We start from the raw sequence: 68134 nt of genomic DNA, 5'->3' as shown, positions 1-68134 counted from the left end.
TAAAATGAACACTACAGCCGAGACCAAATAAATATTATTATTATTATTAAGGCTTGGAATCTTAGAAGATGTGAAGGGCATTACCATAGTGAGACAACATGAGATTATTCTTAATACTGTAGCAACGTAGATAATCGGAATACGTAAAGTATCCATTTTTTCATTTTAGTCCGTCCCATAACAAATTATCCATTTTTTTTTAGTAACTATACTATTACCTAACATTACAAATACTCTTACAACTTATAATATATTACACAAATGCTATTACCTTTATATCACACATACTAATAAGGTTATTTTAATCATTTATACTTTATTCCTACTATATCCCAATATAATACTAATATTTCTAAAACTACATGTAAAAGGCAAATGGATACTTAGTTTCGGGACGGAGAAATTATAAAAAATTTAAAAATACAAAACAAACACACTCTATACACTTAAAACTCTTTTGAGTAGATAATCCGTAATCGGACACTTTCTAATTCATCTAAACTTATATCTCATTTTCCTTTTTTTGTTACCATAAAAAAAAATTATTAATTTTTTCTCATTTTTTATTTTTTTAATTATAAAAGGAAAACATTTTTATTTTTATCAATTTTTTATTTTTATTTTTTAAAAATTCATGTCTATCAAATAAACATAATTTTAAATAAATGATGAATTTATCATTCTTTTATAAAAATCAATGTTCAGTTTAAAATATTATTTATTAATAAACAAAGAATGATATTTGTAATATATATTAGAATGTTCATACATACTAAAAAAATTGTATTTACATAATAAAAAATAACAAAATACATATTTATTAAATAAATAGAGAGAGTACTACGTCTAATAAGTTGTAGACGCGAGATGTTAAAAGTAATATAATTAAATAACTAATAAACATATTAGTATATTTAATTACAATATGACATAGATAATTATAAATTAAAATTAAAATAATTAATCAGTACAAAATATTTAAAAAAATCATAGATTAGTAAATTTAAAATATAATAAATATATTATTTTTTTTCAAAATAAAAATAAAAATAAATAGAAGCGAGGTGAGATAACTAAAACGGCAACTTAAAACAGAAAACATGAAACTAAAGGAAGTATAAGAGTGTATTCATTTGATGGATTTACTCCAATTTTTACTATCTATTATTTTTTTAAAAATAAAATAAAATCCAATTAAATGTTTATTCTTCACTTATTATATTATAGTAAAAATTAATTTTACATTCAAAATATATATCATATCATATAACTATTCTAATTCAATTTTTGTACTATTTAAATCTCACCCTCCAAAACAAACACATCTTTATTTTAATATCAAATAAAATTCTTTAATAATAGTAATAGAATTATAATTGAAGTGATTGAACTTTATAGAGGATTGAGGTTCAATTCCATATGCTTATTTTACAACAACAATAACAACAAAAATAATACACTCTCCGTCCCATAATAAAATATCAATTTTTTCATTTTAATCTGTTCATGACAAAATATAAATTATTTTTTAAGTAAATATACTATCTACCTAATATTACAAATATCTTTACAATTTTTAATATATTACACAAATACTATTACATTTATATCACACAATACTAATAAGATCATTTTAGTCATTTGTACTTTATTCTTACTATATCCCAATATAATACTGATATTTTTAATACGTAATTATAAAACTGAGGGAGTAATGATGATAATAATAATAATAATAATAATAATAATAATAATATTTAGAAGATCTTGCAACATTAATAAATTAAAATAAAAAGATTTTGGGACCAGCCTAGCTGCCCATAATTAAATATAATTTAGGTTTACTCGTTTAGGTAAATCAATAGTTATAATAATTTATTATTATTATTATTATTATTATTATCATTATTAATTTATGAAGCTGAAAAAAAATCCATTATATAGATAGACTTTTCTTTTTAGGATACTACGAGTTATTTATTACTCTTTCCGTCCCACTTTTCATGTCTACTTTTTCATTTTTGTCCGTCCCATTTATTTTATTACTTTTTTTTGAAAAATAATTATACACTTTAATCTTATTTTTAAAAATTTAATTTTTAATTTTTTTAATTTTAATTATATTAATCAATTATTTTAATCTTAATATATAATTATTTTTATTATACGATAATTATTTTCACTAATACATTTTTAATTATTTACTAATTATACTCCTCCTAAATTCCCGTGTCTACAGTAACCAGGTCAATTATCCGGGAGGGAGTACTATTTAACAGATTTTTTGTATTTCAATTTTGAATTTTAATTTAAATAATTTATTTTTATTACAAATAGTAAATATTTTATTATAGAAAATGAACAAAATAAAGAGAAAATTTTGTGAGTTTGTTTTTATAGTTCTAGTCTTTCTTTTTTTTTTCTTATTTTTTATTTTTTTAATAATATTTTATATTTTCAAAATAATATTTATAAAGAATCATATAAAAATGGAACAAAGACACGTTTTATCATCAGATTATTAAATGCGTCGTTTTTTCAAACGTTAGTAAATAAATTTTGTAGTTAATGTATTTGAAATTATTTATTAATATAATTTATATTTTATTTTTGTTTGGTCTCCGCTTTATGCAATAAATTTGTGTGGGAATTCGTACACATATTTGTGGTGCCTAAATTGAGGGTAGGCTCAGTGAGGACATGGTTTTCAATTGAGTAGGCTGGTTTTGAATTTTAAACAATAAGAAATTAAATTTAAGTAATTATCTTAAATAAAAATTAATATTTAAATGTAATATAATATAATATAATATAAATAAATAGGAGAATTTATTTATTATTATTGTTATTTGTAAAGGAGTTTACTATAAAATGTATTTTATTTGTATTTCAAAATCAAATTAACCTTATTTAATATATTATAATTTTCAATAAAAATATACTCCCTCGGTCGACAAACTAACGTCCTATTTTCCTATTTGGAATGTCCAACAATTATTGTCATATTTCAATTTTTATACACAAAAATTACTCTTTTACCCTTACTATATTTACTATTTCATTTTCTATACACAAGATTAAGGACAAATTTATTATTTTATAACAAAAATCCTAATTGCTTAAAAATACGTGTAAATATCAAATAAGATATTAGAAAATGGACGGAGGGAGTATTATTTATTCGTAAAATAATATCAAAAAAATGTTTAATTGTAAAATATTTTTTATATTAATATATTATTGTTTTTATATATTTTTAAAATATTAAAAATTAATTATTTTTTATATTATGAACTAATTGTAAAAAATATTTTTGTTGAATTATAAATATATATATCAAATAATTTTAACCAAAAAGTAAAAATAATAATAAATATGATCTACAATATAATTATATTAAAAATATGGTCGTGAACATGACTAAAAACATGGCTGTGTTAAGAACATGGACAAGAACATGGTTGTGTTGAGAATATGACCATGTTCAGAACACGGACAGGAATACAACCGTATTTAGAAGTGCAGGGTAACTAACACGGCCGTGTTGAGACTAACACGGCTGTGTTGGCTGCGCCTGGGACGTCCAGTCACATTTTGAGTCATCCAACACGGTCGTGTTCAAGTCAAAACGATCGTGTTCAGTTCAGTCCCTTCTTGGGACTAAAATTGATAAATTTTCATTTGAATGAGACCAAAATTAATAAATTTTTTTTAATGACACTAAAAGTGATAATTATAATATGGAACGAGACAAAAATAATTTTTGCTCAAAAATAAACAAACCTTGTAACAAGCAAAAATATTGAAACAGTTACAACAGTATAAAATAAAAAATAAAAAATAGATATTTAATTTAATATTTTTTAATTTTTAATTATTTTTTTTAATAAATAGTCAAATATGCAATAGTTTCTATTGGGCCAAGAATGACGGTTTAAGGCCCAATTAACCCAATAGAAACTAGATAATGAAAATCAATGAATCTGTTGGGAAAGCAGAAACTGCAAGAAAAATGGGCGACAGGAAAAGAGGAGCGACTGCTAAGAAGGCGAAGACGGAGACGGAGAGGGTGTGGCCGGTCATAAAGCAGAAGCCAAATCTTCTATCCACACGCCTTAAAGACGACGATTTGATTACTGTGAGTTTTTTGTTCTGGTTTGTGATTTGCTTCGATATAATTTGTCGGATTCTTTTTGTTTTACTAGTTTGATTGATGATTGGTCGGTCTGGATTATCCTTTTTACTCCGAGAGGATTAATACTTGTTGCGATGGATGAATTATAGATTTCAGTTTGATTTCGAAATGTATTTTGATACACAAAATAGGGTTTTATGTTTCCCCCCTTTATTATCAAATTTCATCGTTCTGTTTAATCTGCAACTAGTCAAGATTAGTGTTACATAGTTGATCTCTTAACAATTAGTTTATGTATAGCTATTGATTGATATGTGCTTCAAAATTGTTCGACGCTAGTGAATCAGTGGCTTCGTTGTTTAGCGTTTGACGAAATTGGAGCTTGAATTGTTCTTGAGCATACAAATGCATCTAGGTTAACCTTTTTAATTTTTATGCTTCCAAATTTGTTCAAGAATGATTGCCATTGCTCTTTCTGTGTTTTGGTTAAGGCATTCAGATCCAGAACTATTTTACACCAGCTGAATCGAAAGCATTTATAGATGCTGCTGAATCAATTGGTTTTGCTCACCAAGGAAGTCTTGGTCCAACCAAGGGAGAAGCTTACAGAGACAATGATCGAATATCTGTCTGTGATCCTGTCCTTGCTGAAGCAATATGGCAGGCTGGACTTAAAAAACTCTTCTCCGACTTTAAGATTCGAGGCAAAGTTGCAGTTGGATTGAATCCCAACATAAGATTCTACAGGTAACTGGCATTAGTGATTGATCATAATTATATAGCTACTTTAAGATCCATAATTACATTATAATACCTGTTGCAAATGCATATATACCTTGTGTTTTATTTATTGCGTAAAATCTTCTTGTATAATATTAAAGTATGCATAAAAATACCTTCTCCATCCAAAGATTATATTGGTTATAAATACATGCCTAATTATAGAAGTGTTTTACAGTTCTTTTGAGACGAACTATGATCTAATTTGGAAAAAAATATATTATGAAATAAAGAGTTAATCAATTCTTTATTTAATTATTATTTAAAACATTTCACTTCTTTGATGTGTATAACACTACTTTGGATGGAGATGATGTTTTGTGTATAATTTAATTTGACACAAAGATATTTCATGCAATAAATGAAATACGGGATATTTTGTGCATTTATAATAAACCCAAAAGGGCAATGTGCAATTTATCTTTATGTTATTGACGGGTTCTAAGTTGTAACGAACAATTTACATTATAGGTACACGGCGGGGCAGTATTTTGGACCACATATTGACGAAAGCGTCGATCTTGGAGATGGAAAGCGAACGCTCTACACTTTATTGATCTACCTAAGCGGCATTCCTGGTAAATCGAAAACAAGGTCTAAAAAGGATAATGACACGCGAGAGACTTTGGAGGCGCTAGTTGGGGGAGAGACTGTGTTTTATGGCCCTAGGAATGCTCTTGTAGCTGAGGTTCAATCCCCTTATCGTATTTTTTTAAATCCCTAGAGCTTCGATTATTCGATTTAATTGATTTTGAACACTTTGGCCTTTTGTCGAATGAATTCCGTATAGGTACCCCCTGCTGAAGGGATGGCCCTTGTTCACATCCATGGCAGTAAGTGCATGCTGCACGAAGCTCGGACTGTCGATAAGGGCATCAAGTATGTCTTGCGATCCGATGTCGTGTTTGCTTAGGAATCGATATATTTATCCGGCGAAATCGGGTTTCTTGTGGGGACTCTGGTGAAAGAAAACTGGCAAAATTCTGTAAGTTGTAATACATTGATGAAATATTGGCTTATTTTCGAACTTAGTTTTGTTCTTTTAAGTTTTTTATTTGATTATTTGGGAGGAAAAAAAAAAAAAGTTTAGAATAGTAACATCAGACCTAAAATTTTTCAAGTAAACACACCCAATTCATTCTTTATCTATACCTATTACTATTTTTATTTTTTTATTATTTACATAAATATTACTAATGGATTTCATATATTTTTTTTATACTCATTCTATTTTAATCTAAAAATTGTATGACTAACTTTAAAATTCCAATTCTATATAACTTTAACAAACTTATAGGTTACATCATCACAATCAATTAAAATGGAAAACATAGCCATGGGTTACTGTGTTGATTAAAAGTAAGTAACACGGTATTGATTTAAGTTTAGGTAGTTGGATTAGTGTTTAATTTAGAAATTATTATTATTTAATTTGTAGTTTATATGGTAAATAAAAACTACTTTTATAGTTAATTAGTTAATATTTATTTAGTACTATACATATAAATGCAATTAGCTACTTCGAATATTTGGATAAATACAAATATTTGGATGAATATGACTTTTATGTTGAATATAAATATTCAGGGTTTAGGGATACATTTAAAAAATAAAAAAATAAAAATTTATATATATATTCCTCAATAAGAACCAAAAATACAAGTTATACATAGTAATACAATAGAACAATGAAAAATCAAAGTTACTCATTCAAAAAAATAAATGAAATAATAATTTTGTAAAATATATAAATTGTATCAGTTGTTTTTTTCAGTTATGTACAATATCTAACAAAAATAAGGCTTTGTTTACTCTTAAGATTTTATAACTGATTTTACAATTATAACTTTATTTTCTGTTCAAAATCATCTAATCAAACATTCAATTTTTATTTATTTTATTACATTAAAATTTAATTTTACATTCAAAATATAACATTAATATATATTTATATCACATCAAATAACTATTTCAATTCAAAATTTTATTATTCAAAATCAAAACTAAAAAATCAAAATCTCTCAGATAAACACACCCTAAAAAGATTGATTTCAACCGGATCAAAATGACAAAAAATAAATAGATTAATTACCAAAAGCATGAGTATGTATCTATACAAACACACAGGTATATACATGCATACATATATATATATATGTATGTATCTGTGAGTACGTTGTGTCTGTGAACTTAATTAGGTTGGAGTACAATTCCGACAGCAGGCGGTGGCGGCGGCGGCGGCTACAGTGGCGGCGGCAGAATCTTAATGACGAGGCCGGGGAAGACATCGTCGGGGTCGTGAATATGGGGATTCCTCTCGACGATGTACGGATCGCCGCATTTCTCACTTATTGTGTTTAGTGTCTCGCCTTCTCCGACCACATATATTTCCTCGCACCGCCGTTGCTGCGCCGCCGTGACTGTAATTGTTCCGGCCGCCACCTCGGTTCTGGCGCCGCCGATCAGCAGCAGCACGGCTACGAAACCTAAGGCGCAGCAGACGGAGACAACGTCGGAGAAAATTAGGGACGGCCTGACGGCGCCGGCGGATTTGTAAGAAGGAGCCATTATGAATAATTATTTATTTATTTAATTAATTGTATTTGTTGGAGAAGTGAAATGAAGTGCCGTGGAGTGATTGGTTATATAGGAGGATGGTCCATTGGACCTGCCCTACACGATCACCACACCACTTTCCTTGTGTTGTGGATGGTTATCGCTGACTTATTTTGTTTTATTATATATTTATATATGTACATTCATATTCTTATTTTGTATTGTATAATTCCAAAATTATATCTAAATTTATTAACATTTTTCTCTCTTTTTTTTTTCCCTATAAATTTATTCTTATTTTTCTAAGGAAAAAATTATTATTATTTTTCTAGTTTTATTTTACCCTAAAAAATAAAAAAAAATTATTTATATCTTATTTTCTTTTTATTCGTATCCGTAAAATGAGTACATAATTGGATGACAGAGAGAATAATAATTTTAAAATATCTTATTTTATTATCAAATTATTATTTTACACTCAAAAGCAAAAGCAAAATTATTTTTACATTATTTTTAACTAATTATTACAATTACAATGTTATTATTTTTTAAATCTCGCATCTAAAGTAAATTTATAATTTCAAATTAAAATGAAGGAATATATATTTATTACGTGTAAATTTATAACTGCTATTTTTCGAATATGTTATAGATATATTTTTTTTTTAAAAAAATAAGTCACAGACTATATATAATTAGACAAAATATAAAAATGTTGGAGATATTATATATAGGTTATATATATATTGTACAAATTAGGTATGAGTAGTCCGTAAGGGATGACTTGATAGCGTGGAGTTGGACACATGACCTATGAGGTCATATGTTTAAACTCCCGATGCCTCAGGTCATCTGCCACACGTCTTTTCCGTCGGACCTAATTTGCAGGATGTTAGGTTCGATCGGGGGTTTACCCAGTTGTATGAGTAACCATGTTTATGGTTGGAAAAATAAGTATGCATTCTTTTTTTTAACTATAGTTAGTTATTATTATTAATATAAATATTGACTTATACAATATATACCAACAATATCAAAAGTTCATTTCAAATAATTAAAAAAATTCTATTACATATATATAAAGAACCATATCTCAAAGTATATCCAAACAAATCCCTTGTTGAAATGGCATTATTATCATTAATAATTGAATAATCATTAAATTTTGATCAAACAGACTACAATAAAATTGAATTATTTTATTCAACTTATATGGGGTAATTGAATAAATGTTTTTAAAGATATATACTACTATATTTTGATTTTATTTTTATATAGATTAAAACTAAAATAAAATATATATTCTCTTCGTTCGAATCATATGTAACTATTTTTTTTTGACATTTTTTTATATATATTATAGGAAATTATAGTGTAATCTAGTGACAAACCCTTCAACCTTTTGATTAGAAGTCGATATTAAAAAAATTATCATCAATTATTATTAAAATATAATAGTTTTAAATTTAATATACATTTCTTAATATACCAAGATAGACACTAAAGTAATAATAATATTAATGGAATTAAATTTTAGTGATATATAATTTTGTAGGAAAATAAAAATATTATGGTTGACCGAAATTATTATATATATACATAGGTGGAACTACATTGGGGCTAGGGGATCAATTGAACCTCAGTCCTTAAAATATATGTATTTTTTATGTAAAAAATAATAAAATTATATATTTTATAGTAATTTGTTTTTCTTAATTTTTTATATTATAATGTAAAAAATCATAAATTATACTTTTAGTCTTTAAATTTTATTTTATTGGTAAAAAAATATTAAATCTTACGTAATTTTGTTGAAATTTTTTCTAAAATATTTAAATTTTTCAATTTTTTTTTATTTTTGTCAAAATGTACCATGAATAAAAAAAACTACTGCCGGTTCCGTCACTGTACATATATTAATACCAAAATAATCCAAAAATAAAAGAAATCAATCATAATTAATTAATAATTGTTACAATGTTTATCCGATGACACATGATATGTTTAATTGGACAGGTACACTTGTGGTCGTTATGTATATGCACTAGTAATAATGTAAATATAATTGATTATTCAATTATCAAAATAAATAAATAAATAAATAATACCTTCCCCAATTATTAATTCGAAAATTAATATATTACCTATTCTCATACGTTATTTAAAATTTCAAAATTCATTCAAAATATACCCTTTTTTAATTTTTCTAGAAATTGGTTACGTGTAAGAAATTGAAATTGACACATTAACTTATAAAACTTAAATAATATGGTATGGGCATGCTTAAATTATCCCTATTTTTATTCTACTATTTAATTAAATAATCATCTATTATTTATAAATGTATGGTCACACACTTAAACTTGAAATAAATAAATAAAAATAAATGTCAAAATTTACCAAACTCGTCAATTATATATTATCTTGATAGCTAAGAAAATTAAAATAAGAAATGGAGTAGAAAACAATCAATTTCAATCTTATTGTTTGTTTAATTAATTAATTTTAATTTTCTATATATAGTGTGTCTGTTTTGTGAGTTTATTGAATTTTTTTTTTTAATGTAAAATACAGATAATTGTATAATAAATATAAAAATAATAAATGTGTATAATGTATTAATTTTTTTTTTTTTTGAAAATGTGCCGAAAAAAAAAATCTTGAAAGAACAAAGCGATTATATTTGAAACATATTCATTTTTCATCAAATTAACTAATCTCAATTTTATAAATTTAAATGATTTTTACTACCATGGTTACTATAAAATCCATTGTAATATAATGTGTCTTGAATAGTTTTTTTTTTTCCTTTTTTAAATTTCAATTTTGGTTTTCTTATTTATATATATTTTTCATAATTTTTTTTAAAAAATTTCTTAATCTTATCATTTTAGTCTTATAATTAAATTTGTATAAAAATCATCCCGTATCTCATTTTCTTCAGCATAATTAATTCTTCGGCGCTGGAGCTGCATATGTGGTGCCTATGGCTCGTCGGAATTTGCGTGTCCGCCAAATAAGTACTATAGGATAGACCCATGTAATTTTTTTTTAAAAAAATATGGATGAAATTTGTGAAATTTTTATAATTAATTTAATTAAGACTAGTTCCAAGATAGAAATTTTGTTTCCCAAAATAATGTGCATAGAAAATAATTAAATTATTGTAAGTAGGAAAGCCAAGGCCTATTGATTAGCAATATGGACCTCTATAGGGCATGCAAAAAGTTGTTTGGCGTGCTTAAAAAAAGGCATTAGGAAAATGAAATAATGTATATATAGAATGAATCATTTAGGAAAATTCATTTAATTTATTGCTTTATTGTTTTCTTTTATTTTTGTCTTATATTTTAATTTTACTTCTTTTTTTTTATGTAATACTAATATTTAAAAGAAAATTATTCAAAAATCCTTGATCCACAAAAAAATTGTCCTTTAATCTAATATTTTAATTAAAAAATTTGTGAAATTACAAAAAAAAAATCCAATATTTCAATACACATGCTAAAATGGCATAAACTTATAAAATACAAACTACAGGCTTTAAAATAATTTAATATTGAATTTCAATTTAAATATAAGTAATAAATAGCATAATTTTATTAAAAATGACGTAGTAAAAAACTGAAATTACAAATTTACGAACAATTAAAACCCTAATTTACATTTGAATGAAATATTTATCACTAAATTTATATTTGAAGAATATTTTATTATACTTAACAATAATAAGCAGCCAACGTACAAGCCGGTAATGCAGAAGGTACAATCTGATAGCAGACACGCCCGTCGTGCTGCCACCGAGTGCCGTCGATGTCCGGACGACCACTGTCGGAGCTACGCAGATCCGTCACTCGCCACCGCGCCGCCGCCGTGAATACGGCGGCGCGAGATCCAATTTCGAATTACAGGATCAAAGAACTCCACGGGCGTTTGATCAGATCCCACCAGTGCAGCAATTCAAATTCCATGGCGGAGGTCATCAAACACTACGCCCTCTCCGAATCGTCTCTGCAAAAATCCATGTTAGCTTTCTCCAAAATATGCAATCCTTCGTTACCAATCTGGAATCACATGATACGAGGGCTTTCCCAAAGCGACAGACCTGAGGACGCTCTCCACCTGTTCGACGAAATGCGTCAAAGAGGATTGCGAGGTAATAATCTTACGTTCATATTTGTGTGCAAAGCTTGCGCTAAAATTCCTAACATTTTGTATGGAAAGAGAATTCATGTTCATGTCTTGAAGATGGGATTCGGATCGTATCTCTACGCCTGCAATGCTTTGATTCATATGTATGGTTTCTGCGGCGAATTGGGCTTCGCAAGAAAGGTGTTCGACGAAATGTCTGAAAGAGATTTGGTCTCCTGGAACTCTTTGATCTGCTCGTATAGTCAATGCGGAAATTACGACGACGTTTTGGGTGTTTTCGACGCAATGAGAGTCGAAAACGTGAAGGCGGATGCCGTAACTATGGTGAAAGTTGTTTTAGCTTGCGTACACGTCGGTGAAACGAAGCTCGTAGAGTCGATGATGGAATATATCGAGGATAACGGCGTCGAAATCGACGTGTTTTTAGGAAACACATTGATCGACGTGTATGGAAAGCGCGGCTCAGTTGGATCGGCTTGGAACATATTTGAAAGAATGGGTAAAAAGAACGTCGTTTCTTGGAACGCAATGATCGCCGCGGCCGCAAAATCGGGCGACATTTCTTTGGCGAAGAAGCTCTTCGATGAGACGGTCGAACGGGACGTCGTTACGTGGACTTGTATGATCGCCGGGTACGCACAATCGAATCGGTACGAGGACGCCGTTACTCTTTTCGACGAGATGGTGGCGGCGAAGATCAATCCCGATCGAGTAACTATAGCCACCGTGCTTTCAGCTTGCGCGCGTTTGGGAAGACTCGACTTAGGCGATGCGGTGCACGATTATTTAACGCGTAGTAAAATCGAAACGGATATCTATGTCGAGAATGCTCTTGTCGATATGTACTCCAAATGCGGTTCAGTCGAAAAAGCTTTGGCGGTATTTCGTGGTATGAAACGACTGGATCCCGTTTCTTGGACCGCCATCATTTGCGGCGTTGCCGTAAACGGAGACCCGGATCGAGCTTTGAATTTATTCTCGGAGATGCTGAGAAACGGCGTGAAACCGATCCACGGAACGTTTGTCGGCGTGCTACTTGCTTGCGCGCATTCGGGTTTGGTGGAAAAGGGATTGTCGTTTTTCGACGATATGCGGAAGATATATGGATTGGTGCCGGAGATGGCGCATTATGGTTGCGTGGTCGATCTTTTATGTCGGGCGGGTGATCTTTGTAAGGCGTACGAGGTTGCGAGGAGCATTCCGGTGTCTTCCGATGTTGTCGTGTGGAGGATGTTGCTAAGCGCTTGTAATCTTTACGGCGATACCGTTTTGGCGAAAATCGCTTCGGACAAGATTCTTGAGGTCGATCCATGTAATGGTGTCGACTATGTTTTGTCGTCGAACTTGTATGCCGGCGTAGAGAAATGGGACGAGGTTGTGAGAATGAGAGAGCTCGTCGAGAAAGGTAGAGGCAATGTGTCCAGGCCGTCGGGATGGAGCTCGATTCAAATTATAGATTGATTTATTTGTTTAGTACGGAAAATTGAAGTAAAAATAGTTGTTAGATGTAATATTTTATATATATTAAAAAATAATAATTTGGGTGTAATTTTATGGAATAAAAATTAAAAGTAAATTTTAATTTAAGAAAAAGAAAATTATGGCTTATAGGGCTGTAAAGGCCCATTCTTTGGTAAGAGGCCCAAATTTTGAATCGATACAATTGAGTTAGAAATATCCTAAAATTTTTAGTTTTTTACTATTTTACATTCCAAAAAAATTATACTCCCTTCCTCCAATTAGATGATTAGATGATTGTATGAATTGACATTTAACATGATAGGGATTAAAAGTAATAAATCAATGAAGGGTAAAAATATAAAATTTATATTTAAAAAAATAAAGGACAATAACTATAGAAAAATAGGACAGTAATTTTTTCCCTCGTAAACATCCCATCAAATATTATCATCAAATATTATTTTAATATTAAACTTTTTCTCAAACCAATAAAAGAAAACAAACATTAACAAATCCAGGAGACTTGCATACACATTCATGCATATACATATATATATATATATATATATTATGGTTTACAAACGCCATCAAGAAGCCATAGCCATATTCAAACTTAGTACGATGAACAGACCATTACATCGAATGTCTCTATAATACAAGTTTTTTTCTCCAGCAGCAAATTAAAATCCCTGTCGAATTCGATAAGCAAAGTGATATCATAGGGTGTATATATATATATATGTGTAGGTATATGTGTGTGTGTTTCTTGCTCGACCGGGTCGACAAACTACTCGTCTTGCACCTCTTTCTGGCAAATCGGACATTGCTGCAAATCAAAGAAAGAAAGAACATAGCCGAGTTTGTTTTGTAAATAATTTGAAGGAATATTTTTTTTACATAAAATATAGAAAATTGTATAAAAAAACGAATGTGTGAGAAAAAAAACAAAAAGAACACATTATAAGCCTCGGTTTAATTTTGAAATCGAAAATGACATAAAGGGTAAAAACGAGGATACCTTGTTTTGTCGCAACCACGGCGTGATGCAGCCGTAATGGAACCGGTGAACACAGGGCAAAGTCGTAACTTTTTCGCCATTTTTGTAATTCGAATAGCAAATCACACACCTAGACATCCAATTGCAAACATTATTACCGAAAGATTATATATGTAATTAACGATGTATTTTTCCATAAGCTTAAGCTTTTAGGCGGTTGGATTAGCCTTCGGAAAGTATATACCAATGTCCGATTACTACAACTTATCTTGATAATACTAAGACATAACTTAGTAATAATGTAAGAAAACGGGGTTTAGGTTAGAGAAGTTATACTCATCGTTTTCCCGTTTCTTTTTCTTCGAGAACAATCCGAGCTTGTATTTGCAAGTCGGTAGACGCGATATGAGATGGGGCGTAAGTCCTCTGTTCTCGCTCCCGACGGCTTCCGCGAGCGATTGAAGTTCCTAACAAAAACGATAGATGTCATGATTTAAGGATGTCCCGAAACAAGAAATCTTGATGCTCGAATCGAACGAGTTACTCGACCAACCTCGTAAGTCATTCTGTCGGGATCAATGTCATCTTGCGTTATGTTACGACTCTCAACCTACACACAACAATATATATATATATTCACATATAGCGAACGTATATAACGGACGTTAACTCGAAAACGGAGAGGTGCGTCGGGACGTACCCTACGTACGGTTTCTCTCGAAGTCGAACCGGCGGTTGTCTCGGTAGGTAACACCGAAATCATCTCTTTAGCGGCAAAAGACGTAATTCAAATTCAAAAAGATCAAATCTTTAACGAGAAAAAATTCAGGAAAACGACATTTCGACGGTAAGAAATCAGCAAATATCAATCTCACCGGGTGCACAAGCATCGTCGCGTTCTCGATCGTATAAATTGTTGAAATCCTCACCCAATTCCAAGGCTCTTGCAAAGTCTTCATCCAAAGCCAGCTGCCGGTCGACGCTCGCGCCGTACGACGACGATTCGCTTTCGTGCGTCAAAACGAAACTACTATTGCTCGTTTCGCCGGAATCGGACGCTACGATCCCTTTCTGTTTATTGTGTTCGATATAGAGAAAAGCGCTCTCCTGTTGCATCGATAAATTCCTCAGAAAAAAATATCGTAAAATTTTGCCGTAAATATCGATTTTAACATACCTGCATTAGAAGAACCTCTTCGGCGTCGAGATCACCGTACTCGGGATAAATATCCTTAAGATGCTCGGCAAGGTTATTGATATCATTCATCGTTCGAAAATTATTAGTCGGATGAACAAACTAGCCTCTTTTGAATAACTGAAAGAAAAACAACAGTCTTTGATAAGCAACACAAGTAAATCGCGATTTGGACATGAAGACTTCTAAAGAGACCGGCCTCGATTATTAAACGACAAAGAAAATTGACTAATCTTAGCAAATGCAACCATTTGTCTTGGAAAGCAACAGCTAGATAAACAATACCGAATACGGGCCAATTTGCAGAATTTCTTATTCGAAGCTTTCGGACAAATTGACTGCAGAAGTCTTTGTTTAATAACAATGGCTTAAAGGATGAATCTGTAAGAAATAAAACAATGCAAGACAAATGATTTCCAGGAAGATTTAGATTTGTTATTTCAATCTTTTTTTTTTGACACATCTAACCACTATTTTCGACACTAAAAACATCGACTCAAAAACATAGTTTACGATGCCTAAACTCTACACCAAACATCATATCTAACTATTATTTTTCACGCTAAAAAAATTTAATATGTAACTCGGAACATGAACTCTGTACATAATTTCTACTCTTAAGCTCTATACCAAACATCAAATCTAACCATTATATTCGACTTTTAAAAATTCAATCAAGAACAACTCAAAACACGAAAACTATAAAAAATATATATATATATAATTTTCGGCGCCTAAAAGGCTAAAACTCTGTACCAAACAACAAATCTAACTATTATTTTCCACTCTATAAAATTCAATCAAAAACAACAAAAAACACGAAAACATCCACTCAAAAGTATAATTTTCGACGCCTAAACTTTATATAGCACATCAAACTTAACCATTATTTTCAACTTCAAAAAAATTCAATCAAGAACAACTCAAAACACCAACTTACAAACATAATTTACTACGCCCAAACTCTACCTAGCAATTATTTTCCACTCTTAAAAAATTCAATCAAGAACAACTAAAAACACGAAAAGCAATCCCTCAAAAGTATAATTTTCGACGCCTAAACTCTCTATACAACACATCAAATCTAACCATTATATTCAACTATAGTAATTCAATCAAGAACAACTCAAAACACAGATTTTTATGCCCAAACTGAATACCAAACATCAGATCTAACTTTTATTTTCCACTCTAAACAATTCAATCAAGAACAACTAAAAACACGAAAAACACCAACTCAAAATACATAATTTTCGACGGCTAAACTCTGCACCAAACATCAAATCTAACAATTATTTTCTACACCGAAAATTTCAATCAAGAACAACAACTAAAAACAAACAAAACATCATCTCAAAAGCATAATTTTCAACTTCTAAACTGTATACAACACATCAAATCTAACCATTATTCTCGTCTCCAAAATATTCAACCAAGAACAACTTGAAAGCACACCAAAAACATCTCAAAAATCACAAGCAAACAACCTTTAAGCACCCAAATTCAAGATTCAAGAAGCAAATTAAACACAGACAACATCCAATTCCCCAATTAAATCACTAACTCCAGCACACCCTAAATTCAAGTTCTAATTCCCCCTTTCATTTCAAATTGTGAAGAAACATAACAACAAAACACATAATGAGCAAGATCTTGGCCACACACAATGTACAGATCAAAATCCACACTAATATTCCATTATGTAAAACAAAATACAGACAAACCCAAACGAAATTACAAAAAAAATAAAAATTTGGGTTTCGAAGAAACCATACACCAAGCAAGACAAGAAACCCTTCTGGCATTTGAATCAAAATTGCTGAAACAAGTTCTCCATTCTTCCCCCTTTCGCCTTCCCCCAAATTTCTTCACTCTCAGTGACGTTAAAAAATACAAATAAAGGGTTTAGTGAAGCTGAAAGGGAAAGGAAATCGAAAATAGTGTTAGATAACAAAAATAAATAAAAATCAAGACTGACATTTTTATACAGTGGAAGCTGGTAGGAGAAGCAATGGAGAATAGGCCCCGCTTGACTTTTTTTTTTTTTTTTTTTCTTTTCAAGAAAATAAAAAATTTGCCGGCAATTGAATAAGGATAAGCATCTAATCATATGGAAGACTGTAATCGATGAAGACTTGCCATTTTTTACTCACTATATACTTTTCTTTTTCAGTTTTTACTTCAGAGGATTTGATGATTAGAGCCTTCTCTTGTACCAGGATTCGAACACCAGATAAATCTACACCGTTGATTTTGTGGGGTTTCTGTTTTCAGCGGTGTAGATCTATTTGGGGTTGAGATCCTGGTGCTTTTAATAATTGTGGGTGGAAAGGTCACCGTAGGTCCCGCTGCTGTCCAAGCTGCCTACGCAGTGACTGTTCTCTTTATGCTACCTACACATTCTTTAGACGAGTTTTTGCTAGTGATATTTAAAAAAATAAAAAGAAAAGGTAAAAATAGGATTTTATTTTATTTTTTTGGTAAAAAGGAATAAAAGATGATATTTTCTTACTTAAAAAAATGAAAATAAATTGTGATGAAAAAAAAAATTATAGATTTGAATGATGAATAAATCGATAAAATACTGACAATATATAATATAGTATTATACAATACATGCTATTCGGTATAAAAAGACGTTAATACATCAAAATTTTATATGCTTTTAGATAACATAATATGTATTGTGTGAAATAAAAATATATGTTTGATTGATTATTTTATAATAATAAAAAAAAAAACCTTAAAAAGTTGTGATATTTCTTAAAATACCATGATAATAATTGGACCGTATTTCAAAAGCCCAACTAATAAGTACGAGGGACTTTAAAGACATAAAGTAGATACAAGCCTATAGTTTCCATAATTATTTTGGATTATTTGTTAGGCCTTTGGGCTTATTTACATTTGATTTTTAAAAGGTACTGTGAATTAAATATAAATAATATAATTATATTTATTTATTTTATTATAATATATTGATAATATATAAATTAATTGTTTTATATTATATTATAATATTCAATTTATTATTATTATTATTATTATTACTACTACGAATATAGTACTCCCTCCGTCTCAAATACAGTGCAACACTTGTGTTTTGCACGATAATTTAGGTGGAGAGTATTAAGTATGGTAATTTGAGATAATTTGGATATTAAGTGATGTAATTTGAGAGAGAAATGATTATTTATTTTTCTAAGTGAAGTGTATATTAATACATGTATATAAATATTATTAATTATTTCTAAATTAAAAAATATTGCAATGAATTTGAGATAAATAAAAAATGAAACGTTGCATGGTGTTTGGAATGAATTGAATAAATTTAAGTAAAAAGTGTTTATGCTATTTCAGCGCTACATCAATCTACTTATGAAAAAAATATTTTTCAATCCCAAAAGTTGTTTTTTTTTTTTTTTTTATAAAAGTCAGTACAAATAGTTACAAAATGTTTTTTTCTAGAGTAGAAGTCAAAAGCTTCAGCCAAAACCAATCCAAATGAGACATTTCTTATAAGGAGTATTTTTTTAAAACAAATAATATATTCCCTACGTCTCATTGAAATGTTACTATTTTTATTTTCATCCCGTCCCAAAATAAGGTTACCATTTCATAATTTAGTAATTATACTACATACCTAACATAATAAATATCATTTCAATTTATAATATATTACACAAATAACATTACTTTTATATTACATCATATTAATAGAAGTATTTTTGTCTTTTTTATTACAATCTAATATAATATTAATATTAAAATATTTACGTGTAAAAAATAAATGTTACCCCTCTAATGAAACGGGGAGAGTATATATATATTCAATTGATGTAAAAAATATTATTTATATGATACTAATATTAATTTTAATAAAAATATATTATTTCCTTAGCCCGTTATATATGATTTTTTTTTCATATTAAATATATTTAATAAATATAACTAAATTTAATTAAAAATTTAATTTGTTATACTTATGACTCACAAAAAAAACTCTTTTATTTTTATTTATGTTCTCAATTAATAATTTTTTTATTTACATTTAAAATTTCTGAATTTTTATAAAATTAATTTATTTGTATTATATAAAATTTTACTTTTTACAAAATAATATTTAATATTATATACTACATCCGTCCAATTTCTATTATTCTAAATTATATTTACACGGTTTTTTAAGTGATTGTATTTTTGTTATAAATTGATTGCTCTTAATTGTATGGTAGATATTAAAAGTAATAAATTAATAAATGGTAAAAATGTTAAATTTGTGTTTAATAAAAAAAAAGATATTAATTTATGGACAAATGAAGTATATTATATTGAGATATAATATTAAAAATGTTTAAACACATTAGCTACTTCACAAAAGACATTACATTTATTGGTGCGGAGAGAGTATTATATTTTGCAAATGAAATGGACTAAGGGTTGGTGGTAAAAAATGAATCAAACATGGTACAAGCGAACTAAGGGTTGGTGGTAAAAAATGAATCAAACATGGTACAAGCGAACTGACACGGGCTGATATTCCTGTCTTCGTTCTCGGCTATAGTTCGTCCCATGTGTGCGAACTCTTGTTTTGTACGGTCGACTAATGACTCATATTTTGGTGCAAGTACATATTCCGTATTATTCTCTCATATTGTATGGTATATCCCGGACGTGTTGTGCACAGGGGACGACTAGTCTGGGCCTCAGTGTGTGTTTGGCATAGGTGCTGGACGTATAAGCTTCCGGACACGTTACTGAACGCACGAATCTACTTGGGCCAGCTCAGCATCTGCCCCACCAATCCCTAACTGGGGCCGGGACTTTCTGCTCCACTCCATCCTCATCCACTGCTAGCTGTTACTCTTATTATTATTATTACTACGTTATTGTTATTATAGTGCAGAATTATTTTATTAAATATTGTATTAATAAAATATAAATGATTGGAAGTAATATATAATTTTACATATTATCTTAATTAAAACAATATTAGACAATTTATATTCTATGAGGTATAATATATATACATATATTTTCTTGTATTAAGATCAATTGTACTATGACCTATTGTCATATAATTTTAATTTTTATGCTACATTTGTATGTTTGTCAATAATTTGTGTATTGTCATTGAAATATATTATTATTATTATTATTATTATTATTATTATTAAATTTAAATATATTATTTTTCAATTTCTTGTATTCGTACAGATATAACCTGACGTGAAGATGAGGTTCATGTGGACTGAGGTTCACTTCTGACTAAGGTGGTTTTTTTAAAACAATAATTTACCTAACATTTGTTATTTTATTAACTTTTTTAATGAGCTCCCAACATTGGTTGATCCACAGCGTTGATTCATTGGGACCCACAATAGTAACGGCCCGAATGCGTTTGGCGCTGTCCTTCATTAATGAGTCTTTGCTGCTCCTGGGAGTTTGAGTCCGGGATGAATCTGAACCGTCGTATCTTTGAGCCCACATTATCAACGGTCAGGATTTACCCCCTAGAATCAATTGTCCCCTTCTCAGTTCTTAACGGTCAGGATTTACCTCCCCCAATACTTCGAAAAAACCATCGCACCCTTTGCAACCCAATCCTTAAATTAACCATTTTCTTACGCACCTCCCACATGTACAACTTTGCTCTATATAAAATTAGTATTATTTATTATATGATTTTTTTAATATTTTTTTTTATCTTTTATTTTTATAAATTAACATATTTAAATATTATTTAATAAAAATTTAAATTAATATTTTATTTTAAATAAATTTCAAAATATAATTAAATAATATTATAATTATTTTTTTTATAATATTTATATAAAATAGTATTTTATTAATTAATAAAAATATATAAAATATTATTGATATTTTTACTTATACAAGTATAAAGATAAGAGTATTTTAATATTTATATATAAATTACTTTTATTACACAATAATAAAAATAAATATATTTTTGAATGAGACAAATAAAATATCTTTTATGTCCAAATTCAAAATATATTTTTTACAATTTTTGTCTGTCATATCTCTTTTATATTTAAAAAGAATTAATTATACACTAATACTAAAAATAATTATAATATTTATTTAAATTACAAATATACAATTATATATAATTATTTTATACCTAAAATTAAAGAATAAAAATATCAAAAATCTTGTACATTTTTATTAATTAATAAAATATTATTATTTTTTAATTTATTATAAAACCTCACAATTTTTTTTTTTTTTTTTGGGAATGGAGGAGAATAAAACAAATATATTGAATTGGAAGAAAAAAGATTAAATAATTAATGGAGATTTTTTATTTTTTAAGATTTCCAAACTTTAAAAATTATGTCCTAATGGAAGTTAATTAAATAACAAAAAATTATCATTATATATATAGAACTTGCTGTTGTTTCAGATTCAACAAAAAAACAAACAAACAAAAAAAGGGGTCAATTATTTTCCTTACAATATGGGCGGTCCAAGCCCACCTCACTATACACCCCTCTCCAAAACCACCGCCGGCGGCGCCGCCGCCAATCACTTAAGACGAAAAAAGCTCTATTTTCTAGCAATCATCACCATCCTCTGTTCCCTTTCTTACCTCCTCGGCGTCTGGCGCCACGGCCCCGGCGGCGCCACCACCGTCGCCGCCAACTTCGGTGTCGCCGTCCCTTGCGTTAACAGGGTTTCAAGCACCGCCACGACCGAGCCCGGCGGCTCCTCCACGCAACTAGACTTCTCCACCCACCACTCCGCCGCGGACGGCGGCGGCGGCGGAGGAGACGCGGCGGCGAAATCGTATCCGGCGTGCAGCTCCAAGTACAGCGAGTACACCCCCTGCGAGGACCAGAAGCGGTCCCTGAAGTTCCCCCGGGACCGGCTGATTTACCGCGAGCGCCACTGCCCGGCGGCGGAGGAGCGGCTGAAATGCCGTATTCCGGCTCCGTACGGCTACCGGACGCCGTTCCGGTGGCCGGAGAGCAGGGATCTGGTTTGGTACGCGAATGTGCCACATAAGCATCTGACGGTCGAGAAAGCCGGCCAGAACTGGATCCGGTTCGACGGCGACCGGTTCAGATTTCCCGGCGGCGGGACGATGTTCCCGAACGGCGCCGGTGCGTACATCGATGACATCGGAAAATTGATAAATCTGAAAGACGGGTCCATTCGAACCGCCATTGATACAGGCTGTGGGGTACGATTTAATTCAATTTCCTTTTTATTTTTATTTTCTTTTATTCTTTTTGAATAAATAAATATATATATAATAAAATTTGCAAATTTTTTGGGTACATATAGAGACGCACGAATGGAGACGTAAATATTTGAATTATTATTACAAAAAAGGTTATGTGATGTGATTCGGACCTGTTTGTTTACTATTCTTAGTGGGGAAGTAAAGATCTTTGCCCTATCTTTTTTAAATTTCTACTTTTGATTATGTATATACTTTTTCGTGAATAATTTATCTTCAATTCTTTGTATTTTATTTATTTATTTGATATTTTTTGAATCGATAATTAATATTGAACCTAATAATTTTGTATCATTATCATCGTCGCTTTAATAATTTCAACACATAAATTATTAGGTTGAATGAATACAATATGTGCTTACAATGTTCTCACTTCATATACTGTGTTTCGGTTAGTGGATAAGTTTTCTGTTTGACTTTTATATGCGAGAAAAATTAATATTTTATAGATATGTAATGTAATAAAATAATAGTGGTATAATATTTATTTTATTCTTAAAAGGTAACTTGAAAAGTTAAAAATATAAATATTTTGGTATAGAGTTGAGAGATATTTTCTGTTTTTTAAAAAAGTTTTGATTTAATAAACTAAAAGTGGAAAATGAAAAATTCAAACATTGGCGGAAGAGTATTAATTTATATATGTACGTTTGTTTAGGGTTTGAATTTTGGATTGAGATTTGAAGAGTAAAAAATTTGAATTGAAATAGTGGTACGATGTGATATTGATGTAATGCTTTAAATTTAAATTTAAAATTAATTTTTAACTAGAGGGAAAATTTTGTATAAATAGTACTTTAGAATTATGTTTTTTCCTATATTAAACATAAAATAGTTGTTGCATGTGATGTTTTTTAGACCCAAATACGATAATTATTTAGAAAAAAAAACGTCCGATTTAACTAATTGATATTCTTTTGTCGTATCGTGTCGAATTGAATAGGTTGCGAGTTGGGGCGCGTATCTACTATCCCGAGACATTCTTCCGATGTCGTTCGCCCCAAGGGACACGCACGAGGCGCAAGTTCAGTTCGCGTTGGAGAGAGGAGTGCCCGCATTGATCGGCGTCCTCGCCTCCAAGAGGCTCCCGTACCCGTCGAGGGCGTTCGACATGGCGCATTGTTCTCGATGCCTCATTCCGTGGGGTCAATACGGTAATTTCACGCGCCGTCGCCGTATATTTCGATTGTTTTGTCATGACAAGAATCTTGCAAGAGTTTCATGACTTGGGGTGATTTGTTTTTGTAGATGGTGCCTACTTGATGGAGGTCGACCGGATCTTGCGACCCGGCGGGTACTGGATCCTGTCGGGGCCACCGATCCGGTGGCGGAAATACTGGCGGGGGTGGGAGAGATCGAGGCGGGATTTAAATTCCGAGCAAATGCAGATCGAAAACGTCACCCGGAGCTTATGCTGGAAAAAGATAGTCGAGAGAGACGACATCGCCATTTGGCAAAAGCCCGCGAACCACTTCGACTGTAAGAAGTTCCGGAAACTCGTCAAGAAGCCGACTTTTTGCAGCGCCGGCGATCCCGACAAATCTTGGTTTGTCCTCGCCCGTCTTCGACTACTATTCTCATCGACGCTACCGCGTTTTGAATCCTATGTTTGGACTATCTCTGCAGGTACACAACCTTGGAGACATGCCTGACTCCGTTACCCGAAGTGTTGACCCGCGACGACGTCGCCGGCGGCGCGCTCGCCAAGTGGCCGGCGCGGTTGACCGCGACGCCCCCGAGGATAGCGCGAGGAACGATCGACGGCGTGACCCCTGAGACGTTCGAGCAAGACACAAGGAAGTGGAAGCGACGAGCCGCGTACTACAAAACGGTTAACAATCAGCTCGGCCAACGGGGACGGTACCGGAATATTCTCGACATGAACGCTTTCTTGGGCGGGTTCGCCGCCAATTTGATTGGCGATCCGTCGTGGGTAATGAACGTCGTCCCCGTCGAGGCAACGAGGGACACCCTCGGTGCGATCTACGAGCGCGGACTAATCGGGACGTACCAGAGCTGGTAAGAATCTGATTGAAAGCATGTATAAAATAGAATGTAAAAGATTAAAATGTTTAAGGATTTTAAAAGTATGTTAGAGTAATAATTAAGGTTAGTTTGAAAAAATAGGAATAATTTTATTATAAAGCGGAGAACAAATAGAACAATTATTTTGAGACGGACGAAAATGGAAAAACAAAGCATTTTTTGTATTTTTGTTAGTATAAAAGAAAAAGTTTATATTTTCTCATTTTTCTTAAAATATGCGTTCGATCAAATGAGTATAAGTTTGGATGACAGAAGTAGCATGTAATTAGTGATGCATTTTACTACTCGTTTAAGGTTATTACCCACGACGATGTAATTGCAGGTGCGAGGCGATGTCGACGTATCCTCGGACGTATGATTTGATCCACGCGGATTCGGTTTTTACGATGTACGAGGATCGATGCGATCGGGAAGATATACTGCTGGAAATGGATAGGATATTGAGGCCGGAAGGGGGAGTGATAATAAGAGACGATGTGGACGAGGTTGTGAAGGTGAAGAGGATTGCAGACGGTCTGAATTGGGACAGCCAAATTGTGGATCATGAGGATGGACCATTGGTGAGGGAGAAGATTTTGTTCGCCGTCAAACAGTATTGGACAGCCGAAGACGACGCCCGAATCTGATCGGAATCTGGGATGTAGGAATAGTACGTAGCTTCTCCGGCGGGTTCTTTTTTCTATATAGATATAGTTTTGGGGTTTTATTGTGATATTCAATTGTTTTACTGTGGAGTTTTTGCCCTAATGTGAATTATTTAAATTGTCATTTAACAAAGTGTGATTTTATTTTTTATTTTTTTTTATTTTTTATTTATTAGTAAACTTCGACATAATCTAATACCTTGCAAATCAAGCTCGACGGGAAAGTGACTTGAAGCGTCTGAGTTTGAACCTATAATCTTACGGTCACAAGTTCAACCCTTATATTACCGGGACAACAAAATGTGATTATTTGGTTACCCCTTTATATGCTTTCCAAGTGTTACAGAATCTTTATTTTTATTTTTGTTGGATTTAAGATGTTTTTTATTATTTCAACTTTGTAATTTTTAAAAATATTTCATGCTATTTAAATAATTATATTTTAATAAAAATAATTATAAATTAAGATTAATATGACTATATAATTTAATTATATGATTATATAATTTAATTAAAATAAATTAATTATAAATTATGATTAAAATATATAAATATATTTTGAAAAAAAATACAAATTATATAAGACAGAAGAAAAATAAAAATAATAAATAATTTAAGTGAAACGAAAAGAATAAATTTTACTCTTTCAAAATATTTTATCAAAATTATATAAATATAAATAAAATATATTTAGTGGGACAAACAAACTCGTTTATTTAATTATTATAATTCACTTTTTTAATTAATTAAATATTATTATTTTAAATATATTATTATAAATTTAAGGATAAATAAAGTGGTGTATTTTTTTAAAAAAAAATAAATTCACAGTTTTTTAAAAAATATTAATATACTACATATATTTATTGTTTTTATATTTTATGTATAATTTTTTATATAAAAAATTTTCTTTTCAAATTATTTCACAAAATAAATAACAAAAAATATTAATAAAAGCAGAGTAATTTAAAGCGAAATGCAGGCCTTACTTGGGTTGGGCCATTACCCACATCCAATCAACTGATACGGACATTAATTACTCGGATCAAACCAGCTGAATTCATGATCCACCTTATCTAGAAACTTCCTGCTCGCCGTCTCCCGGTCTCCGTCTCCGTCTCCGTCTCCGATCCGATACCTACCGGCGATGCGATTTTCCACCTGAACTTTGCGGGCGCTTCTACAACATCGATCTCCACTCCACACCTCTTTTACGTATCTAATCGCCGCCGCCCGTTTACCGCAACTGTTGCTTGCTGAGGCGGTTGTCAGCGGAGAGCGCTGTCCTTTGTAGCAGACGGACGGCGAGTTACGAATTAGAAAGTTTCTTCTCCGGTTTAGGTGCGTAGCTGCTTTATTTACTGGTTTCCGTAATGGAGTTTGTTCATTTTTATCGCTTTTGTAAGATTCTTTTGTGGATTGAGTTGATTAATGCACGTTGATACCCACACTGAGGTTTTAAAATTAGTTGATTCCTATTATGTTCTTGATATATGATTTCTTATTACATCTTGGGTTAGTAATTATCATCAGCTTGCTTAGCTTAGCAATCGAAATAGGTACGTTTTATTTATTGAGTATTTTTTTTTTTCAAAAGAAGAATCAGCTGTGTGTTAAGTACATTTATACGTATGGAAGCAAAAGAGCAAGCATACTGGCTTGAGGTATGGTAATTGCTCATGTTTATGCATTCTTGTCTTCTATGGTTATGACATTGGAAAGGAGATTTATATAATTTGCATGAAGAGGAGCTGATCTTATACCATGTGAAACATAATTATCTTGTCAAAAGCCAAAAATTCATTTAGGCACTGCTAGGTTAAAGTGTTTTGGATGAAGAGACCAGAGCGCATTGTCGAATATAGACAACGCACTTGTTTTCTTTTTCTGAAATCCTTGATTTTCAATTTCCCTAAATTATATCTTTGTAGATTATTGACTCATAAGTCATAATCCTTTAGATTGTATTATCCTAGTATTTATTATGCTTCTAATTGCTAGTATAATCTCCCGTTATGATTACATTTATGAGAAGCAAATAATAGGAAATGATATAATGGGTGTACACCTACTACTGCTGCTATTACATTTAATTTTATTTTTTTGGTACTTACATTATTAGCTACTGTGTTTTTGGTTTATAATTAAAGTTTCTTGTTGATTGTCGTGCGAAGGACGTCCATGGATGTAGATGAGGGAGAGGTTGTTACGACTCATGAGCAGCATATAGATGTCAGGGTAACAAATAATTTGGACTTGAATGTGGAGCATGAATCCCGCAGCCCAAGATCATCGAATGCTAAAGGGTTTCATCCTGGTTGTTCTTCAAGACGAGAAGTACTAAAACTCGGTTCAGAATTTGAATCAGATGAGCAAGCATACAGATTCTACACTAAATATGCTGAGTTGGCAGGTTTTAGCGTTAGAAAGGATTGGGTCAACAGGAGTAAGGTTCATGGTCGGGTAATGTCCAGAAAGTTTACGTGTTCTAGACAAGGTCACCGGAAGAAAGATAAAAGAGATGTTAATGTGAAGAAGCATCGCAAGGAAACAAGAACAGGTTGTTTGGCTCACATGGTCGTTACTCGGCAACCTAATGGAAAATATATCGTCACCCAATTCGAAGCTGAGCACAATCACGAGGACGTGAATCTTAATAATACTCAAAAGTTACTGGAATCACCATTATCTGGAAATGGAGAATCGCCTGAAATATCTGAAACTGATTCAATGAAGAACTCAGAAATTCAGTCAAAACTGTCTCTTCAGTTGTTAGGTGTACGATTTTGTTCGCCAGAATGTTTTGACGACCTTGAAATAAATTATGAGGTGTTCCTGAGCTCTGGACGAACAAGAGATATGAAGGAAGGAGATGCAGCACGGCTCATGCGTTACTTCTGGAGGCAACATTTTGAAAACCCTTCATTCTTTTACTCTGTGCAACTCGATGTTGATGACAAGATAAGCAACATATTTTGGGCAGATGATAACATGATTGTCGATTATGGCCACTTTGGTGATGTTGTTTGTCTAGATACATCATGCACAAGAAATACAAACACTCGTCCATATGTTCAGTTAATTGGACTGAACAATCATAGGCAAGTTGTAGTCTTTGGTGCTGCCTTCTTATATGATGACACTGTTGATTCTTTAAAATGGCTAGTTCGAACTTTTCTTGAAGCGATGTCTGGAAAGAAACCTAAATTCATTTTGTCAGATCAGAATGCAACTGTTGTTCAAGCGATTCATGCTGTATTACCAGAAGCGAGCCATTGTATCTGTGCTTGGCAAATGTACTTAATTGCTCTCAAACACCTTCACCATGTTGTAAAGGATTATGCTTCCTTTGCTGGTGAACTTAGAAGTTGCATCTTTGGTCACGAGCAGGAAGAAGATTTTATCCAAGCATGGGATGCTATGTTGGAGAGACATAGTTTGCGTCAGAACTCTTGGTTGAGGTGGATGTTTCGAGAGAAAGAAAAGTGGGCAGTAGCATATGGTAGAAATACTTTCTTCATTGAAAAAAACGGTTCACATCTTGTTGAGCTGATCTCTGATAGACTCAGAAGCTATTTGGACCCTGAAATCGACATACTTCACTTTTTTAAACACTTCAAGAATGTGGTGAATGAACAAAGGTACAGAGAATTAGAATCTTCTCTTGACATGGGAAGACATGCTCCACATTTGATGGCTAGTGCTGTTTTCTTAAAGAATCCCAGTGAGGCATACACACTAAAGGCATTTGAAGTATTTCAGAGAGAATATGAGAAAAGCTTGAATGTTGTCATTAGCAAGTGCAGTGAGAGGGAATCGAGATGTGATTACAAAGCCAAAACATATGGAAAATCTAAAGACTTTTTGGTGGCGTATAACACTATCAATGGCACGGTGTCCTGCAACTGTATGAAGTTTGAGCATGTGGGTTTTTTATGCAGCCATGCCCTTAAAGTTCTGGATCATCAAAATGTTAAGGTTGTTCCACCCCAGTACATCTTGAAGAGATGGTCTAAAGATGGAAAGATTTCAGCTGTTGGAGAAAGTCAGGACAGCTCAGAGGGTGACAGCAGGAAGATCGTTGCTAATCGTTATAAAGATCTTTGTCGCAATATAATTAAAATATCTGCTAGAGCCGCTCAATCTGATTTAGCATTTGAATTTGCTGCTAGGCACCTTGATGAAGTAATGCAGGGGGTTGAAAGAATCTTAAGTTTTAAATCTTTAGAGGAACGAAAAGGCACTAGCGCTTCCGATAATGATCTTGCTGATGCTGATCTGGATGGAAATGGTTTTGATGGTCAGGGCATTGGCGTCTTAAATGGAACTGCTGAAACAGAGACTAGCGCACCTGGTAAAGATCAATTACATAATTGCGATGAACACATTCCTGATGCTATTGGTGACCTGAATGTTCGCCGACCACCTCCTGAGACGGGCTTATCAGTTGCTTGTGCCTCTTCAACATATATAACTTCTCCCAGTTCACCTCCATCGTTGAGTCCACTTACCCAGGTTAAATTTTGGTGAAATATTCAAAGATTTGCTGTAACATTTCGGTATATTCTGCTTATTAATATATTATTGCATCTTCCTTAAATGTAGGGGTTATATAATGTTGAAGCAAACCAAATGGTCCAGGGCATGTATCAGCCGTCTAACCTAACCATCAGCCAGCAACCCAATCCTAATATGTATGGGCCTTCAAACTTCTACCCTAACCAACAACATTCTCCCGGCCATGCTCAATTTCTACAGGTGAAGCTGTGTGCACTGTCTTAATGATGTTTTAACAACTTTATATAGAGATTATGCTGTGAACTTTTCTCCTTGATGCAGGAATCTTTGATTCGTAACCAGTTCCATGATCCTATGTCCCATGTGACCCAATTAAAGCTGGTAATATTCCATCACGTAGATTAAAAATTGGGCAATCTCTCTCTTTCTTATAAAATTTGTATTCTTCTCGTCACACATCCGCAGGTGACGGATGACAGCCAGCACACAAGCTCATCTTCATTCATTCACTTTAATCAGAGATACAGAGCTACGGGGGTTTAGACTATAGAGTGAGAGATATTGCATTGATTTATGGAGATGCTGTAGCAGGATTGCAAATTAGGAAACTTAAAATGGAAGTGAGCTAGTTTTGCTGGCACGGCATATGGAATTCATGCTCCACAAATTGCAGTCACAGAGCTATGGAGGTTGTTTTTGTAGTCTTCTAAAGCATAACTAAATTACTTATTCTCTTCCATTACATTGCATTATCTTCTGATCTTTTCATTGTTTTTGCTATGTTCATTGCATTTTGTCCCAATTGCTTATTGTTCTGTTTCCCTCATCGCAGAATTTGGAACAATCTATTGGCCGGCCATTTTTATTTGAAGGAAGCTGCTCGATTCCAGTTGAGCACGTCCAGATTCATTGTCCTGCAATCGTAGTCTAGCAATTTGAAAGGATAGAAACAAGGTCAGTTTGATTGACTTATCTTCACTTTAAACTTTAGCTCATGCTTCTCAAATGTCTACTGGTTATCTGTTCTGCAGATTGTTTAACTACATGCATATGCACGATGATGCGCCAGGTTTATTGAAGGCCCACCAGAAAATGTGCAAATTGCAACCTAACCTATTGTAAATTTTTGTCACAAGGTAGATTGAAATTGGGCTACCATTATAGATTTATCGGTGAAAAGGTTATTGGCAGGAACACAAGAGAAGAATGATGTAGATGAATATTTGAATCTTCAAATCTCAAGTTATAGAAGTTTGGACTGTATGTGCATATCTAATAACTACATCAGTCCGCCACCTATATTTGTGTGCGCTTGTGATGTATAGCTATCCTACTAAATAGGGTTGAAGCCGAAGCAGGCATGGTCCCCATGAAGGTTCCCATCTACTCAAAGCTTCCATTCAAACTTCTGATTCAGGTTCGATCCAACCATACCTTAACATGATGGCTGTGTATTATTATTCATCCTAATGATTACTGTACATTGGCTATTGCATCAAAGAACTGCATTCATCAGTGTCGGTTGAGCCGGCACATGGCCGCTCAAGGTAAGAACATTAAATGATGCAGAGGAGATATTTTATTTCATTGAAGCAGCAATATTTTGGTTTCTGCAGGACAGGGCTTGGTGGTAAATGCCAGTTTAATTTTTTTTTTGTCACTTTCTTGTATGCCTGTGTGTGATGGTTCCATGCTAATTTCCACCTAAATTTTCACCTTTTGACACCAAGATTTTACAGATTTGCACAGTAGAGGGTTTCAACGGCTTCAATAATTAATGCTTGTGTCTGTATGTTTTCTCATATCATTTTTGTGTGATGATAGCATACTTGAAGTAAAGGATATGCCAAATCCATTCTGTTATAATATCTCAAGCTTTGGTTGCATTTACTTTTCTGGCAGTTCATATTAATATTTGACTTGTTTTCATGTTTGCTTTTGTACATTCCGACAGTTACAAGGTTCAATGATTTAGATGCATTTTCTGGTTAAATATGTCCTGTCCAATTTAGCAATATTGTTCAGAGTATACATGCCCTTGGAATAGTCGTATCATCATATGGCCATGTGTCCCTACACCAGTGAAACCACTGCCATCATGAATCATGTACTATTGAGAGGTAGGACACACAGTGCTCTCTCTCTCTCTCTAATCTTTTTTTAGTCTTTTTTTTTTTCTAACAATGTGTGCATATATTTGTGTTCATTATTACACATATATATATATAGATGGGTGCTGTGGCAGCTCCATGGAGCCGAGATCCTGGTGAACATCTTGCAATGGATCAAGTGGAGGTTCTTTAGTCCCTGGAGCTTCTGATGATTAGATCTTGCCTGCCAATAAAAACACCGGGGACCCAATCACCAACCACCAGTACTACACGGCCGCGCGTCATCCCCACTCGCCTTCTTAAGCCTCTTTACCAAGATCCCATTAAATACACTTCGTCCTCCTCACATCAAATGCTCTCCCCTTCCCAAAAATGCTACCACCGCCACCACCGCCTTTCCTGACCACCCATGGGTAAGGCTACCAAGTGGTTCCGTTCCCTAATAGGCTCCAAAAAGTCGCCGGAATCTGCGCCGGCGTCTAAGGAGCGGAAGAGTAAGTGGGCGTTCTCGAATTCCTCCGGCAGCTCAATCAAGTTCAAGAATTATGTCGAAGATCCTCTGTCCAGTCCGTACGCCGACGGGTTGGACGCTAACAAGCATGCTATAGCGGTTGCGGCAGCCACGGCCGCCGTTGCGGAGGCGGCGCTTGCGGCGGCCCAGGCTGCGGCTGAGGTTGTTAGATTGACCAGCGGCAGCGGGAGTGGCAGGTGTAGCGCTGATCGGAGGCCGGTGATAGCTGCGATTAAAATTCAGTCGGCATTCCGAGCTTATCTGGTCAGTAATTTCGTTTCTTTTCATAAAAGTAAATTCAGTTACCAATTTCTTCCCCCAACCAGTATAAAGATTGAATTTTTGCTATCAATTAAGCTAGAAGCATTAATACCCTTTCTACTGTGGCTGGTGAAATTCAATTCCTGAAAGTATTGCAAATTCAGTAAATTAGGGCTTTTCTTTTCTTTTTTTTTTTATCTACCCCTTAGGTCAAGATGAGATCCCAATTTTCTTTATTGGGCCTTATTGTTGAATCTTTGTCTGTTGCTTCAATTGAGTATGTGAGGATGGAGTGGGGGTTGAAAGTAACTCATATGTCCTCACTAGATCTCATCACATATCCAGACAATAAGTGAAATTAAATCAGTGGTTGATTTTGGGAAAGGAAGTGGGAGACTTGAAAGTGGGACTCAATTGCACCATAGCTAGTGGATATGACCATTCGCAATCACTGGGAATTGATCCATTTGTCCTCTAACAGAAGATGATAAAGTAGATTTTTCGTGCTGTAAAGGAAATGATCTTTTTTGTTTCTGAAGCTTTCCTTATCACTCTGTTTTTTTTTATTATTTGGTATATATATATATATATTTTTTTTTTCAAAGGAGCTTTGCCTTTGAAATGTTGGTTGTAAAGTTTGTGTATGTCTTTATTCCCGACATAATTGGGTTCTTGAACTTGTTAATTATTAACAAATTTCTACGCTTTTCGCTAGGCTAGGAGAGCACTGAGGGCCCTTAAGGGACTCGTTAAGCTTCAAGCTCTGGTAAGAGGTCGCATTGTCCGAAAGCAAAGTGCGGACATGCTTCGCCGGATGCAAGCTATGGCTCGAATTCAGGCTAGGGCCTCTGCGCACCGATGCTGCACAACCGAGTATTCTAATGCTAGAACCAAATTCACAAACTCCCACTATTTGGTGAGTTCTTTTAGAGTTAAAAGTTAATTACTTTACCAGTGATATGTTAGGTGAATCGACACATTTACTACCGCCGGTGTTATGAATTTATTTGTAGGGCAATGCAAATACCCGAAAACATGATGTCAAACACGGTGGATCTCTAATTAAGGTAGCTTGCTCGATTTATCAAGATATATTTTGAAGTTCGATTCATTACCAAAATCTGTCGAATGGATTCACAGTCTGCTTAAAACTTTTTGTCATGAAAATGCAGCCGAACCATTCGAGATCACCCATGGGGAATGGTCTTAGCAAGGAAAGCTCCCGACTCGCTTCCCGGTGGCTAAACCATTGGATGGAAAATTCCACGTGGAACAATCTTCCCGACGCCGGTCTGGAGAACGGACTCGACGACGAGAGGAGCGACAAGATACTTGAAATCGATACATGGAAGCCTCGCCAGAGCACCAGCCGCAAAACAAAAGGTGCTCCTATGTCCCCGTACTTCTCAGCATGGAGCGACTGCCGAATCAATCCCTCGTCTCGACTTGCATCGAAACCAAATCCTAGTGTATCTTCCGAGGAAGTCTCGTCCGTCGTATCATCGAAGCTCCCGCCAGATGGCGACCAAGCTGCAGCATGGACAGGTGACAACAGCCCGAGACTGCAGTCGGCAGCTTCATCCAGACCCGCTAACAACCTTCGAGGGCCAATTAGTCCCTCTCAGAGCGAGTGTTCTAGAAGCTTCTTCGGCGACTACCTTGGCCACCCGAGCTACATGGCGAACACTGAGTCTTCCCGGGCTAAGGTCAGGTCTCTCAGCGCGCCTAAACAGAGAATGCCGACCGAGGAGATGGGGTGGGGCGCGAAATTTAGCCACGGTCTTTGGGAATCGGACGCCGTTTCGGAAAAGGGCTCGACTTTGTCGGGTAATCGGAGGAGCAACGCGTACCTCTACAATGGTCAGATAAAGCAGCGGCAAGGCGCCGGCGCCGGCTACGCAACCTTGTACGGACATAGGCATTAAGGTTCAGTTTCTGTGTCCTGTCTTACCTTGTTGTTCTGTTATATAATATGCATTCTTTCATAATTCCCTCCTTATGACAATCTTCTTGCTGGAGGCTATGTTTGTTTTGATTTTTGTTTGTTCGAAAATCTGTTTGTTTGTAACTTTTCTTTCTGCCCTTTTGTCTGCTATGTTAGAAAACCTCAATCTCAATATCCCTTTGCTTCGAGATTACATTGAAATGTATATATAAACCTACTGTTTTATTGAAAAATAAGTTGTAATTAACTGAAAGAAATGTGAAGACTTCAGCTTTCAAGACATCCATACATCGACGCATCGTCACCGTTGATTAGTCCTAACACGGCCGATCTGCACTGCATCTGTGCCGTAGATTCACTCTTCCTTCGTGCTCGGCGTACTGCTCCATGCTGCAGCAGATTATATAGCACGTGCGGCACGTGTTAATCGATTGATTATATAGATACATATACATATATAGATATGTGTATAGAGGAATATGGGGGATTAGTTACTATTCACAGTCGGTGTTGGGATCAATGGTGAATCCGAGAGAGACGCCGCAGAAGCCAGGCAAGGTGGCGATGGCGGTGGCGTTTGTGTTGTACGCCATTATTATGTCCATCAAGCACCGGCACACGCCGCGGCGGTTGTCCTCCGAGTCCGCCAGGTTGTTGAGGCTCGACATGGCAACGCAGCAGGGGGAGCCGGGGATGGGGTCGGGGGTGCCGTAGATCACGAAACTCGAGCAGGCGGAGAACAGTGCTGTCACGGTGGTGCAGTCCGCAGCGGCAGCCGCAGAATACCAAGTCGCCGCCGCCGTGATTGCCAACGCCGCGGCGGAGTAGCTGATTCTCGCCATTTTCGTGGAATTCGTACGGTAGATCGAGCAGGTAACCGCTTATATACACGTGTTGGTTTTCCATTGGTTCGGTGCACAGCACCAGTCGCATGCCTAATTTCATCTGTTCCGCGTGCTGACCCATGGGCCGGCCCGGATCGGCCCAAAAATATTGGGCCGAACATACAGAAACTAGTTTCACTAAAAGCGCTGAATTCATTCAAAAAACGTTGGTACCAAAAGTGCGACTTTTATACATATGTTTTTGAACAAGACGAGTTTTCCGCCATAGTTGTCTCATTACTACTTTCATGTCCTTGGGATGTTTGATGTTTCCATTTTCTTTTAGAGGTGTAGGGAAGCATGAGTACCAGAAAATGTAAAGAAGACTTAGACAATGACCCATGGCTTATATTTATGTGCACGCATGTTTGGCAGGAATAATAATTGAGGTACTGTATGGCGACATTAATGGTGTTGTCTTGCTTTCTGTCCACTGCCTGTCTCCTTACTGTATTTTAATTCACTTTTCTTATACAATAATCAATAATTATAATAGTAGCAATAAGTACTTCTAATTGTTTTCAATTTTTCTTGCCTCTAAAGCACAGGCTTCTTCTCTGCCATTAATCCTCTCACTAACAAAAGTGCATCCCCTGAAAGTGTATAGCAGGTATGATATCCCAGATCCAGTAGCTTTCTTTGTAGTGTATAATTAATTTATTGGGACAGCATCATTATGAATCCACTCAATCAATCGTATATCATTGTTATTACATTAGTTGCTGCCTTTACAATCTGCCTACTCATCATGTCTTTAATTATATATAGTTATTTGTGCGTGTGTCTTGTCTTGATGCAAATATGTTGCTATAATCTGTCTTTAATTTTTAGGACAAGCATCCACTTCATTTGTCATGTCCTCACTGCCATAGTCTGCAACAAGGTGTATTGATTGTACAGGCAAGATTCCACTGTAGACTATGTTTAAGAATTTTGTTTACTTCCAGACGTCATATAAATAAATAGTAAAACTTAAAACAATGTGTGTTACTTTAACAAGAAATTCCCTGAGATATTCTTGTGGTGAGATTCAGGCTCTTTGTTTAGATAGAAATTTAAAAGTTGTAAATGATTGAATATTTGATGTAATTTTTTAAAAACAATATTTGATGAATAATGCTAAGATTATGTTTTTTTAAAAAAAAAAACAATATTTGATGTTTTTTAAAAGTTGAGGAATCAAACAAACAGGTAGTGAGAATAATTGTGAGATTGAATGATTAAGTAGCTTACAATTTCTAAAGATAAGAAGGTAGGTAAAAACGAAAAACAGAAAGCAGGAAAGTAGCTTTGAAAGTAGTACCCTTCTTTGACATTAAGTTCCGTTTCTTACTCTTGCCACTTTGCTTCTCAAATCAAGAAAATCATGTAAGAATTACACAAATTATTTGCAGATGAGTCATGTAAGAATAATACTCCTTCCCGTCCGAGCAAGAAGTATATATTAAAAAATAATAGTATTTTAATTATAATGGGTAGGTAAAAGTAGTGTAATGTTATTATTGTCTTTATTTTTTGGTATAAAAGTAACGATGTGATGTAAAGTAAGAGTATTTGTGAAAAAAAATTGGATATTTAATGCAATGATTACTTTGTAATTGAACGTTTCAAAATAGAACTGGACGAACGGAGTATAAATTAATAAAGAAAAGATCTTGTTGACCTCTGTTGTATTTTTATGGCAAAAAGTAGCATTACCAAATCATGGGACAAGAGTTTCAGGTGAGCATTTATATATGGGTACTGATAATCTGCATAGTTGAAAATTCTTTTCTTAAACAAGATGATTATTCTCTCGATCTAAACAAGACTGAATTATTTTTATGAGTAAACTTTTTCCATATCTTTTTTTGGGCAGAATTCCTTTATGACAGTTCACCTAATTTATGCTTCTCCATTTAGATAATACTACTAAACTCCCCAAGTCCACTTATTACAAAACCCATAACCATTCGGATAATCATTGCACAGATCTGCAGCGACAAAGCTACTAATTTCATACCCCCTTATTTCCCCTCGAAGAAAAACAATTAAGAAATGGGAAATTCATTTGGGTGCTCGGCTTCTGGGGAGAGATTGGTATCAGCAGCAAGAGATGGAGATGTTGTGGAGGCAAAGAAGCTGTTGGATTGCAACCCATTTCTTGCCAAGTACTCCACTTTTGGTGGCTTAAACTCCCCTCTTCACTTTGCTGCTGCTAAAGGCCACAACGAGGTTTAAAAAAAAAAAATTGATTTTCTTTCATTATTTTGAGGTATTAGTTTTGTGTTGTCTTGAATTGTGAAAGTTTTGGATTTTCAGATTGTGACATTGTTGCTGGAGAATGGAGCTGATGTGAATTCAAGAAATTACTGCGGCCAGGTAAACTTCTCATTTTTGTCAGTCCCTATCTTGATTTGATCATTTGAAGCAAGTCCAGTGAATTTTGATTTCCTAAAATGATCGAAGATATATATGGTATGGTTTAGCTCTACATATTGTTACATTCGGTAGAATTCTAAGAATTATACTACCTCCATGCCAAATAATAGTAAGTTGAAATGTGTAAGAGTATTTTTACATTTTTACCTTATATAAAAGAAATTGTATGTGTAATAATACGATTGTAATTTAAGTAAGTATTAGTGTATGATTACTTTTTAATTGATACTTTGAAATGAGACACACGAAAATAATAAAAATTAGTATTTTGAATCGAGACAAATGAAATATATTATTAGTAAAAAGATCTCAAATTCCGGAAATCTCCTGTTCATGTGTGAAAATACAGAAATTGTATATATGTAATAATGAAATAATGGGCTACCTGATATGCATAGATTATAGAAGTTTAGAGTTGGTTTCTTTTGCCATAAATCCCAAGTTATATAATATTGGACTATACATATCCCGAAAAAAATATATATATATCTTTCACAAGACAAAAACGGTAAAAATTAGTATCTTTTTTCTAACAAAATATACCATTAAATATAGAAGTATCCTGAGTTTTGCTATTGCTTCTGCAGACGGCATTGATGCAAGCTTGCCGATATGGACACTGGGAAGTTGTTCAAACTCTTCTTCTCTTTAGATGCAATGTGAGCTTTCCCTTTAAACACACTGCCCTTTCTGCATTCAATTTTGCAGATATAGACATTACTTAGCTTTAGTTCTTGTATCGACATCATTTTCTTGGCGACGATCTACAGGTTTTGAGATCGGATTATCTCAGCGGAAGGACTGCTCTCCATTTCGCCGCGGCCAACGGACACGCCCGGTGCGTGAGATTAGTCGTTGCAGATTTTGTTCAAAGCCCTCCATTCGACTCTCTAGACGATCGAACAGCCAATAGTAACATGTCCGAACCTTCGTCATTTTTCAGCTTCCATTGAATCTCTTGCAAAGCTTCAGAATAACTGTTTTGTTGCAGTGCTCTCTCCAAGGTCGTCGACAAGGCTGCTGATGGCGGCATCACCGCTCTTCATATGGCTGCGTTGAATGGCTACGCTGACTGTGTTCACCTCCTTCTTGATCTTCAAGCCAATGTATCATCAATGACATTCCACCACGGAACATCAATGGATTTAATCGGTTTGTTCTTCGACTGTCAATGAAAATCCATATCCGATATATCCTCTGTTCGTCGATTTAAATTTCAACGCTCGTTTATAGGTGCCGGGAGCACGCCCTTACATTACGCTGCATGTGGCGGAAACTTGAAATGCTGTCAGGTAAAACTCGATAACTTCTCTCAAGCTACGAATTTTCGATAACCTCGACGAAATTGTGGTTCTGTAGATACTTCTCGCAAGAAGCTCGAGCAGGTTATCGGTAAACTGCAACGGGTAAAACTCTCTAGACTCGTTCTTGAATGCTAACGATCCTACGCTTGTTCATTCGTTTGATCGATCTCTATACTATTCTCAGATGCATTCCTCTAGACGTCGCTAGGATTTGGGGGCGCCATTGGCTCGAGCCATTGCTGGCGCCTAATTCTGACGTGCCTGTCCCGACGTTTCTGCCGTCGAATTACCTATCCTTACCGCTCTCGAGCGCGTTGAATATAGCGCGGTAATAACGCATTAGCCGGTTGTCGCAACATCCTTTTTTGATTTATTGTTTTTGACTTCCGGAAGCTGTGATTGTTCTGTGCAGAGACTACGGGTTGCAGTTCTCGGACACTGCTCCGGAGAATGCAGAAATTTGCGCCGTTTGCCTCGAGCAAACGTGTAGCGTGGCTGCTGAAAGTATGTTTCCTGTTTCTGTGTTCTTTCTGCTTCGTTTCTTGTCATTGAGATCTAACATCGTCGGCGGCGAATTTCAGGTTGCGGACATGAACTTTGTGTAAGATGTGCTTTGTACCTTTCGTCATCCAGCAACAATCCGGCTGCGTCGCAGTCTAATCCGCCAGGTTCAATTCCTTGCCCTCTTTGCCGAAACGGGATTATGCGTTTCGTCAAACAGTCCTCCGATTCTTCGGAGGATTCACCGGCCTCGTGCTCGCTCCATCGAAAGGATTTAGACGAGTACGATGCATCAAAACCCTCCCTGGGTTTCAACTCTGGAGAGAGCGAAACACGGGAAGATACTACTGGAAAGGTGAAGTTTGAAGGAGAAATGAGAGTAGAGAAAAGATTGTGTTCATTTGTGTTTCGGAGTCGACGAAAATGTAGCCAAGAAAATCAACGCCGAGATGAAATTAAGGCGCGGAAACTCCCGAGATAGCGAACAATATTCTTTCATCGATTGCATCATAAAAAAAACGAAAAAAAAAAACTAACAAGCAGATATTATATGCTGATTCGAACAAATCAACACTGTAATTTCTCTATGTCAATTTGTTTCAATGAAAAACTTAATCTTTTCATTTATATCAAATCAAATACTTATTTTTCGTCATAAATCTTCGAAAGAATGTTAAAACAAAGCTATAAAATGTGGTTAGATTCTTTCCAACACCAAAAAAATGCCCAAATGTCCAAAAAAATAAGAAGTGAATCAAGAAACATACATCGAACCGCGACGATAAAAACCGACAGTGGCCGAGCTAAACACAGCCGAGACAAACACAATCCACCACGACACAAACACAGTGACATCCCTAGCCAAAACGGAATACGGAAAAACACCACGAACACCTTCGCCAAACCGATCTTCGAGCTGCGACAGGGCAAGTAGAAGAACAACCACGACCGGAGGCGCCACAAATTGCACTGCGACGAGACACAAATAATGGTTGTGCAGAAAAACCTTCGCCCGGCTATAATCCAATTCCGGAACCCTCCCACCGTGCAGCCGTTGGTACCAACAAAGCACGGCCTCGTTCAAAAACGTCTGAACATTCGGGCGCGCAGCGAGAAGCTGCAACAATGCCGCGACCAACAAACACCGATCCCTAAATGCATAAAAATCCAATCTTGATCCAACCAATCCGAATTTTCGATCATCACCGGCGACAAGCAATTCGGAAAACGGAGAAATCCAAAGCAATGATACGAATACGGGCGCGACAAATGCAGCATAAACGACCGTTTTCGACAGCAATCCGCTCGAAATTATCGACAAATTACATCGAATTTGATCGGTTCCGACCCAAAAAGCTCTTGCATTTCTCAAAGATGGAATGTAGAGATAACCAACAATGCACCCCATAAAAACAGCAACACAAATTCTTGTAAGAACATCGTAGGAATCGAATCTAAATTCAAGAATCCAATTTGGGAAAACCCCAACAACTACGCATAACCCTAAAAAAAACCCTAAAACCCCAAACACAAAGCTCAATTGCTTCTCCAATTTCTTCGAAGCAGATCGTTCGAATCCAACCTTAATAATCAAAAACAACGTTCGAAAAAGGCTTACCAATCCCAGCAAAAGAGGGATTATTGCCCCATTTTCGAGAACTCCGACGGACCTCTCATCGTCCTTTTGCAAGAATCTATGAAGCAATAAAGACGACAGTGCGATCAGAGAGGAATTAATAAAGCTGTAAAATTCTTTGAAATAAATTCTGGATTGGAGATGTCCTTCGCTGAGTTTCAATCGGAAGATCTGAGCTTTGCTCTCGTCGAACTCGAATTTTTCCTTCGATTTTTTTCTGGGTTTGGGGTTGTCGGAATCCGCCGCGGATGGACGCCTTATGGCGGCGCGGACTCCTCCGGCGGAGGCGGCGCCGCCGCCGGGATTGACGTCGTCGGGGTGGATGTAGGTGTGGTGGCCGTGGAGGAATAAAAGTGGGATCTTTATGAGGGGGAGGAGGAGTGAGAGAGAGATTGCGAAAGCTGTGTGGAGGAGGAGATTGTTTGTGTACAGAATTCGTGGGATTGTCGAAAACATTTGTAGAAATCGAATCGAATCGAACCGGTGGATGTTCTGTAAGAAGGTGCTGAATTAGAAGTTAGAACCCACCTCCTCAGTATCGGTGATCAGATCAAGAATTCGAACCCCTCTCTCTCTCTAACATTTGTTGTAGTTTTAAATATCAATTGGATTGCCGATTTTTGCAGGAATTTTTTTTAATGGGCCCGTAATTGTTTGGCCCATTAATGTAAAAGCCTGTCAAAGAAGCCCAGTGATTTGCAAACAATCTGGATTATGATTTATGGATTATTTAAGCTCTGCTTGTTTGAAGTTTTTTTATCGGAACTTTATAATTTATTGATTTTTTTTTTAAAAAAAAACAATCGTCTCAAGTACATTTTTTATTTTTTTTATTTGTTTATATTATATTAAAATACCAAATCAATATTTATTTTTATATTTTTTGTGACTTGAATTTTACGACTTTGAATTTTACTCCCTCCATCCCACATACCGTGTCTGCTACACTGTAGACACGATATTATCCTATAATATAAATAATTATAAATTAAGATTAAGATAACTAATTAGTTTAATTAAAATTTTAAAAAACAATTAAAAATTTTAAAATAAGATTAAAGTGTATAATTATTTTCAAAAAAAAAAAAAGTGACATGGTACGTGGGACGGACATAAACGGCAACGTGGACATGATATTTGGGACAGAGGGAGTAAAATTTTAAATAAGAATTATTAAATTGGTATAATAGAAATAGTTATTGATATGTTATTTAGAATATAAAATTAATTTTTAATGTAATATAAAAAATATATACTATCTAATTTTATAAGTTTAGAAAAAAATTGTATAAATAATAAAGGCATGATTTAGAACATATGTACAAAAAGTTTGTTTCTTTATAAAAAAATTTAAACATATTTCTCAAAAAAAAATTAATATACTACATATATTCATCATTTTTTTATTATCTATACAATTTTCTATATTCACATATAAAAAAATAAAAGTTAATAATTCAAACCAAAACAAAAGACAAACATACCTGATTTTTACATTTTATTTCAATATGTTATTTGATTGATATTTTATTTGTGTTTTATTTTAATTTGAGTTTGGGATTTTCATTTGAAGTTTAGTTTAAATAATACTCCTCCCCGTCCATCTCAAGATCACATTTACCTTATAATTTTTGTACAAATATTTTCTATTAGTATTATAAAAAAAGTATTTTTCATATAATAATAATTAACATGCAAAAATTGAAAGATTAACATGCAAAAACTAAATAAGACCCTTCGCGTACGGAAGGTAGTATTTAATTGCAATAAATAGATCTACCTTCAATTAAATTAAAAAAGCAATACCCAATACAGTAACTAACAACACTCTTACACTCATACTCAAAACATTGCATTTGCAAAAACTACAAAGATTAGGAGACATTACCACTGCAGAATATGGAATATATATATATAAGAGTGTGGTGAGGGGCAGGATAAAGGACAGGCTGCAGGACAAGGTGTGATTTTTAACAAGGTAAAACTCTAACCTGTGATTTTGCATAGGAATAGAATTGAATGAAAACCAAATGGCAATAGGAATGAACAAAATGCGCGATATTTTACTTACCCGAGTTTCGATCGCTCACAAGTGAGTGCTCATTTTGTCGCCTGAGCAATCATGTTGCTTATAGAACTCGCTTGCTCCTTGGCTGCCTCCACAAGTGAATCCTGCAATTATTTTGGTTATATTATAATGGTTATAAAATTCGTCGACTAGAGATAGTCATACCTGTGCAGCTATTAGGCGCGCCACGGTTTTCTTGCTGGATTCTTGAAGTTCACCGGCAATCACAAGTTCATCCAATATATAATAGGCCTGCCATTGCATCGGGCACGGCACCACCAAACTTTAAATACATAACATCAATCAGAGAGAGAGAGGAATCATAAAACTTTTGTAGAAGTTGGAACAAGTAGTCTCCTCAACTAAACACGTACAAAGTTCAATATACATGAAAACGAGCAAATGAATATTGAGGCCAAAAAGGAAAAACAACATGTGAAAGAGATACAATCTTCTAACAAAAATTCATGTAAGAGTAAGACTAATAATAGTGAGTTGATGTTAGACCAATTAATTAAAAGAAGGGTAAATTATATAACACTACCTTGTATTATATAACGCCACCTTGTGTTTTATTATGAAAAATGCACAAAAAAACATTCTGTATTTTATTTATTGTCGTGAAACGAATAAAATAAATAAATAAATAATTGATTAATCCATCATTATAGTTTTTTTGAGACAAATTATTATCTGATTTTTACAAAAACTATAAAGATAAATGATTGATCAATTATTTATTTATTTCAAAGAAATTAGTTAAGATATTTTACCTTTTGTATTTGTATAAAACTTGCTAGATCTTTATTTTGAATCAAACATCAATTTTGGACAAGGAGGGTGTTTCGTGCAAATTTTACATTAACACAACGGGTTTCATGCAATAAATAACACAGGGTGGAGGGTTATATAATTTATCCTTAAAAGAATAATGAGAACATTGATATGATAAAAACCAGGGAAAATGTCGTGCAAAACTCCACCAAGAAACAACGGGATATAGTTCGAAATTAGTCCATTCATATCCTCGAGAAGAAGTAAATCTACAATCAAGGGCAAAAGATGGAATGCATACTAATTCTTTGGTGCAGTACAAGGAATTAGTAAATGTCAACAACTACATCAGACTTTCCAAGGATTGGGACAACTAGATCATAAAGTCGCACTCCATCCAATGAAACACAACCAATATAAATAACCCAAAAGATCCCACTACAAGTATATGAAACAAGATTTTAATTTCTTTAACTCAACCTACAAATTGTGTTTGATGAACACCAAGTTAGGAGCCTGAATATGTGTTTGTTTGGAAGATTGAATTGGATTTACACTATTCATCCAATTTTTTTCCCCAAAAAACATCAAATCAAACACCTATTTTTCATTTTTTATATTATACTAAAAATCGATTTTACATTCAAAACATCACATCAACACCTATTTATATCACATCATACAACTATTCAAATTCAAAATTTTTACTATTCAAATCTCAACTCAAAATCCAAACCCCCAAACAAACACACCCTTAAATAGTAAGCAGCTCAACATAAAAGTTCATCAATATAACTAGATCGTGAGATACAAGAATATGAGAACACTTTCGAACCCTGAAACCCAACTACCAAAGAAATAACACACACACCACATAATAGGAAAAGTAGTTGGGGAAGATAGCTTAATAGAAGTCCATTGAGTGAGTGGCAGCAGAGATAATTGAAGATGTCTGTTAGCCTTAACGATACACATCCCACAAATTTTGTTAGTCCGGTTCAATGAAAAAGCAACGATGTAAGTTGTTCATGCAATAAGTGTTCTATGCAACAAAATAGTACTGAATTTATGCAAGTTAGCAAGTTTGGATGTCAATTCATATGTTGTTAACATAAACAATCCATGACTGTCAGACAACTCTCGCAAGAGACATGAAAAGCAAATAAATGAAAAAAAGAATGTAAGATACCTTATGGAAATTAAAGATCAAATCCAATTCACACACCTAACAACACAAAAGAAACATATCAGTATGCAATAATCAAGTGAATCAATAAAAAATATCACTAAATATTTGCTTCAATCTGAGCCTCACACTTCCAAAGTAACGGTCTAGTATCTCAACATAGTGATGGATAATTTCGAGGACCTCCAACTCATTATCATCCTGGTCGATACACATGCAGAAATAAAGGCTAGCATACCTGTAGAATCAACAAAAAGTGAAAAGGAGTAACCAATACAGCATTTAAGAAGTGCAGGAATACTGATTTATTTGAATAGATAAATACCATTCGATTTTACCTAAAGAAAAATGCATATTACCTCTTGTAAACAACTTTGAATCCCCTCGACTCCACGAAATTACATAGCTTGGGGCCACGAGTTAGGATTAAACCGCTAAGCTCTCGAATAACCTTTACCAAGTACATTCAACATGCAATATATATATATATATATACACACAAGTGTAACCTCTCACATCAATAACATGTATGTTAACACAAATGTAAGACTAATCAATAACAATTATACAAACAAATGAATCACCAGCAACCATGACTTCTTTCTATGAGTAGAACAAACTTCTGTTCTGTTTTTACCTTTGTTCGTTCCTTCTGAGAATAAGGTGAGTACCATTTTGTCAACCTTACTTTTCCTTGTCTGCTAATGAGAAGAACAAAGTGAATCTGAAATACAAACTACAACACTTGAGTCCCTTATTAACTATATCTGAAAATGAATATTGATCAAACCTTCTACACAAGAAAATTCATTAATTAATTATAATTTTTGAGCAGCTGAATCATTTCAGTAACTTAGTTCTTAACAAAGTGCCCTGGAAATGGAGAGCGCCCAGTACTACTATACTACAACAAAATGGTTCGTTTAGCAACTGAAAACAATTGACAATGTCAAGCATACACATTAATGGATGCGTAATGCTATATCACGACCAGCTAATGCAATACTAAGACATCCCGTCCCATCCGCCTCTAACTCCTAATATCTATAGATAGATAATCTAGCTGAAAAGAATTCGAAACGCTTTCTTCGTTTTCATTTAATTCGCATAATTGTTTCCACCCATTAAAACCATCCATCCAGGTTCAATGCAAGCATCGAGCTACCGAATTGGAATACAAAGCAACACACGAACAAAGATAAGATCGGCAGAGGTAAGAGCATTTCAATACAAACTAAATCGAATGAGTAGAGATGCAATCAATCAATCTAATTATACACAGATACTCCAATAATCACGAAATCGGGCATGCGGATCCAGCAAGGATTGAACGGAGATGCATACCATGGCGGTGGTAGGCGTCTGCCGGCGAAGCTGCTACGCTGCGCGCTGTCTCTGATGGCAGATCCAAATCTCAATTCAACTCTCCGGCTTTCCCTTTTTACCGCAAGCTTTGATTGCCCAACCCGTTTCGAACCGGCAGTTTGAACCGACAGAAAATTGAGATAAAGAATTAAAAATTGAGTGTTTATTTATTTATTTATTTTTACATTTAATTCCGTTTTGTGTTTATTTAACTCGTGTTTATTTTCTATTATTTATTATTATTTAATTTGTATAATTTTCATGGAGCAAAAATTATTTTTAGTCTAATTAATATCATAATTATCAATATTAATCTCGCTAAAAATTAACAATTTTGATTCCTCTCCGACGGTTGAGTGGGATATAGCCGTGTTGAATGCAGGACCGTCCCTGGAGTTGGGACCGACCAGGCCCAGTCCAGAAGAGGGCCCATAATTTTAGGGCTTTTCATATATATATATATACTATATACTATATTAAAAAAATTGTATAGATAGAAATTTAAAAAAAAAATGATAAGTAAATATGAAAATAAAATTGAAAGTATAAGCCAAGCGGATAAAAATATAAAATTAATTATTTCCTAATTATTATGTAAATTTGTTTATTGCATAATGAGAGATTTAAATTATTATATAAATTTAATATTAGTATTTTTGAATTTTTATTTAATTTCTAAAAGAATTTAAATGTTTAGATTATAATGAGTTTAGAAACTATTTGGTTTTTTTTTTTTTCAAATCTTGTTGTCTCATAATGATTTATGTGATATTGATTTAGGAAATTTTATTATTAATTTTACAAGTTATTTTATCGGATAATTTAAATTAATCCATTAAAATTTTTAATATGTTAAATAAATGTTTCAATTGCGTATCGAATTTTATAAACAATTTATGTAAGACTAACATACTAAAAGAAATATCTATAAATTAACACATTGAAATATTATTTGAGGTTAACTATGTATTACGAAAGATTGAATGGTTTACATTTGCTATCTATTGAAAAAAAAATGTTAGAAACTATTGTAGTTGATAATATTATTAATAATTTTGTATCTAAAAAAGCTATGAGGAGTAATTTGATGTAATATATTATGTATTTTTATTTATATTTTGCAGGCATGGTGTGGAAGTAGCTTTTGTAATGTTGAGATGATCTCAAATGTTGAATTAATGTAAGATTTTATAGAATTGTATTGTTTGTTGTTTAATTTTCATTTCAATTTAAGTTTATTTGAAAATTGATACAAAATTTTTAAAGAAATAAATATTTGTTAGGGCTTGTTTTAGATTTCACCCTAGGTCTCCAACATGTTAGGAACGGGCCTGGTTGGATGACTCAGAAGGTGACTGGGCGTCCCAGGCAGCCAATACGACGGTATTGGTCTCAACACGGCCGTGTTGATTACCCTGCACTTCTGAACACGGCGGTGTTCCTGCCCGTGTTTTGAACACATCCATGTTCCTCTGTCCATGTCTCAACACATTCATATTCTAGGTCATGTTCACGACAATGTTTTTAATATAATCATTTTGTAAGTCATATTTATTATTATTCACTTTTTGGTTAAAATTATTTGATATATATATTTATAATTCAACAAAAATATTTTTTACAATTATTTCATAATATAAAAAATAACCAATTTTTAATATTTTAAAAATATATAAAAATAATAATATATTAATACATATTTTTAATAATACTTCATCCGTCCTACTTACCATGTTCATATTACCGTTTCTGTCCGTCGCACGTCCCATGTCACTTTCATTTTTTGAAAAATAATTACACACTATTTTTTAATTGTCTACAGTGACCCAGTGACCAGACATCCAATGTGGGACGAATGGAGTATTATTTTAAAATATTATTTTGAATAATATATTTAATTTATAATTTATAGAAATCATTAATTTAAAATAATATTTTAAAATTTTTACTATAAATTTTTAAAACTATATATTATAGATACTAAAAATATATGTCTAAAATCAATTAAATATTATGTATTTTAGAAGAAAATAAAATTCCAATAAAATAAATATATGGTATTTAATTATGCACATATGTTAATTTTTCTATAATAAATATCAACCATTAATGCAAAAATCTGCTTAAAATGGAAGATATCGTACAAATACTACGTGCATAAATAGAGTCATAATAAATTTGGCAGCAAAATAAATTAATCTTGTCAATAAAGAAAGTATATAAATTAATATCTTCCGAAAAAGGACAATGATACAAAGATCTTGGCGAGAAAGGAAGGTACACAATCAAATCCGTCTATAATGGAATGGAGCATCTGATGGAAAAGAAAATATTATAAAATCTTCCTATTGGCAAATCAAAATGGCCACGTGGCACCATTCAAAAAGGAAGCTAAGGCCACCTCTCCTCTATAAATAAGAGTCATGGCCAATTCATTTGGGACACCAAAGTTGCATCGGGGATTCAAGCAAAGGGATAAGTCTCTAGACTCTCTCTGTATTGTTCCTTCGAAGCGTTCTTCGTCGAAAGTCACTGATTTGGACAAATGATTCAATATTGGTTGACGAATCGATGGAGTTAACGTTCTTCGTCGTATGGTCGAGCCGGAGGAAGGATCGAAGCTCTCAAAGCCGTTAAGGAATTCGTCAAAGCCAAGGGAAGGTCTCCAAATTCCTCGCAAAGCTTCAAGATGTTCATTGCGTTCTTCACCAAAGCAACAACTCGGCTCTCTTCGATCCAAAAGTCAAAGGGACACGCCGCCAAAAGAGTTATGAAGCACCAAATCAACATCTTCAAAGATTAAAGTCGCGGATCGTTCAAAGAAGACATCAAATCCAAAGCCGATGATCAAATCGCTCACATGGAGACCAAAGCACTCCGAACGGCGGCGAAGCTAAACCAAAGATCAAAGCCGCGGATCGTCCAAAAAAAGACATCAAATCCAAAGCTGATGACCAAATCGCCCACGCGGAGACCAAAGTCTCCAAAAGCGGCAAAGCCAAAACAAAGATCAAAGCCTCGGATCGTCCAAAGAGGACATCGAATCCAAAGTCGATGATCAAATCGCCCACACGGAGACCAAAGTTCTCCAAAAGGCGGCAAAGCCAAACCAAAGATCAAAACTGCGGATTGTCCAAAGAAGACATCAAATTCAAAATTGATGGTCAAATCGCCAACACGGAGACCAAAACCCTCCAAAAGGCGGCAAAGCCAAATCAAAGATCAAAGCCTCGGATCGTCCAAAAAAGACATCAAATCCAAAGCTGACGATCAAATTGCCTACACGGAAACCAAAACCCTCCAAAAGACGACAAAGCTAAATCAAATATCAAAGTCACGGATCGTCCAAAGAAGACATTAAATTCAAAGCCGAAGATCGAATTGCCCGCACGGAAACCAAAGCCCTCCAAAGTCCAGCAGAATCAAACCGAAGACCAAATCTCTTCGGATCAAATAAGCCATAGAAAACCAAGTTGGAAAATAAATCGACTCGGACGGAGAATCAAATGACTCATTTAGAGAATAAGATCCACTTTAAATTCAAATCAAATATAATTTGTACAAATTTTGTGTTTATTAAAAATAATACAATTTTTTGTCCACATATATAATAATTATTAAAAATATATATTAATATATTATTATTTTTATATCCTTTTAAAATAATAAAAAGCGATTATTTTTTATATTATGAAATAATTGTAAAAAAAAAATATTTTTGTTAAATTATAAATATATATCAAATAATTTTAACCAAAAAATAAAAAAAATAATAAATATGACCTATAATATGATTATATTGAAAACATGGTCGTGAACATGGCCTAAAACATGATTGTGTTGAAAATATGGGCAGGAATATAGCTTAGAATATAGTTGTGTTAAGAACACGGACAGAAACATGGCTGTGTTCAGAACACGGACAGAAACACGACCGTTTCAAAAGTGCAGGGTAATAACACAGTTGTGTTACAGTCGTGTTGGCTGTCTGGGACGCCCAGCCATCTTCTGAGTCATCCAACAAGCCGTGTTCAGTCTCAGTCAACCATTTTGGGACTGAAATTGATAAATTTTCATTTGAGTTAAGCCAAAATTGATAATTATAATATTGAATGAGACCAAAAATAATTTTTACTCATTTTTATATTATTCAAATCTTATAAAATATTATATCTAAACTATTATTAAAATAAATTATTTAATTAAAAATATAATTGAAAAAGTTTTAATTTATTATAATAATCGATTTATTTTTTTTAATTAGCAATATAGTTTAATTTTTTTTATGAGTTGTAATTCTTGTTTATATTTACCCATTAAATTTTTTATTTTACCGTACGCACCCTTTTTTTTTAATATTTATAACATATCATACGATCAGAAAAAAATAACGGGGAACAAACCCAAAGTCTTAATTAAAAAAGCAAAAAGAAAATCAATAATAGATGCACAGATATACTTTTATATCTATTCGTAAATTTACTCATTAGCACTCACTCCAAGTTGGTATGGCGGGCCCGGATTTCCTCGGGGCTCCGACCCGACAACCCACCCAACTCATAAACCACCATCTCAAACAACACGAACAGCGCCCCTTCGTACACGCTCCCCATCGGCAGCAGGCTCCGACCCGACCCGGCCCGGTCGTTAGCCATGGTCTGCGCCGGGATGTGCGCCACCGCTGAAGCGAGCCGAGCCGAGGACCCAGTCTCCGGCTGCGCCGTCAGCACCACCACCCGAGCGCCGCTGCTCCTGGCGACGCCGCAGATAGCGTCGACGGTGGAGAACCCCCCGGGGCCGGCGGAGGCGATAAGGAGGTCCGGCGGGCCGATGGGAGGAGTGGTCATGTCGAAAACAGCGTGGGCGGCGAAGCCGAGGTGGAAGAGCCGCATGCACAGTGCCTTCAGCATCAGGCCCTCCCGGCCCACGCCGTACACGAAGATTTTGCCGCCGCGGGAGCCGGCGCCGGAGATTTCTGCGACGAGTGTGGTGAGGGGCGGTGGGGTGGAGGTCGGGGCGGTGAAGATGGCGGCGAGTTGGCCGCAGATGTCGGCAGCGAAGGCGGCGGACTTTGGAGGGTCGGGTTCAGCCATTGAATTCAGATTAGAATATTTGCTCGTGGCGTCCTATACTTATCTGGGGGACCGGGCTAATATTTTCCCTTTTTTAAAAATAAAAATAAAATTACAAATAAAGTATATATATATTTATTTTATACTCCTATTATTTTAGTTTTGAAAGATATTAATTGTTAGTATTTATTTTATTTAAATATTTTTTCAATTCCACCACAATTTACCCTATTTTTATTTGACACTTTTTTATTTGGTAAAATTATTAAATCAAAATATATTTAACAAAATATATTTTGTTAAATGATGTAGGACTTGTTTAAAACTCTTTCTTTTTTATCTCTCTTCTAAAAAATAAATATTTTTATCTATATTTAAAACTAAACATCTTTTATAAAATTGATTTATGTTAATTATAAATAAACAAAAATATTTTTTTATTTACTTGTATTATAGAAAATTTTATTCTCTAAAAACTAATATTCATACTGCATATATTTTTTAATTGCTATATAATATTTAAATATTTAAATATATATTTTAATTTTTTTAATCATATATTAAATTTACTTTAAAATTTAAATATTATTAATTACATCAAAATAATAATATAATAATATCATAACTTATTATTATTAACTTATTAAGGGTGTGTTTGTTTGGGGGTTTGGATTTTGGATTGGGATTTGAATAGTAAAAATTTTGAATTTGAATAGCTGTATGATGTGATATAAATAGGGTTTGATGTGATGTTTTGAATGTAAAATTTATTTTTAGTATAATATAAAAAATGAAAAATAGGTGTTTGATTTGATGTTTTTAGGGGAAAAAAATTGGATGAACAGTGGAAATCCTCCAAAATCCTTCAAACAAACACACCCTAAATATCTTTACCTTAAATATCATATTCCTAATTGGGTTTAATCCAATGGGACGAAGGAAGTATTATATTTTTTCTATATATTTTATTATAAAATGTAATATGTATTTTTTTATTATTTTATATTCTTTTCATCTTTTATTAATGTATATATATGTTTTTTTTTCAGTATTAACATATTTTTTTTATTAATTATGAATCTTATAAATATTTATATTTTATAAAATTATTTCTACATTATCTTTAAAAGTTATTACATTTTGTTTTTTAATAAGAATTTTTTTACTATAAAATGAGCATTTTTTTATATTAATGATTAATGAAACTAAAAAATATTACGATAAATTAAATATATAAATAAAAACTATTATAAAATAAAAAATTATGTAAAAATAATGTCATAAAAATATATGGAATATTTTTTATGAACAATAAAAAATAAGAACGCAATATTTTATGCCTATCACATACGGACATATATAATAGTATTGTTTTATAAAATATTATTGTTTTTTATCCAGTTTTAAAAATATTAATAGTAGTATTATATTAAAATGTAATAAAAAAATTAAGTATAAATGTAATTATATTTATGTAATATAATATTATAAATTAAAATAGTATTTTTAATGATAAATAGACAATATAATTATAAATAAATAATTTGTTAAATACGAAAGAAATATTTATTTCAATACAATAATTTTGTTACCATTTTTATTAGTCTTATTAGTTCCAAAATAATATCCTCGCATCATGCGATCGTATCATGCGATCAGGAAGGAGCAAATATGGGAAATTTGTCGGGTTTGGATTCGGGTCCGATTTGGAGGGCATTTTCGGTACACGCCAAGGACAGGAGAACGTAACAATGGGGGCGAACAAATCAAAGGCGTGGAAAATAGACAGAGCTTTGTAGAGTTCTTCAATTCACTCTTTTCAGTGAGCTACACGCCGACATTGGTACGATTGTTCTCTATGTATCGAGGTGTTCAATCTTGTTTGGCTGTTCTTTGCTGAATGATGGGAAATGCGTGATTTGGTTTATTTCTTGTGTCTGATTTTAGTTCATCTTCTATAGATGCATATATATGGTTGTCAATGAAATTAACAGTCAGCTTTATTTCTGAATTTGAAATTATTGAGGTTATGGATTTGTGGGGAGGTCTATTGAAATTGAAGTTGAGATCTCGAGCCTATTGGGTAATACTCAAAATTACCTTGTTCATACGTGTTTATTTTTATGTATTTACCGGTGATCAAATGAAATTAGCAATGTATTTTACTCGATGAATTTTTTCTTCATAGCAAGGATGAATTATGTTAGAGTAATCGAGGATCAGGCTCATGATGTGGAGAGATTATTTCATTTCCATTGTATTCATGATAATGGGTTTTGCCAGTTTCCCTCTAGGATGTGTTAGGTATAGAAAAATATCTCCATTTCGATTGTTTGTTTGAGTCAGAAAATCCAAATATGAGAAATGAATCATTTTTTCCTTGTCTGTTTTCATTTCTCTTCTCTTCCTTGAGCAAAAGAGCTGAGAGAAATGAAAATGGAGAATCCTCAAGCTGTGTTCATTTGTCATTTTTTTCATTTTCTTGTAATTTTCATTTTAATACACTATTTCGATTTCACAGAACATGGCATCAAAATTATTATTCAAACAAAAATAAATCACCAATGACCAACTAAACACACTAACAATATTTCCTTATGGCTTCCCATTTCACTAAACTCTCTCTTATCCGATTTATTGTATTCCCTTGATTGATAATACAGTGTCTTCTCCAGATCAATCACTGCATTCTTAACTGAATCCTATGTTTTACAAAATTGAAGAATGAATTCTCATTCTCTACTAATTCTACTACTTTATGCTTTGTAGCAAACGTATCCTCAGGAATTTAACAGCGGTATATTTTGGTGTGATGAAATGAGTAGATGATCAATATCCATTAGGATATGTTCAGGAAAAGAATAAAAATGTACATCTGCCGTTATTTCAAATTCCTTCTTTGTTTAGTTGTTGTTCAGTAAGTGCGTAATGTTAAAATAAAATCGGCATTGTAGTTAAGCACTGCAATACTCTTTGATCACCTGTAAACATTCTGATTGTTTTGCTTTTATTGTAGTTTGTAGAATTTCAAGATACTGAGTTCGAAGCTCTTCACCAAAGGCATTAAAGTAGATAATAACAAACAGGAACCATAAAACATGTTTTCTTTGTTTTATGGACTATGGAAACACATGTTCGACAAGATGGAGTTTCATGTTCTTATCCTTGGAATTGACAAGGCCGGCAAGACGGTATTGTGCTTGACCTCACTTTGTCTGTTTAAAATGTTCGTCTCCACACATTTATTTGGCTTCAGAGTTACATATTTCAAGACATGAAGTTGACTAGCATATTATTGAAAGGCCGGAAGATCTTGTAGGCTTGAACAATGTTTACAAGCTAGTTGGAGTTTGAAAATTTCATGGCCTAGTATTATTATTAGTATTACTTTTTAAAATTTCTCAAAAAGGACCTATACTGTCAATCTGGTTAAACTATTTGATGCAGGCTGTTCATTTTGAATAAATTAGAAAATGATGTCTTCAAAAAAACTGTAAGTTATTCACCTTGTTTAAGTTACCATCTGACGTGCCGAATTGGTTATTCGATGAGTAATTCTTCTGCCTAACACTGTGTTCTTAAGACATTATTTGTATTACAAAATTATTGTTGCTTTCTGCCCATTTCACTGAAGCTGTGTTCTATGTTGTGTTCGATGACAATTGAAATTTGTTGGTTGCATTTATTTACTGTTAAATCATTGACTTCTATGGCTTTAAAGTTTGTATATTTTCATGGTTAGTTGAAAGGGTGATTTTTCATCTGCAAGCATCTACTAGCGATTATATTGACACTCAAGTTTCTGTTTGAGCTTATTTATTGATGTGAATGTGTAGACCTTACTGGAGAAAGTGAAGTCAATATACTCGAACTTGGAGGGCCTTCCACCAGATCGGATTGTTCCAACTGTAGGACTCAATATTGGTCGGGTTGAAGTTTTAAAGACAAAGCTCGTGTTCTGGGACCTGGGAGGTCAGGTTTGAATTGCAGTCTTGTTTTCTTCATTATTTATGTTACTATACAAATGCAGTATATGAACTATATTCATATTAACGGGCAGTATATGATATAGTTTAACACAACATATGATATCATTGATTTCAACATAAGAAATATATTGATACAGTACACCTATAAGTATGGTCGTACATGCTTTTATTTAACACAACATATGCTATGTTAAATAAAAACATATGATGTTTGTGTGTTCTATATATGCCGACTCAACCATCCCCGTGTCATCTATTATGTAATTATTAAAAATCTTTTCGTTGATGAGTGGTTTTCGTTTATGTTACATCAGCCGGGCCTTCGCTCCATTTGGGAAAAATATTATGAAGAAGCACATGCAGTAATTTATATAATTGATGCAGCCTGTCCATCTCGTTTTGAAGAATCAAAATCTGCTCTAGGTAATCTCTGTTGGATGAAGTTTGAGAAGTGTCGTACAAATAATACTACTTCTTATCATCAATTTTTCATTTTTCGTATTTTCTTGCAATTTAGGTTCGTAAGGTTTGTTAACTTTGTATTTGGATTGCAGAAAAGGTCCTTCGTCATGAAGATTTGCAAGGAGCTCCCCTTCTGATTTTAGCAAACAAGCAGGTAAGCTAATTCCTTGTGTCTTACACGATAGTCGAAACCAAAGATATAAGTATTGATTCTTAATATCTATATGCTATCTGAATACTTCAGAAATCATGTAAATGAATGATATAATTATTTTCTTCCTTTATGGCTATCTGCTGATTATCAGTTCTTTAGACGAGCTGAAAATTGTGAAAGGATTTACTTGCACAAGCTGTTTCTTTGTCATCATTATTGGTGTATTTGTAGATTGTGATAAGAGTATAAAACAACACTCTTATGTTTGTACGTTAATTAAAGGACTGACTTTTGCTAACGTACGTGGCACACTCCTCAGGATCTCAAAGATGCTATATCTGTTGATGAACTTGCTCAATATCTAGACCTCAAAAAATTGGACGAGAGAGAATTTACATTTCAAGCCGTTTCAGCATATGAAGGGTGAGCATCTTGTTCGTGATCTATTAAGTTCTGCCGAGCTTTTAGTAGTCTTGTTTCTTTTAGGCTCTCCAAATTAGTTCTCGAGCAGTATAGAAATGGATTTCACGACTTTTGAAATTTGCTGCAGGATGGGGATCAAAGAAAGCGTGATCTGGCTCATAGATGCTATGGAGAGAAGTAAGAGAACCGAAACATTGAGAATTCGAGCAGGATCCAATGTTATCTAGAGGTGATAGCGTTGCAATGATGACCCTTATCCCACCCCTCCCTGGTTTAATTATATTCGTGTTTTGCTTGACATATACATTGGATCGATACAACATGATTTATACACTAAAGTATTGATACAAATATGTGTAGTTTCATCACCACATAATCGAACATATATATTTAAAGCGTGCGAAAGATGATTTTGATACATATTTTAGAACTGTCTTCTGCATGAAATCACAAATTTGTCACTCAGGATCGGCACCAAGTCCCCATTATTCATTCGACAGAAATGATTCTTTGTTAGCTATAAGAAAAATCCTGGATGGATAAAGGTGTAATACATCAGTTATGGAGTGGATTAGGGCCACAGGGGACGAGCCTTTGCGAAAATGTACGTAACTTCTTGCTCTTATTTTCTTCCCATTCTGAATATTGAGGAATTATGGAGAAGAGAAAAAGTGAGTCGAATTTAGCTCTTATTCTTTCTTAATTTGTAGCATGACTGACTTGCCTGCAGCTAGACAAACGATAAGCACAAATAAGGTAGTTGGAAATTGGAATTTTCATGTCCAAACAAGTAGAAAGGCGAAGGTTGAATAAGGTGCAAATGGTATTTTGCATATGTAGGCGTCGTAAAAGTTTAAGCCATATTTATAGGGCAAAATTTCTTATAAAATACTTATGGTTTGTAAAGTTTGCATCGTTCTTCCTCATAATTTAGAAACGGTATGAGATCTTCTCGTATTTTCGAAAATATTTACACAGAATCTTGTTTCGTGTGTTGTGAAAACATTGTATGAAATCTCTCCGAAAATACAAGGGAACTTCATGTAATGTTTTAGAAGATTTTGTACAGTATCTTTTAAAATACAAAAGAAACTCATACAGTTTCCAAATTATGAAGAGTATGATGCATATTTTTCAAACTAGAGGTGACTTATAACTTATAAGCAATTTTGTCTATTCATAGAGGGCACAAACTCATATTCGAAACATAGGAATCAAATTTCTCTTCATGTAATTGTGTTGACTATTAGGAATATTCAAAAAAAAATAAAAAATAAAAAATAAAAAATTGTGTATGTTGTGTGATATTGCATATTTTGCTTAGATTATTTGGTTGGTTGACTTATTGTTTGTTCTACCTTGAATATAAATTATCGTTGTCGAATTTATTGAAAAGTAAGAGGTGATATATATATATATTTGGAGTTTAAGGTTGTGCCGGCACGGGAGTTGTTTATTCGGGAATGGTCGCATGGTTACATCGGGTATGTAATGTTGTATCTAATACCATCCCTTGTTGCGTATGTTCGACTTTTTTCTTCTGTTTGACCCACGCACCCACCCATCCACCCGAATTTGAACTCAAGTCATAGCTCCGAAGCAGGGATGTCTCAACACTTAATTTATAAGAATTTGCATATCAATTCGACCGCATGTTAAAATTCAAAATTCTTTTGAACTATACAAAGGGTTTCGAGCAAGAACTCGTAGCCGCAATGGACAAATAACAAGGATTCAACTCGCTTGCTTTTCTATCCTTCATCTCGATATTGAACTTTTGCAAAAGCAATACCCACAAAACTTACCAATAACAAAAAAAGCTCAAACAAACATAAAAATGCACATTCATAACCTTCCCAAGTCATTCTTATTCATTACAACTACTACATCTTCTTCATTTTCTTCTTCCGGTCTTTCAAATTTATAAGGCGAGTAAGGGTAGGGGTGGGGGTGTCCTAACCCGAAAGAAGAATACCGTCTTTCGACAAACAAGATCCTCCCCAAAAGTTCATGTTTCGATAACAACAAGGATATCACTCATTCTTTCTTGTCGGCGTCACCAGCCGCTGTGGTTTCTGCAGGTGGTGCTTCTTTGACGCCATTTTCCAAAGGGCCATCTTCCGCCGGCTTCGCTGCGTCGTTATCGGCAGGCTTTGCCGCGCTAGTTTCAGCGCCGTCCGTCGTTTGGCTCTCATCAGCGGCGGCAGCTTCGGTCACTGGCACGGTTGCTGTAACGGTTCCCACCTTCGCGTACTTGCTCATGAACTTGTATTCCCAATCTTGGAGTGCGTCGAGCTCAAACACACCTAGCCCTGTGAGATCGCCGTTGAGATCTTTTTCCTCGAACGACATCTTTGCTAGAGCTCGACTTGCATCCTTGCCGGCGAAGAGGGCGTATGGGCCACCAGGGCCGTAGAACATTCTGCATATATATCGACAAAATATGCTCAATTACAAAAGTAGATTGGAAGGATAAATGCTAATAGAGACATGTCATCATAAGGCCTTTGGGTTTTGATTTTGCATTTAAATAAGGTTAGATATGATGTTCTGTAAGAAATATAGATATTTTTCAAAAAACACAGGCCAAAAAGTAAAGATCTGGAAAGAAAACCCGAGAATCTTTGGGTTTAGTTTTCCAAACATTTACTATTTGGACTCTACATTTTCCGAAAAAAAAAATATTCACTTCTTCATGTCGTAAAAATCATATCAGAAATTATCTAAGTACAAAATTGAAACCAAATCTTCCCAATTTTGCAATGCCTTGATTACAAGGCCGTGTAAAAGTCCAGCTATAATACGTCGCGTGATTTTCACCGATAGGTGAGATGAAGAATCGCAAAACAAAATGGATCATCTTAAGAGGGAATCACACCAAATCGAATACTCACAAATAAAAAAAATACTCGATCAGAGTCTATCGCTTGTTTTTAGCGGAAACAAAAGGGTAAGGAATCATCTTAAAAGGGTATCCGATTAAGCTAAACCCAACTTCACATTCCTGTCGATAAAAACGACACGTGGCTCATAATCGAAAGCATTTAAAGCTCCTCAACTCTAATCCAGAATCTTGATCTAAAGAGAAAACAGATTCTACAATAACAATATCTTCTTCTTCCATAAATCTTTGCCTTAAAACATAACAAACAAGAAAAGTTACTGTTGAAAATTCGATTTTCAAAACTTTTGGAAAGTACAAATATTTTTTCACAAGAAAAGTTTAAATAGCCATTAGCAATACATACAAATAGTAACAGGCGCAAATTATTCTGATTCTAAAAGACACCAATTTAACCTAAAAGTTAACCAAATCCTCAAATCAAACATGGAACAAACCAAAACATACAGAGAATTAAAAAATAATTGAAAAAGATAAAGAACACCCCCAAATCAATCACTGTAATCAGATACCAAAACCTACATGATTAATAACAAGAAATCAATTTCAGAGACTGAATTCACAAAAACATATTCCAAAAATAATAATCTGAAGAATATACAGACAGGAGTATGAATTAACAAAAAGAGATCCAAACTTTATTATCACCGCTCAGAAACCTTAAAAAGTATCACAGTATTCGAAAAGAAGTTGCTATATTAAAAAATTGATAATCAGGAATAGAGAATCGATACCTGCTCTGTGAAACATCGTAGATCTGACCTTTGATCGCCATCAGCAAGGGCTTTTTCGGATCGGAGCCATCGTACTGTTTCAGCTCCTCCGCGGTAATCTCGCCAAGCTGAACCGGCGGCGGCAGAGGCTCCACCTCCTCCTCGAAATCCCTGGACCGCTGATGAACGTGACTATCTTCGGAGGAACCGAACAGATTGGAGACGAAGTAGTAGAGAGTGATGGCTAAAGCAACGACAGTGAAGAAAGTAGCCGGAGAAAGGCCTGTGTATGCGGTGATCGAGTCCTTGAAAGTCTCCCACAGCTGAAGAGCCATTTTCCGGCGGCGGTGGGCGGAGAAGAAGGAAAATTAGGGATTGGGATTGAGATTTGGGGTTGAAGGTTTGTGTTGTGTGGTGGATCGGCTTTGGCTTTGACGAGACGCTCTTTTGGACTCTATTCGACTTCAAAATAGTACAATTTTATTTTTTTTTAATATAAATTTGCAGTCTAAATAAAATGAAATAAAATAATAATGATATACTATTTTTTAATGTAAAAAAAAAGAAGTGTAAAATAATATCTAACGATAGCTTACCTACCACATTATTTGCCTATTATTGTAGAGTGTGTTCAGTTGTTTGGTTGGAAATTTATAGTTTGAATTTAACATAGTAAATTGTGATATTAAAATGCTACTTCATCCTTCTTATCTTTTTCTATCATATTTATATTTACAACCGTAAATACGAATATTTAAATAAAATATAATTAATAATTAATTAAAAAATTTATGAGTAAAAAAATTATTATATAATAAAATTAATTATAAATTAAATTATATAAAATAATTAAAATTAAAGAAATATTCCATCAGTCTCAACTAATTTATATAATTATAACGTACTCCCTCCGTCCAAAATAAGTGGCACAGGAACTAAAGAATAATAATATTTAATTGCAAATGGTATAAAATATAATGTAAAATACTATAATGCCCTTACTTTTTAAATAATTTTAAAAAGTATGTTGAAGTAGTAATTATGGGTAAATTAAAAAAATATGAATAATTTTTTATTATAAAGTGGAGACTATATTAACTAAATAAGAAAACATGTCAATTATTTTAGAATGAACGAAAATAAAAAACAGGACAACTTTTTTTTTACGGAGGAAGTAATAATTATAGATTAATATTGAGGCCATTAAATAGTTTAATTAAAATTAAAAATATATATAAATTATGAATTTTATAATGTAATTAAAATATATAATTATATTTCAAAAAAAAAAGATCATCTATGTGGACAAATAAATATTAAAAGAGTTGAGAAATTAAGTGGGAACGCATAGAGTATAAATTATGAAATTTAACATATAATTAAAGTATATAATTATATATATTATTTTTAAATAACAAATAATGTAGAACGAACGAAAATAAAAATAGTAAAAAAAAAATGAGGCGAAGGAAATAATTTGATGTAATATTAATATTTTAAATTTAATACTAATTTTTAATATGAATAAAAATTTAAAAATATTTTAATATTTTAAAAAGAAAAAATTACTTTCTTTTGTTACCATTCAAATTTTTATTATTATTATTTTAGTTCCTCTTACTTAAAATATAACAGTTTTAGTATAATAAAAATAATAACATTAATATTAAAAAAAATTAATGTTTATATAAATTAAAAAGATATTATTATACATAAAATATAAATGATAAAAATATCAAAATTATTTTATACATTCACTAATAAAATATAATCCCTCCGTTCCGTTGAAGGGTGGAGTTTGTTTTTTGCACGTAGATTTTTTAATATTAGTATTATATTATATTGTAATAAAAAGACCAAAATACCCCTATTAGTATGGTATAATATAAAATAATAATATTTGTGTAATATGTTGTAAGTTGAAAGAGTATTTATTATGTAAAGTAGGTAGTACAATTACTAAATCAAGAAATGATAACCTTGTTTTGGGACAGATGAAAATATAAAATAGTAACCTCTTAATAAGACGGAAGGGAGTATTACTTTTTAAAAATAGTAATTTAATATAATAATATATTTATAATTTATTTAAAAATTAAATTTTTTTTTGATATTCATAAGTGATTACCTTTATTATAATAAAACATTGATATTTTTTATTAGACAAACGAAAATTAATAAAAATAATATTTTCGATTTAGACAATGAAATATATAATTATACTTTTGTCCCTATTTTATCTTTAATTTTTATTTGTTATAATTGAGAAAGAAAAAAAAAAAGGACGAACACTTCATTCTTTCAATTTACTTTATTTCAATATATATTTTTTATTATCAAATAAAAATTAATATTTAATATAAATTATTATTTTTTATAGTGTAGACACCATTTTTTGTACTTAAAAATAAATAAATAAATAAATAACAAAACAAACATGTCGTTGTTGCTCATTTTCAAAGTTAGCGTATTTATTTATTTATTCAAAAATTTATTATTTCAATTAATACAATATTTATTGTTCTAGAAGGTCCTGTTTTTTTATGTATTATTTTATGCCTATTAATATATATATATATATATATATAAGACTAATTTATATGACGGAGAATTCAATTGTTACTTTTTTCATATATTTTGAAGAAAAATTTGGCTAAATAATTAATAATTTTCAAATTAGATATGACAAAATAAGTTATACTCCTTCCGTCGCAGATACCGTGTCTGCTACACTATAGACACCGTATTTTAGGATGTGTGTAATTAGTAGATAATTAATAATGTATTAGTGAAAATAATTATCCTATAATATAAATAATTAGTTTAATTAAAATTAAAAATTTTAAAATGAGATTAAAGTGTGTAATCATTTCCAAAAAATAAAAGTGATATGGTATGTGAGACGGAAAGAAACTGTAACGTGGACATGGTATCTGAGACGGAGGAACGGAGGGAGTACTAGATAAAGCTTATGCCAATAATAATAATAATAATAATATTTTCTCTATTTCAATTCAAAATATTTTTTATTATTTTTTGTTTGTTCTTATCTCAAAGTAATTATACATTAATACCAAATAACTTTTAATTTTTATTTCAATTACAAATATACTATTACACATTGAGTTACTTTATATATATAATTCAAATGACAAAAATATTAAAAATTCATACACAATTAAACTAACTAATAAAATATTATTATTTTTTAATATAGTACAAAATTCCAAAAATCCCATTGAATTGAGACGGAAAAGTATAATACTCCTGCATCCACAAATTAATGTCCTACTTTCCTATTTGAGACGTCCAACAACTATTGTTATATTTCATTTTTTAAACACAAATTTTACATTTTTACCATCAATTTATTTATTACTTTTAATATCTACCGTACAATCAAAGACAAATTTGTCATTTCATAACAAAAAGACAATCACAAAAAAAACGTACAAATATACTTTAAAACGATAGCAATTGGACAGAGGGAGTATAAAACAAAACAAAATACAACACTAGATGTCGTTATTTATATCACCAACACATTTATTATACCTAAAATTAAAAATATTAAACAAATATTTTTTATATTACTTTCTTGGTCTCATATTTTGTGTCTGATTTATTATAAATATAAAAATTTAAATAAAATACAAATAATAAACAATTTAAAAATATATTAATAAAAAATATTATTATATAATAAAATAAATTATAAATGAATATTAACATAGCTAAATAGTATGATTAATATTAAAAAATTGTAAATAAATAAATTGTATAGTCATATTGAAAAAAAAAAAAATAGAACAAATAAGGTTAGACCAAAATATATTAGTAGAAAAAGATAGAATGAAAGACACTACTCCCTAAACCCTAAACACAGTATTATCTCTTTTATATTACAATTGACACTATTTTTATTTTTATTTGTCATGTAACAATTGACACATTTTTATTTATGGTAAAAATTATTTAATCAAAATATATTTAAGGCCATCTCTAACCCTCCACTCTATTTTTACAGTTGCTACAGTAAAAATGCAGTTGATCTCCAGTAATTTTACTCCAACCATAAACTTCAATTTTTACTCTAAGAAGTATATTCCCTATATATTCCTCTTTTATATTATTTTATATAACTTTTCATATTTATAAATTACACCCCAACTTTAATTTATTTTTACATTAGATCAATACACATATAATTTATATTACTTTTCAACAGTAAAATTATATATCAATTTAGAAAATAAAAAATTATACATTATTTTTTTAAAAAATAAAATTATATTACTTTCCAAAAACTAAAATTATATCACTTTTAAAAAATAAAATTATACATTATTTTTCAAAAAAAATAAAATTACATACAACTTTTTAAAATATAAAATTATATATCATCTACTAAATAATTAAAATTACACAATACACCCAAAAAATACCAAAAATATAAAAAAACACCACAAAAAATTCAGTTTTGGAGTAACATTGTGCATATTTGCAAAAATGGAGAAAAACTAAACATCTTTTATAAAATTGATTTATATTAATTATAAATAAACAAACATATTTTTTTATTTACTTGTATTATAGAAAAATATTATTCTCTAAACAATGATATTCATATTATATATATTTTTAAATTGCTATATAATTTTTATATATTTAAACATATATTTTAACTTTTTAATCATATATATTAGATTTACTTTAAAATTATAAATATTATTAATTACATCAAAAAATAATATAATAATATCATAACTTATAACTATTAACTAATTAAATATCTTTACTAAATATTGTGTCCTAATCAAATGGTTCAATTCCAATGGAATAGATGAAATATATTTTAAAGTTACTTTTTATAAAGTATTAATAAAAATACTGCAACTGTTCTATAATAATTTCAATGACAATGGAGTGTTTGTTTGGTATTTGGATTTTGAGTTGGGATTTGAATAGTAAAAATTTTGAATTTGAATAGTTGTATGATGTGATATAAATAGGTGTTGATGTGATGTTTTGAATGTAAAATTGATTTTTAGTATAATATAAAAAATAAAAAATAGGTGTTTGATTTGATATTTCTGAGAGAAAAAAAAGAAATGAATAGTGAAAATTTAATCGAATCTCCCGAACAAACACATTTAATATACAAATTATTTCAGTAATTATAGCAAAATAATGAGCATGTTTGGTTGATGGTTGGATTTGTAGTTGAACATTTTATATTTATAATGTGCTAATATATATGATTCAAATAAATTTAAAAAATTTAAAAATTAAGATCTTGATTAAAAATATTATTTTTATTATAAAATATTATATTATCTTCATTTTGTAATAAGAGTATCATTTGTTTTTTTACTTATATTTTTAAATATCAGTATTATATTATTTTGTAATAAAAATAAAAATAAAAATATCTCTATTAATATAGTATAATATAAAAATAACGATATTTATAATACAATTATTAAATTAAAAAATAATACAGACAAAAATAAAAAATAGATTTTTTATTATTATTATTATTATGACATGAAGGAAGTATTAAATAAAGACGGGTTAAAGTAAACTATAATCTTAGCACTCAATTTCAAAAAACAATCCAACTGAGTTGTGATCTCAATATATATATATATATATTAAAACTATAATATTAGTTTACAGAGACCATATTTTTATATCATTATTAATATATAATTAATATAAATTAATTTAAACTGAAATAATTTTTTAATAAATATAATATAATAGTATAAATTTCTTATTTATATAATATTAGTATATTGAGCTTTATTTTATATCAAATTATAATTATACACATTAAATATATAATTAGATTAAATAAAATAATATTATCCATTTTAATAGTTTCACGAACAAACTTTAAATGTATTTATTTATCCTTTTAATTTAAAGTATTTGTTTTTAATGACGTGATAATTTGTCACTGCTACCCAAAAGTGCGCATTAGATAAATTTATAGCCGGACATAATACCTGCGAACTGTGGCACTATTAATGATTCAAATTTCAATGAAATGTCGTGCATACAATTCAACAACTCAATTGGCTATCTAATTCAGATGCAATAAATGTATTTTAAATTTTGCTTTAAGATTTTTTAATTTTATTTTATATTTATAAGTACAAAAATATCAAAATCTATCTCATATATATATATATTTATATTTTCATCAATCAATAAAATATTATTATTATTTTTTAATACATTATTTAAAAAAATTAAATTAATACTTTCCGGGCCAAAGGAGTATGATTTTGATAATTTTTTTTTTCTATTCTTTCCTCATCATTTATTTATAAAAACTTTATAAATTAAAATAATAATAATGAAAAAAATTTATACGGCCCAAATTAACATGATATAATACCTTAAAGTGTAAGCCCAATTTTAAGATTGTTTGGGCCCATTAAATTGGTCAGCCCATTTAGGGGCCTGCAATTACAAATAGTACTCTGCTGCGTAAATTCCCGATTAGATTCGGCGGGAAGAGAACGGACGACGCAGGAGGAGAACACGGCCGTGTTGATGGAGCAGGCGGAGTTGAGTTATATATAAATATATATATATATATGTTACGTACGAAATTTAGAATTAGGTTAAAAGCCCAAGGTAAAAAGAAGAATGGGCCTGACAATAGGGTTGATTGAACTGGCTGAAGGACACCGTGAGGAAATCAAGGAAAATAAATTTATTTATTTATTTCTAAGGAAAATACAGGACGGAAGGACCTCAGGTCGGTAGGTCCTCAGGACGGAAAGACCTCAGGTCGGAAGGTTTTCAGGTCGGGAGGTCCGCCAGACGGGAAGACCTCAAGTCGGAAGGTCTTCAGGTCGGGAGGCCCTCAAGATGAAAGACCTCAAGTCGGAAGGTCTTCAGGTCGGGAGGTCCGCAAGACGGAAAGACCTCAAGTCGGAAGGTCTTCAGGTCGGGAGGTCCGCAAGACGGAAAGACCTCAAGTCGGAAGGTCTTCAGGTCGAGAGGTCCGCAAGACGGGACGACCTCAACTCGGGAGGTCTTCAGGTCGGGAGGCCCTCAAGATGAAAGACCTCAAGTCGGACGGTCTTCAGGTCGGGAGATCCGCAAGACGGAAAGACCTCAAGTCGGAAGGTCTTCCGGTCGGGAGGTCCGCAAGACGGAAAGACCTCAAGTCGGAAGGTTTTCAAGTCGGGAGATCCTCGAGACAGAAAGTCGTTGAGATGGGATATCCGCAGGTCGGGTAAACTGTAGGTCGGATAGAAGGAGGAGTCGGACAAACACGGAGGCCTTTGATCAAATATAGGGGGCGGTTGATATGGAGGTCGGCCCAAGTGGGGTCGGGCGAAGAAGTAGGTCGGACGAAGGACGAAGTCGGGCCAAAAGAGCGGAAGGTCTGTAGTTGGCTCAAGGAGTGAAATATAGGGATTTTTGGTCTGCTGGGGACACGTGTCAGCATAAGAAAGGTTGGAAGACGGTTGAGAAGGAGACGTTGTAACCGTTCGGGTGACGGTTTTCAGTACGGTTTCCCAGGGAATATTTAAGGATTTGGATCATCATTTGGCAAGGCATCTTCAATCAACTTCAACAAAGCAAAGTCAGATTTGGGGATCACCACTTTAAATTTCAGTATTTTATTTTCCAGTTTAGTTTCTGTACGTTACAGTGTTTAGAGATTCCTAATCTCAG

The 68134-nt window shown here is 32.7% G+C and overlaps 13 protein-coding genes across 20 annotated transcripts; 6 read left to right on the top strand and 7 right to left on the bottom strand.

Annotated features, from left to right (window-relative positions):
- The first annotated feature begins 3997 nt into the window (after nucleotides 1-3997).
- Nucleotides 3998-7746, top strand: LOC127245153 (uncharacterized). 2 transcript variants are annotated; one of them, XR_007837400.1, is made up of 5 exons: nucleotides 3998-4138; nucleotides 4635-4882; nucleotides 5387-5603; nucleotides 5706-5900; nucleotides 7114-7746. XR_007837400.1 is itself a non-coding variant. In XM_051265892.1 (4 exons), the coding sequence occupies exons 1-4, from the start codon at nucleotides 4013-4015 to the stop codon at nucleotides 5826-5828; spliced, it is 714 nt and encodes a 237-aa protein (XP_051121849.1). In that variant the 5' UTR covers nucleotides 3998-4012; the 3' UTR covers nucleotides 5829-7746. The 2 variants fall into 2 exon arrangements, 1 of the variants encoding a protein (XP_051121849.1); XM_051265892.1 differs by having other exon boundaries at nucleotides 5706-7746.
- On the bottom strand, nucleotides 7157-7483 carry LOC127245154 (uncharacterized). Its single transcript, XM_051265893.1, has one exon. It carries the CDS (start codon nucleotides 7481-7483, stop codon nucleotides 7157-7159), a length of 327 nt encoding a protein of 108 aa, XP_051121850.1.
- A 3467-nt stretch (nucleotides 7747-11213) lies between the features above and the next one.
- Nucleotides 11214-13181, top strand: LOC127244748 (pentatricopeptide repeat-containing protein At2g22410, mitochondrial-like). The gene has a single exon (XM_051265229.1). It carries the CDS (start codon nucleotides 11285-11287, stop codon nucleotides 13082-13084), a length of 1800 nt encoding a protein of 599 aa, XP_051121186.1. The 5' UTR covers nucleotides 11214-11284; the 3' UTR covers nucleotides 13085-13181.
- Nucleotides 13182-13585: 404 nt separating this feature from the next.
- Nucleotides 13586-17328, bottom strand: LOC127244711 (E3 ubiquitin ligase BIG BROTHER-related-like). Of its 3 annotated transcripts, none has more exons than XM_051265188.1 (9): nucleotides 17255-17328; nucleotides 17052-17142; nucleotides 15259-15396; nucleotides 14957-15188; nucleotides 14782-14846; nucleotides 14635-14691; nucleotides 14418-14548; nucleotides 14103-14211; nucleotides 13586-13910 (listed from the first exon to the last, which is right to left on the bottom strand). In XM_051265188.1, exons 3-9 carry the CDS (start codon nucleotides 15346-15348, stop codon nucleotides 13872-13874), a joined length of 723 nt encoding a protein of 240 aa, XP_051121145.1. In that variant the 5' UTR covers nucleotides 15349-15396; nucleotides 17052-17142; nucleotides 17255-17328; the 3' UTR covers nucleotides 13586-13871. The 3 variants fall into 3 exon arrangements, with proteins under 3 accessions (XP_051121145.1, XP_051121147.1, XP_051121144.1); XM_051265190.1 differs by lacking the exon at nucleotides 17255-17328 and adding an exon at nucleotides 15562-15657 and having other exon boundaries at nucleotides 17052-17237; XM_051265187.1 differs by lacking the exon at nucleotides 17255-17328 and having other exon boundaries at nucleotides 17052-17237.
- Nucleotides 17329-21698: 4370 nt separating this feature from the next.
- LOC127245145 (probable methyltransferase PMT16) lies at nucleotides 21699-25384 on the top strand. The gene is made up of 5 exons (XM_051265872.1): nucleotides 21699-22483; nucleotides 23487-23697; nucleotides 23792-24089; nucleotides 24170-24562; nucleotides 24912-25384. The coding sequence occupies exons 1-5, from the start codon at nucleotides 21758-21760 to the stop codon at nucleotides 25213-25215; spliced, it is 1932 nt and encodes a 643-aa protein (XP_051121829.1). The 5' UTR covers nucleotides 21699-21757; the 3' UTR covers nucleotides 25216-25384.
- An 864-nt stretch (nucleotides 25385-26248) lies between these two features.
- On the top strand, nucleotides 26249-34753 carry LOC127245104 (protein IQ-DOMAIN 23-like). Of its 4 annotated transcripts, XM_051265757.1 has the most exons (9): nucleotides 26249-26574; nucleotides 27408-29748; nucleotides 29839-29991; nucleotides 30073-30132; nucleotides 30217-30440; nucleotides 30584-30705; nucleotides 30783-31011; nucleotides 31093-31871; nucleotides 31981-32266. In XM_051265757.1, the coding sequence occupies exons 2-5, from the start codon at nucleotides 27415-27417 to the stop codon at nucleotides 30292-30294; spliced, it is 2625 nt and encodes an 874-aa protein (XP_051121714.1). In that variant the 5' UTR covers nucleotides 26249-26574; nucleotides 27408-27414; the 3' UTR covers nucleotides 30295-30440; nucleotides 30584-30705; nucleotides 30783-31011; nucleotides 31093-31871; nucleotides 31981-32266. The 4 variants fall into 4 exon arrangements, with proteins under 4 accessions (XP_051121714.1, XP_051121715.1, XP_051121713.1 ...); XM_051265758.1 differs by lacking the exons at nucleotides 31093-31871; nucleotides 31981-32266 and having other exon boundaries at nucleotides 30073-30128; nucleotides 30783-31014; XM_051265756.1 differs by lacking the exons at nucleotides 31093-31871; nucleotides 31981-32266 and having other exon boundaries at nucleotides 30783-31014.
- A 77-nt stretch (nucleotides 34754-34830) lies between these two features.
- On the bottom strand, nucleotides 34831-35421 carry LOC127245107 (putative non-specific lipid-transfer protein 14). Its single transcript, XM_051265762.1, has 2 exons — nucleotides 35075-35421; nucleotides 34831-34969 (listed from the first exon to the last, which is right to left on the bottom strand). Exons 1-2 carry the CDS (start codon nucleotides 35419-35421, stop codon nucleotides 34897-34899), a joined length of 420 nt encoding a protein of 139 aa, XP_051121719.1. The 3' UTR covers nucleotides 34831-34896.
- LOC127245105 (E3 ubiquitin-protein ligase XBAT33-like) lies at nucleotides 35312-40228 on the top strand. The gene is made up of 13 exons (XM_051265760.1): nucleotides 35312-35452; nucleotides 35750-35852; nucleotides 36012-36073; nucleotides 37435-37677; nucleotides 37765-37824; nucleotides 38472-38543; nucleotides 38655-38803; nucleotides 38876-39036; nucleotides 39118-39176; nucleotides 39244-39290; nucleotides 39373-39516; nucleotides 39601-39692; nucleotides 39770-40228. Exons 4-13 carry the CDS (start codon nucleotides 37501-37503, stop codon nucleotides 40168-40170), a joined length of 1362 nt encoding a protein of 453 aa, XP_051121717.1. The 5' UTR covers nucleotides 35312-35452; nucleotides 35750-35852; nucleotides 36012-36073; nucleotides 37435-37500; the 3' UTR covers nucleotides 40171-40228.
- Nucleotides 40229-40362: 134 nt separating this feature from the next.
- Nucleotides 40363-41913, bottom strand: LOC127245106 (uncharacterized). The gene has a single exon (XM_051265761.1). It carries the CDS (start codon nucleotides 41779-41781, stop codon nucleotides 40444-40446), a length of 1338 nt encoding a protein of 445 aa, XP_051121718.1. The 5' UTR covers nucleotides 41782-41913; the 3' UTR covers nucleotides 40363-40443.
- A 1136-nt stretch (nucleotides 41914-43049) lies between these two features.
- LOC127245144 (AP-1 complex subunit sigma-2-like) lies at nucleotides 43050-46855 on the bottom strand. The gene is made up of 8 exons (XM_051265871.1): nucleotides 46698-46855; nucleotides 45991-46077; nucleotides 45713-45804; nucleotides 45483-45591; nucleotides 45357-45392; nucleotides 43559-43645; nucleotides 43397-43497; nucleotides 43050-43316 (listed from the first exon to the last, which is right to left on the bottom strand). Exons 1-7 carry the CDS (start codon nucleotides 46698-46700, stop codon nucleotides 43426-43428), a joined length of 486 nt encoding a protein of 161 aa, XP_051121828.1. The 5' UTR covers nucleotides 46701-46855; the 3' UTR covers nucleotides 43050-43316; nucleotides 43397-43425.
- A 4251-nt stretch (nucleotides 46856-51106) lies between these two features.
- On the bottom strand, nucleotides 51107-51852 carry LOC127244720 (uncharacterized). The gene has a single exon (XM_051265201.1). It carries the CDS (start codon nucleotides 51809-51811, stop codon nucleotides 51212-51214), a length of 600 nt encoding a protein of 199 aa, XP_051121158.1. The 5' UTR covers nucleotides 51812-51852; the 3' UTR covers nucleotides 51107-51211.
- A 1615-nt stretch (nucleotides 51853-53467) lies between these two features.
- LOC127244961 (uncharacterized) lies at nucleotides 53468-57238 on the top strand. 2 transcript variants are annotated; one of them, XM_051265577.1, is made up of 7 exons: nucleotides 53468-53633; nucleotides 54807-54981; nucleotides 55627-55767; nucleotides 56094-56202; nucleotides 56334-56395; nucleotides 56715-56818; nucleotides 56946-57238. In XM_051265577.1, the coding sequence occupies exons 2-7, from the start codon at nucleotides 54889-54891 to the stop codon at nucleotides 57043-57045; spliced, it is 609 nt and encodes a 202-aa protein (XP_051121534.1). In that variant the 5' UTR covers nucleotides 53468-53633; nucleotides 54807-54888; the 3' UTR covers nucleotides 57046-57238. The 2 variants fall into 2 exon arrangements, with proteins under 2 accessions (XP_051121534.1, XP_051121535.1); XM_051265578.1 differs by lacking the exon at nucleotides 53468-53633 and adding an exon at nucleotides 53649-53873.
- A 1401-nt stretch (nucleotides 57239-58639) lies between these two features.
- Nucleotides 58640-60886, bottom strand: LOC127244887 (membrane steroid-binding protein 1-like). The gene is made up of 2 exons (XM_051265470.1): nucleotides 60455-60886; nucleotides 58640-59240 (listed from the first exon to the last, which is right to left on the bottom strand). The coding sequence occupies exons 1-2, from the start codon at nucleotides 60766-60768 to the stop codon at nucleotides 58856-58858; spliced, it is 699 nt and encodes a 232-aa protein (XP_051121427.1). The 5' UTR covers nucleotides 60769-60886; the 3' UTR covers nucleotides 58640-58855.
- Between the last annotated feature and the right edge of the window lie 7248 nt (nucleotides 60887-68134).

This window comes from Andrographis paniculata, unplaced genomic scaffold, assembly GCF_009805555.1.
Source record: "Andrographis paniculata isolate CXL003 unplaced genomic scaffold, ASM980555v1 Contig21END, whole genome shotgun sequence".
Taxonomy (NCBI): Eukaryota; Viridiplantae; Streptophyta; class Magnoliopsida; order Lamiales; family Acanthaceae; genus Andrographis; species Andrographis paniculata.
The sequence above is the reverse complement of the archived record's forward strand: the minus strand, read 5'-3'. Positions and strand labels throughout refer to the sequence as shown.

What these genes read in the sequence shown, in the direction of transcription:
- LOC127244887 (XM_051265470.1), bottom strand. Translation starts at nt 60,768, where the DNA reads ATGGCTCTTCAGCTGTGGGAGACTTTCAAGGACTCGATCACCGCATAC. An exon ending in TACGATGTTTCACAGAGCAG is followed by an intron (nt 59,241 to 60,454) that starts GTATCGATTCTC and finishes ATATATATGCAG; the next exon opens with AATGTTCTACGGCCCTGGTG.
- LOC127245106 (XM_051265761.1), bottom strand. Translation starts at nt 41,781, where the DNA reads ATGTTTTCGACAATCCCACGAATTCTGTACACAAACAATCTCCTCCTC.
- LOC127244711 (XM_051265188.1), bottom strand. Translation starts at nt 15,348, where the DNA reads ATGAATGATATCAATAACCTTGCCGAGCATCTTAAGGATATTTATCCC. An exon ending in AAGAAACGGGAAAACGATGA is followed by an intron (nt 14,212 to 14,417) that starts GTATAACTTCTC and finishes TTGGATGTCTAG; the next exon opens with GTGTGTGATTTGCTATTCGA. An exon ending in CGTGGTTGCGACAAAACAAG is followed by an intron (nt 13,911 to 14,102) that starts GTATCCTCGTTT and finishes TTTGATTTGCAG; the next exon opens with CAATGTCCGATTTGCCAGAA.
- LOC127244961 (XM_051265577.1), top strand. Translation starts at nt 54,889, where the DNA reads ATGTTTTCTTTGTTTTATGGACTATGGAAACACATGTTCGACAAGATG. An exon ending in AGAATCAAAATCTGCTCTAG is followed by an intron (nt 56,203 to 56,333) that starts GTAATCTCTGTT and finishes TTTGGATTGCAG; the next exon opens with AAAAGGTCCTTCGTCATGAA. An exon ending in TGATTTTAGCAAACAAGCAG is followed by an intron (nt 56,396 to 56,714) that starts GTAAGCTAATTC and finishes CACACTCCTCAG; the next exon opens with GATCTCAAAGATGCTATATC.
- LOC127244720 (XM_051265201.1), bottom strand. Translation starts at nt 51,811, where the DNA reads ATGGCTGAACCCGACCCTCCAAAGTCCGCCGCCTTCGCTGCCGACATC.
- LOC127245153 (XM_051265892.1), top strand. Translation starts at nt 4,013, where the DNA reads ATGGGCGACAGGAAAAGAGGAGCGACTGCTAAGAAGGCGAAGACGGAG. An exon ending in CCCAACATAAGATTCTACAG is followed by an intron (nt 4,883 to 5,386) that starts GTAACTGGCATT and finishes TTTACATTATAG; the next exon opens with GTACACGGCGGGGCAGTATT. An exon ending in GGAATGCTCTTGTAGCTGAG is followed by an intron (nt 5,604 to 5,705) that starts GTTCAATCCCCT and finishes AATTCCGTATAG; the next exon opens with GTACCCCCTGCTGAAGGGAT.
- LOC127245105 (XM_051265760.1), top strand. Translation starts at nt 37,501, where the DNA reads ATGGGAAATTCATTTGGGTGCTCGGCTTCTGGGGAGAGATTGGTATCA. An exon ending in GAAACTTGAAATGCTGTCAG is followed by an intron (nt 39,177 to 39,243) that starts GTAAAACTCGAT and finishes GTGGTTCTGTAG; the next exon opens with ATACTTCTCGCAAGAAGCTC. An exon ending in TTATCGGTAAACTGCAACGG is followed by an intron (nt 39,291 to 39,372) that starts GTAAAACTCTCT and finishes TACTATTCTCAG; the next exon opens with ATGCATTCCTCTAGACGTCG.
- LOC127245104 (XM_051265757.1), top strand. Translation starts at nt 27,415, where the DNA reads ATGGATGTAGATGAGGGAGAGGTTGTTACGACTCATGAGCAGCATATA. An exon ending in GCCATGCTCAATTTCTACAG is followed by an intron (nt 29,992 to 30,072) that starts GTGAAGCTGTGT and finishes TCCTTGATGCAG; the next exon opens with GAATCTTTGATTCGTAACCA. An exon ending in ATGTGACCCAATTAAAGCTG is followed by an intron (nt 30,133 to 30,216) that starts GTAATATTCCAT and finishes ACACATCCGCAG; the next exon opens with GTGACGGATGACAGCCAGCA.
- LOC127244748 (XM_051265229.1), top strand. Translation starts at nt 11,285, where the DNA reads ATGTCCGGACGACCACTGTCGGAGCTACGCAGATCCGTCACTCGCCAC.
- LOC127245145 (XM_051265872.1), top strand. Translation starts at nt 21,758, where the DNA reads ATGGGCGGTCCAAGCCCACCTCACTATACACCCCTCTCCAAAACCACC. An exon ending in CCATTGATACAGGCTGTGGG is followed by an intron (nt 22,484 to 23,486) that starts GTACGATTTAAT and finishes CGAATTGAATAG; the next exon opens with GTTGCGAGTTGGGGCGCGTA. An exon ending in ATCGGGACGTACCAGAGCTG is followed by an intron (nt 24,563 to 24,911) that starts GTAAGAATCTGA and finishes ATGTAATTGCAG; the next exon opens with GTGCGAGGCGATGTCGACGT.
- LOC127245154 (XM_051265893.1), bottom strand. Translation starts at nt 7,483, where the DNA reads ATGGCTCCTTCTTACAAATCCGCCGGCGCCGTCAGGCCGTCCCTAATT.
- LOC127245107 (XM_051265762.1), bottom strand. Translation starts at nt 35,421, where the DNA reads ATGGCGAGAATCAGCTACTCCGCCGCGGCGTTGGCAATCACGGCGGCG. An exon ending in CCCAACACCGACTGTGAATA is followed by an intron (nt 34,970 to 35,074) that starts GTAACTAATCCC and finishes AATCTGCTGCAG; the next exon opens with CATGGAGCAGTACGCCGAGC.
- LOC127245144 (XM_051265871.1), bottom strand. An exon ending in CTCAGAAGGAACGAACAAAG is followed by an intron (nt 45,805 to 45,990) that starts GTAAAAACAGAA and finishes TACTTGGTAAAG; the next exon opens with GTTATTCGAGAGCTTAGCGG. An exon ending in CGCGCCTAATAGCTGCACAG is followed by an intron (nt 43,498 to 43,558) that starts GTATGACTATCT and finishes AAATAATTGCAG; the next exon opens with GATTCACTTGTGGAGGCAGC.